The 72089-nt window shown below is 39.9% G+C and overlaps 2 pseudogenes; both read left to right on the top strand.

Annotated features, from left to right (window-relative positions):
• Positions 1-39288: 39288 nt before the first annotated feature.
• On the top strand, positions 39289-40359 carry LOC147444550 (uncharacterized; annotated as a pseudogene).
• A 548-nt stretch (positions 40360-40907) lies between these two features.
• LOC147444549 (uncharacterized) lies at positions 40908-41610 on the top strand (annotated as a pseudogene).
• The last annotated feature ends 30479 nt before the right edge of the window (positions 41611-72089 follow it).

Raw genomic sequence — 72089 nt, 5'->3', positions numbered from 1 at the left:
CTCAAAAATTCATTTGAGTATACAAAGCACTTAATAGTTTCAAAGTATTTCTAGCCAAACACCATATTATCAATTATAGAATGATCACCGTATACTAAATCAAAACTTTCTATAAAAATAGATTTAGGTGAAAAGAACTCAAAAATTTATTCGTGAAATGACAATGAATGAAACAAGTACTACAATCCTCAGCTTTTCCTGGTAGATAGCGCCTCTCGATCTCATTGATCGCTACCTGCACAGTCACATTACCAAAAGATGTTTAATAGGTAGTCCTCAACCCCTTCCTCTCGTAAAGCTTCTAGATTTTCCTCTTCCAAAACTGTCGTCGGCAGACGAAGAGGGGGTAAGAAAGGAAGTAAACATGGAATTTGGAGTTAGCAGCGTGTTGGGTCTCTTTTGAGATGGGGATTCATCATCTTCAAAGTTAGGTTTCAGCAGACCCAAAATAGTTTTTATCCCTTTATAAGAAGCATTCCTGGTTCATTTGCCCCTAGCTCTTTGAGCATGTCAATCATCAAAGTACAAAATTGTATGAAGGAAATTTGCACCAGAACTAACTCCTTGGCTTGTCCACCTAACCATGAACAAATGAGAGTAAGATGAAATGATGTAGGCTTTTTCGGGAATATAGATTCTAGATTGTTGATTGCAAACCAAATTGCATGATCAAACCATATGATGCTAGACTCACATGACACTTTAGGGTCCAGAAATCTGCAAGTGCACTTGAGATAAGGTCTATAAATATTCAAAACTGATTTTGCATAATAATTAGCATTGTTTTTACTGAATTCCATGAGTCCTTTCATTCTCACATAAAGCCCTACATTAGAACTACGCTTCTTGGAGTCCAAAAAATTCATGTTGAACGGAGCTTTAAACAGCTCTCCTTTGTCTAAACATTGCACTCCTTTAAGTATCCTTAGTCGAGAGTCCTCCATTGTGAAGGCAGGTAGGTTTTCCAAAAAAATCCAGGTCTCTATAGAGATAGGAGCCAAAAATCCTTTATTAGGGAGTAAGCAAAGTTTGTGCTCAACCCTTAAGGATTCAACCTCCACTTGTCGTACCGGTAAAAAAGAAAATATTCTAGATACCTTAGGAACTAATTCCAAAAGCGAAGTTTCAGTTAGAGAACATAAATCTTTTTGAAATTCTTTAACTGCTTCCGTAGCTGTTGCATCTCCACACAAAAAAAACTGCTGGTAGGTGGGAGAATCAGAATAGTCGGGGCTCTGACAAAACTGGGGCTGCGTCCACACTGCTTTTTGAGAAGGTTAGCAAGTTCAACACCATCAGATGAGAACTTAGCCAAGTCCTCTATGCACTTTAGAGATAGTTGGGACATTTGCAATAATTTTGGAAATAGCCGAAACACCATCCTCACTGTTTTTTACTAACACTACCAATGTTTTGACCCATTTGTCAAATGAGACTGTGTGAATAAGGGAGGTAGTAGGATTACTAGACGAGGCCATGATTAGAGCAGATGCTTTTGCATCTTGAATGCATCTTAGGACCAACAATGAAGTTCTTGAGAGTGGCTCCATTGGCAATTCCAATCCCTGATACAAGGAAATAGCCTAAAGGAGGCGTAGTTAGAAATGTCAAAAATTCAAAAGGAAATAATGTAAAAGGAATAATCTTAGAAAAATCCCTAATTCTAATGGTTTAATATAGTAATTTGGTAGCCACCTCAACCTTCAACCAGTCAAAAAATAATCATAATGACTATGTAAGGCTAACCCCTCTAGAGCAGATTGAATGTACAATCTGATCAATCTATCGTAGCATTATTCTGGGAGCTTGGTCATGACCCAATGGCAAAACTGGATCTAAGTTCCAATTGTGTGTGTTTTAGTTATCTACATATATAACCCACAGACGAACATACATATGTTCAAAGATCAAGGTACCCAAATAAATACAAGGTTTATTATACAAAACAAACTTTAGACAGCATGATTTTGTATAAATGAATATCATCCGGTTGGTACAAGTCACCATCCAAATGTAGAAATTCTTTTACAAACTGCGAACCAACAACTATTCCTCCAAACCATAAAGCAACCAAAAAGATGAACCAAAGAGAGTAGCGCTCACCTGCACCCATAGAACAACATAACATTTTGTTAGCATTGGCTCTATATGCAGGTGATGTATGGGCATCCTAGTTGTCATTCATCTCACAAAAGTTCAACTTTTTCTTTGCATATAATCAATTCTTTTAAACAATGAGATTTTATAACAAAAACACTGTTTGTCAGTTACAATTTCATACAAAGCTTCAACAGCCTACCAACTACCAATGATTTTTAGGCATCTTTATAATTTATCCCCTTATTCTTGCAGGTTCAATAACAGTATACCCTCTGCCTTGACCATGCCTTGTTTTTTGCCGCAAATGAGGCTATATACTCTGCCCTAGCAGCCTTAATCTTTTTTGAGATATTTGCTCTCTTGATCGGATCAACTATAGTACTCATCCGAGCTGTCATCCTATACCTTGGTATACCTGCTAATAATAGACAAGTCATTTATTAGAAGTAAACTCTCTTACACAATTATCACATATACGCAACCCTGACAGGTTATGCATAATATCGAGCAACCTCCATCTTCATATAGCTAAACCCGAGCTTCCTACTATATGATTTTTAATTGAAGTAATCCGCACAAGCTATAGTAATATGCATAGTCAAATGGTTTTAAAAGAACCCCACTTTAAGACATTCTATTTTCCATTATCAGGTCACTCCTTTGTTTATCTCCTTAGACATAATGTTATGTCGGGAATCTCTAAAAATAAAAGCATCAGGAGTTATAACACTCAGAAACAAGAAATTGACACGATTCCAACCAAATGACCATAGCAAAGAGTTAGTGACTATAACCAGTTTTGGCTTCGTATAGTAAGTTTTCAGATCTAGACAAAGGAGTCTACTGAAACCAGCATTAGTACGAAGCCAACAAGAATATATACATTTTCCATGCAATATCTATGAACATCCCATGAGTTTTATATCCAAAGTTGAGCTTTTATAGAGAGAGAAAGGTTAGGTTAGATTTAAGATTAGATTATGGATTTAGTTTTTATATTAAAGTTTACCTTCAGGATTACGGCTTAAATTTAGAGTTAGGTTTATGGTGATCCCTCTCTTCCTCTCCACGGATGCGGCATTATATTGGAAAGCTTTCAACAGCATGATACTTAGAATGGAGGCAGACATGTAATGTGCACATTAATCCCTCAAACAAGGAGCTGTTGTGAAGAGATGTTAAGCTGCTATGAATTTCTAGACCTAAACAAGAGGCAAAAGGGTTTTGTCCACTACATGTAGATTTCTTGTATCCACAAATATAGGCATTGACCAATAAAGACGAGATTATAACCCAGTGGTTTTGGTCTTCGTGCACCTCTAGACCTAGGTGTGTGGGGATTGAACATGGCTAAATTTGAGGTAGTTTACAATGTGATCTATGGTTTCTTGATTGTGAGGGTGATTGAGAGAGAGAGAGAGAGAGACAAGAGACAGAGGATGCCAATAGAAGATTAAATTTATATTCAGGTTGTAAGGTTTTTAAATTCATTATGAGTAGTGATGACGATGTGGGACCGTGCAACTGAAACACCTATCTCTCAACAAGGATCTATGTCCTTGTAATCAATGCAAACATGTTGTACGATGTACAAGACGTGTTTCTTTGCCAAATTTGGCGAGTTTGATCCATCTACTATAGATTGAGTTATTTCCACTTACAACTTGTTGGACTCTGACGTTGTCCAACAAGTAGCAATCTTGCAACCCAATAGACGTGTTCGCAGGTGCTTCGGTCAAGCAACATACATGAGGCCACAAGATGTAGCCTCTGACATCTCGGAGGGTGATCATGCATACCACATTCCCAACAAGGCTATGTTTGAGTCTAAGATTGATGAAATGATCGAGACGGTCATGGATTCAGAAAGGCTTGTCTATAATGACATGAAAAATGAAGTCGATACGCCATTGTATGGTGGAGCACGTGTGTCTAAATTGAAGGCGGTCCTGGTTCTTCTCAACGTGCAGGCAAAGTTTGGAAGGAGTGACACTAGCGTCACATCACTTTTCAAGTGATCTATTTCAATGTGTTTACTTCAATAAAAAACTCTAAATGTATAATGATCCGATAGATTACTTAGACAAGTGTATCGCATTTTTTTCACTCTGTAGATTGGAAGAGCTACAACAATTGTGGATTGGCATAGAAGTGGTGGATATGAGCCGACACACAAGTCAACACAGTGCTTTGATCAGAGGCATTCTAATGTGGGCCATGCATGACTATCCCCGACTAACAAAATGCTCAGGTGATATATACTCAAACTCAAACACTATATACAAATCTTGGTTTTTCTCAAGCTTATCTATTGTCATGTGTATACATGCAAGGCTTCAAACAAGCGGATACAGAACATGTGTCACATATGGACCTACACTTAATGCACGTTGGGCGCCCTCACTGAAGAAGCAAATCTATGAAGGTCATCAAGCGCATCTTCTAGAGAATCACGAGTTACGCGATGGTTTTTTGGGATCAATCACTTGCTCGATCCCATGCACATATTCAAGAATGCGGTTAATCTGTTGTGGGACCATCTCATTAGCAAGAAAGATACTTTGGGGGCCAGAATTGACCTTAGAAATGTGGATCGTATGGAGAAATATTGACCGCAGACAGCACCCGATAGATCGATAAAACTCCCTAAAGCGCCATGGATTTTGATAGGAGGCAAAGAGCGCAAAGTAAAAGAGATCGTTTGATCCATGCGTATGCCCACTGGTGTAATGCACTAGCTCCGAACATGTTTCACTAAAGAAGGGAACCATTACTGGTCTGAAGTCACACGACTGGCATAAATGTGTTAGCACATATGTTTGAAGTAGAATATATCATAGTGGAAATTGTGTAGCATATCCGTGTGTGGACTTTAATATCATTTCTTAACGTGTTTTGCAGTTTATTTTACCGGTGTCCAATGAGGGATGTTTGTCTCCTGACGTCCCTACCACAATCTACAAACTTGTGAAGTTGGTGCAATGGATCTCACAAATGGAGATCCATATAGATTCCATACCATCCACCAAACTAAACACTGCGAAGGTTATATGCATGTTTGAGAAACATTTTCCTACTACCATGCTAACCATTCAAGTTCATCGTCTTGTTCACATAGTTGATGAGGTGGAAATAGATGGCACAACGCATTCCAAATGGATGTTCTTTTTAGAGCATTTCATGAAAATGCTCAAGGGATATGTGCGTGAGAAGGCACATCAGGAGGGTAGCATGGCCAAAGGTTGGTTGGTATCAGAGTGCTTAATTTACATTGGAGAGTAGCTACATGGATTTGATTGTTCTTGAGAAACGCTATGGCAAACCATAGATGATAAGCGCATATCTGGGATTTTCATGTGCAATCTCGCTGTTGAGAAAAAAATGACAGAAGATCCAGAGGCTAAAATCACTCGATTTTGCATGCTTCACAATCCAGTGATGCAAAAGTGGATTTCACAATACAAGGATGCAAAGCAAGAGTGGCAAAGGGTACAAATCGAGTGGAGACGAGGAAGATGACCACGGATGCATTATCCGGCGGGTCTTGAGAGCCTACCAAAATTCATGAGATTAAGATGGTTGCACAACCAATTGAAAAGCGCAAAACAGTGCGGCAAACAAGTGAGTGAGGAGGAGCGAGAGTACTCCTGGGTTGCGCAATCAAGATAAGTTTGCAATGCACGACTCGTAGATTTCTAGATGTTTGGAGGGCCACTCATAAACTTTGTTGGTTGTAGTAGAAGTCATACATGACAGCATGGTGTAAAGGTCGACATTCTAGGGTAGAACGGATCAACAAAAATTGTTTTACACAAGATTGTGGAATCATGGCAAAATTCAAACAATCTAGTCGACGACGGTCCTCTGATGCAGATCCTGTACCCCGACACGCTACAAGAGATTTTGAAGATCAATTATAGAGGAACTTTTGTGGATTTGTTTGACGTGCAATGGTTCAAGATAAACATGGAGGGTCTCAACGAAGAGTTTGTGCGACTATCGGCCGTTCCTGGCTACACACCACTATCGGCCCTCTACTCCAAGTTTGTGCAACTATCGGCCGTTCTTGGCTACACACCACTCGCTACTCCTCCGGGACCCCTAGAATCTAGTGGAGACACATGTCATCCATACCCCCATCAAGATGCCACTCAAGACCCTTGTTGAGACACCCAGGTTCATGCATCATAGGCAAGAGGGCTTGCCGTACTTGATTGACATCAACGGTAGCATCATCTTGGATGATGACGGCAAGAAGGTGATCTTGCGCATGTGCAGCCTTTGCTCTCAGGTGTTTTGACACTACATACTAAACACCTAGAGTGAAGTGCCAAATGAATTAAAAGACAAGTCATTAGCATGTTGCATGACGAGTTTCCCGTGTCAAGTCAAGGTGAGTGCTTCAATGAAGACCTAATGAAGGTGTGGATGCACGAATACTGCAAGCACAAGCGTTTTGAAGTGCAAAAAGCAATAAATCATGGGTGGAACAAGCCAGATCGTCTGGCCAAAGAAGATTGGAAGAATGCAAAGCAATCAGTACACGAAAATCCTGACAAGTGGAAGCAACAAAAGGAGGCATCCAAAGCGAGAGTAGAGGCAAGGAGTAGCCACACTTGGGGAGCGGCAGGTGGACATCATTTGAGGCTGATTTTTTAAATGTTTTTGCATTGCCCTTTAGGTTTGGTAGTTATGGATTATTGTACTTTTAAATTCTAACATAACGTATTCTTTGTATGTTTTAAACAGTGGTCGATGATAGGATGTGACCCCACACCGTATGAGCGCGAGTATGCGGGCAGAAAGGGCTTAAACGCCCTTATGGACATTCTCAGTTCTCGCTCTGACATGGTTAGTATTTCTCTTTACTATCTTACATTTGTTGTATTTTAATGATAAGCTAAAAATAGATTGTTTTGTAATTAAATGTTTATACTTATAGAAAGTCTTATTGTTTTTTTTGCAAAATCCAACAGATATGTCGCTTGGACGCGATGAGACGTCTGATTACCTGACATCAATCTAGCCCTAGCCAGATAGCACTAGTTTTCTTTTGTTATAGCATGTATAATGAGATGACGTGTGTGCGTCATTTTTGTAACTATTGGTCAACGATGTATTTTCTCAATAATGACAATTGTATTGTAACTATTACATTTTGGTCAAAGCTTAACAATCAAGTGATTTTGCCTATGATGTGTATAATTTTTTCATTGTATTACTTTCGTCAATTCACTTTCGTTGAAATACTTTTGTTAGTTTTGCATCTTTATTCTAGAAACAATGTTCGATATGGTTGATGGGTGGTAGGGCATTCATTGCCTTGCCACCCGAAAATATTTATTCTCGGGCGTTGCTATAGGCGTCTTTATATAAGGTTCTGCAGTGTCACTATATACGTCGCTATGAACGTCGCTATTTAGAGACGCTTATAGCGACGTTTCCATTCCGACGCTTTTAGCGACGCCAAGGGGTAAAAAAACCCATTGTATTTTTGTCGCTATAGCCCTCACAAGTGCACTTAACCTCTTGTAGTGAAAGAGCACACAAATTACAAAACTAATTGCTATTTAGAAAATAGCAACAAGAAACCTCGACCACGAAAACCCTTGAGTTAACTAAGCTCTTGCACCGCATATTGGTTTGAAGTGCATTGACCTTCAAAGCATGATAGAGCCAGCCACGGCTATGCATAGACACAATTGTTCAATCCATGCACACAGTCGTGCACGGAGTACTCCATCTAGGAGGGGTGGAAGGAAACTTCATTAATTCAGGGCAATGTTTGAAGAGGGAGGAAAACGTTGGATGTTAACGTGTGGTTTTTGTAAAATTACCTAACAATGCCCTTAAAAATCATCAATAGGGGAAATTCTGATAACATCTTGCCGATGAGTGTGAATAGTGTATATACTATCAGAAAATACATCAAAAAATAGCCTTTTTTGCTTATTTTCAAAAAAAACTCTTGATATTGGAGTTTAAAAATGGAGAAATCCACCAAAAAGTAATAAAATATTGTTTTCTAATGAATTTTCTTAATTGTTGATTTTTCAATTGATTTTTTAGTCCATTTTATTCTTTTCTTTGATTTTTTCAACAATTAATAATAAATAGCAAATGAGCTCAGATGGAGAAATTGAAGATATGTTAATGATCAAAAGAACAAGACGCATAGGCGCAAAAACTTTCAAACAAAATGAAAAATGCAAGTGGGAGGCCTAAATTAGGTCGTCAAGGCATGTTTTCGTTTTTTGCTAAAGGCAATAATTCATGACATGTACAATAGGACAATGTGCAAGCAAAATTAGGGGACCAAAATTGTGCTCTTCCTTCATAATGTACTTGATTCTGACCACGTTGATGCTTTCTCCTTAGTATGCATATTTGATGAGGTGGCTATGGTTGTTGGTCAGTGGGTGGCTGAGTTGGTATGATCAGATTCTTCTTCGGTGCTTTCATGTTTACCATAACTTAAACGAGTTTGGGTCACATTTTCTTGAATTTGTCACACAGTACCACCACTTGGCATGTTGATTTGAGATGGGGACACCAATGATCTCAATGAATCTCTTTCCATCTTTAATTTGGTATGATTAATTATTCCTCTTTTCTGGTAGTATTTTTTGTATGGATAAAAGGGCTTCGTGGGATTTTTTTAAGGTAATGATCACCTCTTCCTCTTGCAATTTTATTTCCCTAGCATCAATTTCCTTGGAGTTTCCACACATCATCTCATGGGCATTGTATGGATAAAAGGGCTTCTTGGAATTTTTTTAAGGTAATGATCATCTCTTCCTCTTGCAATTTTTCACCAGCATCAATGTCATTGGATTTTCCACACATCATCTCATGAGAAAAATGGTATTCAAGTGGGGAAGGTATCCCATGACTATTAAGCATACATAGTACCATAGATTGGAGTTGCCATGCTCCATATGTGAAATTGAAACAACATCTCGTCCACAACTTCCAAGCTTGTTGGGTCCTCTTTGTATCTTTGCAAGAGTCTCTACCCTTCTTTTAGCCAATGTGTGCGCCTTTTAGATTATCCAATTTGCCAAAATCACTTAAAATCAGCTATCACCAATACATAATTCATTCATATTAGGATAGTTTTCAAGTAATAAGCTAGAGAACTTTGTAAAACCATACCTATCTCTTACTTTTTTTTGAAGAATCTCACCAAGATTCCCCCCATGCGATTGCCAGTCTTAGAGTCTCCCATAAGGGCATGCAATAACTCTACAATTGATAAATTGATACGTCCTTCCAAAAGGGTATACTTTATGTAATTCCACAATTGTTCTACTAAATTTTCAGTGTCCACATTATTGTGTTTGAAAAGGATTCCAAAATTTGGCCAACGTTTTCTCCACATGCAAGAATCCCCACAGCAGCCATTTGTGATGTATCAAACTATATTTTGATAGGATGTATATCTTTGAAACAATAATTGGTATCTTCCCGCAAAGTCTTCTTATGTTTCAATATGCATTAGATTTGAAATCTCCATGTATACATTTTTGTGCATCTCCATGGGAACCTTCCACAAGAGGAATGTACTATCACAAAAAAATCCTATTATTTGCAGAACATGCTACAAGAAAAAGAAATACCTATGGGAGAAGGTTTTCCATCCAAACCTTCTTGGTGTGGAACCAACACAGAAACACATGACAAGAAGTTAGGCATCAATTCCCATTTTCCTCAAGCATCCAACAATGTCAATTTTTCTCCACTACATTGACTAAAGCTTCTAGCTCTTGTTGTGATTTTTCAATTACAAGAGCACTAGGATGGATATGCCCCATTTTAGAGAACTTTTTGTGAAGTGTTGGATGTAAAGTTATAATCTCATGGTGGCTACCAACATCTAAGGTGCACAACATGAGCCATATTGGAATACGGACACCAAGTTGATTGAGCAGCACAAAAAAAGACAAGGGTAGACCAAATGAATTATCCTTAAAGGTAGAATCGATTTCCCACGAGTTATTTTGAGAAAAATGTGTAGCTATCTCAAGCATCCATTCATCTTGTAATACTAAGATAAATGGTCTATCTTTTGGATCCATGCCACTTGGATTATATGGTTGGATGTACAACACCTTCATGCAATAATTTATCAAGACATAATAATCATGGTTAGGGTCCTATCAGTGGTCACACAAGCCATAAATTCTTTAACGTTCTACTACACTCTCTAAAGATACTAATCACATGTAGTTGTTTAGAAGTACCTTGAATGCAAGCTCAATATGACAACATTTGGATATCCTCTAGGATCATAAAGAATCTATAGATTGAGTGCTCTAGTATGGAAGCCCTTTTCATTTGGATCTTTTCTTTGGGGACTGAAAATTTTGAAACATGGCGAGAGCTTCTAAAATCAAATAAGTCATCCAAGAAACATTTTATGACACGTGGGTGAATTGGAAAATGATAAAGATCACCTTTTGAACCTAGAAAATATCCTTGATGGAGTAGATTGAAAAAAATGTGAAGATTCTTGTGTTCCTTTTTGAAATTCACATGTACCTTGAATGTGCATCCACACTTCTTTGACTTTTGCAATTGCTTTATCAAGCCACTCTACTTGGTGTTCCTCCTCTATGGCATAGGTAGTCTACTCTGACTTTGGAAGGTGTATGCTTCTTTGATGATCGTGCAATTACTAGCTTGACATTGTGCTCTATCATTATATGTGCGAGATGCTTGTCCACATTATCTATATTTGTGATGATTATGAAAATTCTTGGCTTATTGAGATCAAAATCATTGCATTAGGTAGTTGACATGTGAGGATTATTTTAAGAAATAAATCCACACGAGTTTATAAATGTCTTGATGTAAGCTATAGGTATTTCATGGTGATGAATATCAATACGCCATTTTACCTTGAGAGCTTTGAGCATTGAAGTGACTCCTCTATGTTTTTATCTACCTTCATTGTGACAATGCTTTCGCAATCCTCGATGCAAGTAACTCATAGCTTGGGTTTGACTTTCGAGCAAAGTGCAAGCAAACCATCTTCAATGTGTAATAAACAAAGACTCTCATGTACTCTTTGCCACTTCTTAAGATCTAGCATTCCCTTGTGTCATATTTCTTCATAGTATTCAAGGGTATGGAGATTCCTTCATCTGGACACATTATATCATTAGGTTGAGGGTTCCTCTATCAAAAGAGAAATATGTTGGTGACAAATATTGGATAGAATCAATGACAACCACATCTATTGGTTCAATGTCTGAAGTATTACAAGACTCATATTATCAGAGTGGTCTTCAAAGCAATCACTTGTGAAAATCCAATCCATGGTAAATATTCTTACCATAGGGAAAAGGTTGAGTAGGAGAGTAGTGGAGGTTACAGAAGCAACAATGCTTTAAAGATGAAAGGAGAGGTGTGTGTGTGTGCAAGATTGAATGTGAAAAAGAAATGGCATGTGCTTGCAAATAGTACTTCACTTTCATAAGCCCCCTTCTTGAATTTTTCAAAAACGTAAACTCAAGTACCCGACTGATCACTTGTGAAAATCCAATCCATGGTAAGTAGGGAGTACCAAATATGCTTACTACATACTAAGGAAAAGGGTGATTAGGAGAGTAGGAGAGGTTATGGAAGCAACAATGCTTGAAAAATGAGAGGAGTGGTGTGTGTGTGTGTGTGTGTGTGTGTGTGTGTGTTCAAGATTGAATGTGAAAAATAAATGGCATGTGCTTGCAAATAGTACTTCACTTTCATAAGCCCCCTTCCCAAATTTTGCAAAAACGTAAACTCAAGTACCCGAGTTTACAAACTGCCAATTCTTTTTGAATATAGCACTATCAACATGATGTGCAATACAATTATGGAGGCTAGATAGAATATTTATAATTCTCCACCATTAAAAAAACCTTACATGCTTCATATCCAATTTTAAATTTAATCCAAAATCCCCTTTGTGGTCCCCATCGCAAGTAAACTCGGGTACCTAAGTTTACTTTCTTACTCAAGTTTTACTTTTTTATTTTGTAGATGTAACTCTCAACCCATTTCCACCCTTGATCCCACGTCCCTTGCATGTGTTAGATATAGTTGAGCCCCCCTCCCCTAGATAGGTGTCAGCAGTTGCAACATCTGAGAGTGTCCACGAGGGCCAGGTAACATAGAGAGTTGAGAGAGATAGAGATAGAGAGAGGGGGAGGGGGAGGGCGGGGGGGGGGGGGGGGGGGGGGGGGGGGGGGGGGGGGGGGGGGGGGGGGGGGGGGTGTAATAATCATTGGAGCGGTTTTGTGCCGAGAGGGATTTTGTTTTTTAAATTGGATGCTTTGAGCAGTTTGTGCGAGTAGGGGTCGCTTGAACTAGGTTTGCAGTTCCAATGATAGAGTATAGTAAGATAGGTGTAGGTGCAAGTGAGAGTGCGATACGTGATCGATGAATAGCCAATGAGGGATGATTAGGGTAGGAAGAGTCCTGTTAAGTGTGGTACACTTCTCAGAGTGCAACACAAAGGAGTGCCAAGAAAGCAACAATATTATCTACACAAGAAAACATGGAGGGCAAGATAATAAGTCTTTCTTTTGTGAGCTCACTTAAAGACTATTCTAAGAAGAAGGATTTGTACCAAGGCAGTCGGATACAGGCTAATATTTTTTATAGTGTGTTACTTAAAATAATACATACTAGGCAACACATTAGTCAATATGTATGTCAAGTGTGATGTACTTCTCAAAGCACAACAGAACCTCAATGAGCTTCTTGTCTAAAATTTTGTCTCTTGGAGTGCATTGATTGCAGGATATGTCCCATAGGGTCAGGGTCAAGAAGCTCTAAGTTGTTTTCAATAGATGCAGGGAGAGGGCAGTGTACTTCTTAGAGTGCAACAAGTACTTTATGGGCTTCCTATCCACAATGTTGTCTCATGGAGTGCATTGATTTCCCTTGACCAGCCTCCTATCCACAATGTTGTCTCATACTGTCCATTGATTGTAAGACATGTCCAATAGGGTTAGGGTCACAAATCTTTGGGTTGTTTTCAATACATGCAGAGAGAGGACATCTCTCCAATCGAGTCATGTACACTTGCATCTTGAAGGCATGCGGCATTACACGAGATGTTGATACATGGGTTGAAGAATTCACAATGATATTGTAAGTCAACAGTTTCTGAACTTGAAAACATCATTCTTGGCACTACTTTGATTGACATGTATGCCAAATATGGTGTACTTCATAAAGCACAAAAGATCTTCTTGTCTTGGATTTCATCTCTTGGAATGCAATGGATATGCCCAACTTGGACAAGGCCAAGTTTGGGGGATGCAAAGAAAGGGTGTCTCTATAGATGCAATCACATATTCTTGCATCTTAAAGGCAAGTGTCAAGGTAGGGCCAAGAAGCTCTAGGCTATTTTTTGGGGATGTAAAGTGAGGGTGTCTCCAGATGCAATCACATACGCTTGCATCTTGAAGGCAATGGTCAGGGTCAGGAAGCATATGGGCTATTTTCAACAGATGCAGAGAGAGGAAATCTCTCGTAATTCAATCATGTACACTTTCACCTTGAAGGCATCTTTCATTACACAAGATGCTATATGGGCAAAAGAATTCACAAAGACATTGCACTATGATGTGGGACGGGTGTATAACCTCACTCCTATCTTATTGCATACATGGCAAGAACCACGAATATAATTGTCAATCCATGGGACGAAAGTGAATAGAGGCTACAAAAGGTTGTCAATCTCTTGGAAAACAACAAACAACTCGCATCTAACTCAAGCTACACTCAAATGACAGAAATCACCAAAAGCTAATCGCTCATCGGCAAACAAATCACAATTGTTACAGCATCAAACGACATCCAAACGTTATGAAACTTCTAGGACATGTTTATAAGACCTAAGCACACATGCTTATGGTCTCAAATCTCACTTTAGTAAAGTGTAAAAATTGCAATTATTAACAACAGTGAGTTTTTGGCCTAGTCGTTTTTGACCCAGAATACATCTAAATGCTTAGCAATGATGCCCCAATAGTCCACCTATACTTAGTTTATGATTTTGAAGCTTAAATTCCTACTTATGATGAAATTAGGCAGCGGGTCAATGATGCCAAAAGCTACAAATTACCATGAAATGCTTACGTCAATGCGTAGAGCTCTTACCTGCGCTTGCCATGCAACAGATGGCACTGCAATGTGACAACCGAGAAGGGAGTCGGAAGCATGGGAAGGACAGAAGTGAGCGTTGCTAGCTCCCGTTGTGTTTCTATTATCCTTAAGCTTATAAAATACTTACAAAAATTGACTTTTATACCTTAGCCAAGGTTTTTGTGGTCAAAACTAATAATTTGGGAGCTCTAACTAAAGACAGGTTGATACAATCTCGAAGCTTGTAGCTCCGGCTCATCAAATACACTGTTTATCTTTAAAAAATTGGCTTTTATACCTTAGCCAAGGTTTTTGTGGTCAAAACTAATAATCTAGGAGCTCTAATGTTTGCATCTTTTTGGTCAACTGAGCATGTACACTTGTTTAACACATCAATATAATCCTATGAGTCAAGTTCCAATGAGTTTGAATAAATTTTTCCCAATTTACTCTCAAGTTCTCGACAATCAGTACATAATTTAGTTTCTACCAAGTTTTTGGTCAGTTTGGTGAGCCAAATTCTATGGGCCTTTACAAAAGATGTTTGTACACATGCATTGAGTCTCTGGTATCAACCTTGGTAGCTGAAAGTAAATAATCACAATTATTTACTTTAGACCTAAAATGAGCACTTTTTTCAACTTTTTCAGTGGAAATTCTTTTTATGAGCTATTTTAAGCCTCTAAGTCAAGTCAAAACTTAATTTGGCCTAAAATGTCAAGAAAAAGTAAATAATCTGAGTTTTTGCAAACTCTGAAATTTTACCTTAGATGCATCTTTAAGCTTACCCACTGGTTCATACAACTTTTAAAGCATACTCTCCAGTCGGATTCAATGGTGGACAGTCTTCTGGTGCTATTTCTAGCCGTAGACCTGAAATTCTGCAACTTCATATAAACAACTCACAATTGATTCTTTTGGATAGAGCAATGTTATGAGATTCCACCTCGGATTCTACTTACCCTACTCCTAGGTTCTACTGCAATGGGGTTGTGGAAAGTGTCCACAAACACTCATTTTCTTGTTTTGATGGTTTTCTGAGCCTTGATCTTAAGACTTGTCTCATCCATCAATCATTCTCAAAATCCTAATCTAATTCTATAGTTCTACAATCCTAGAAGATACTTAGCAAGTACAACCTACTTCCAAGCTACCTCTACACAGCAAAAAGAGGACAATCTTAAGCTATGCGGTCTTAAAAAGAAAGTTTTGACTTTAGGAGATCATAAAGGAAGTTAAAGGATAACTTCGCAAGACGCTCATGTTTTTCCCTAGTTTAGGTTTCTTCGATCCCCAACAACGGCGCCAAATGTGGGACGGGTGTCTAGCCTCACTCCTATCTTATAGTGAGAACCATGAATATAATTGTCAATCCATGGGACAAAGCTGACTCGACTAGTGCATAGAGGCTACAAGAGGTTGTCAATCTCTACAAACAACTCGCATCTAACCCAAGCTACACTCAAATGACAGAAATCACCAAAAGCTAATCGCTCATTTAGCACACAAATCACAACCGTTACAACATCAAACGACATCCAAACGTTACGAAACTTTTAGGATATGTTTATAAGACCTAAGCACACATGCTCATGGTCTCAAATCTCACTTTAGGTTAAGTGAAAAAATCATGATTATTAACAGCAGTGAGTTTTTTACTTAGTTTTTTTCAACCCAGAATGCATCTAAATGCTTAGCAATGATGCCCCAATACCCCGCCTATACATAGTTTATGATTTTGAAGCTTAAATTCCTACTTATGATGACATTAGGCCGTAGGTCGGCAATGCCAAAAGCTACGGATTACCATGGAATGCTTACGTCAATGCGTAGAGCTCTTACCTATGGTTGCAACACAACAAACGGCACTGCAATGTGACAACCGAGAAGGGAGTAGGAAGCGCTAGAAATAGAGAAGTGAGCGTCGTTAGCTCCCACTGTGTTTCTATTATCTGAAACTTATAAAATACTTACAAAAATTGTCTTTTATACATTAGCCAAGGTTTTTGTGGTCAAAACTAATAATCTGAGAGCTCTAACTAAAGACAGGTTGATACAATCTGGAAGCTTGTTGCCCCGGCTCATCAATTACACCTTACAAAAATTGGCTTTTATACCTTAGCCAAGGTTTTTGTGGTCAAAAATAATAATCTGGGAGCTCTAACTAAAGACAGGTTGATACAATCTGGAAGCTTATAGCCTGGCTCATCAATTACATTGTTTATCTTACAAAAATTGGCTTTTATACCTTAGCCAAGGTTTTTGTGGTCAAAACTAATAATTTGGGAGCTCTAACTAAAGACGGGTTGATACAATCTGGAAGCTTGTAGCCTCGGCTCATCAATTACACTGTTTATCTGGAAAGTAGAAGTTACAACATTCCTGATTCATCAAAATAATAAGTGTTTTTACAATAAGAGCTCCAAAAAATGTTATCCGAGTTAGCTTGCTGCTAACATATGAAAACCTCGACACGTTTATTGTCGCGACCTTTTACCGTGTTTCGTAGAGAGAGTCTAAAATGGGCTGGCCAAAGAAGAGAGAGAGGGGTTTGGAGCACATTTTTATCATTTCAAGTATTACAGTAGATATTACCACGATTACTACCGTAAACATTACCGTGGATATTGCCACACACATTGCCGCACTGATTATCGACCCTGCTTTAATGCTTAAACATTCAAATTTTTTGTTCCCACTACTTTGTTTATGGTAAAAATTAGAGAACACTGTTTGAATTTTTTGAAAAATGAAAGAAAATACATAGAGGAAGCTCCATCCCACATTTATGCATGCACCTTGACATGTAAAGCAAACACCATCAGAGATGAGAATAAAACATACACGACATCCTCTGCCGAGGCATAGACACTACTTTGTTGGACTTTGCATATGCCCATAGGAGTGACCTCCACGACATCCATCCATCATGTTTTGGATTGTCTCGCATGAATTGAGGTAGCCAATTCATCCCGTTATAGCAAAACATAGACAAGCATATTTTACAAGTGGAACCCCTCGTTCATAGAGTGAATTTTGCCCATATTTTACCAGATGGTGGCACCTATGTTAGTTTCTTCAAGCTCTACCTTGCAACAATGTGCAAGTGGCTTGTTCTTTTTCAAGAACCTACCTCATTCTCTTGTAAATGGCAAGGGGCATGGAAACCAACATTTCTCAGGTAATTAGCAGTTACAAGGAGCCCTCTATTTTCATTGTCATAGCCCTCATGTTTTCACACTTTGTTATCATAAACTAGCCATTCTATTGACAGATGATCAAACGCTAGGTTAGTTGGAATTGAATCTTGAATTTTTTGACTTGTCTTTTTATGATTGACTAAGTAGAGCTTACTAGGGGCAATGTCAAAATGCAGTTGTGATGTCAAATTATCATGGTTGACAAAATTAGAGAGAGAGAGAGAGATAGAGAGAGATGAATGGGAAACACAACAAAAAATTTCATAGAATAACATATACAATATGTTTATAAGTTATCTTCAAAAAGATCTCTACAAGTAGATGGATCTAAATCTAAACCCATGGCTCATAAATCAATAAAGAGAGAAATTGAATTGTCATTTGTGGATCCGTTGGCTTCATCATCTTTGAACTTGTCGTCTTCCATCTCATCATCATCATGGCAATCATCCTCACTGAGATTGGCGATGCTGGGACTCAAATGAGTTAATCTCCATGTCCCCTATCTCACCCTCTTCCAAAGTAGTAGGTGGGAGAGGATTGAAGATGGTCTCTACTTCATTAGTGGAAAAAACAGTTCTTTCCTGAGGTGTTACAAGAACTGCAAACCAAAGTTTTGGTTGAAGGATTGATGGGATATAGATGACCTATAGAAAATAAAAGAGTAATGAGTGACATTGGTATTATGTTACAAGAAAATAAGGGTAAAGAAGGTTTACACTCACCTGCTCACAATTGTGCGGCAAAACTAAGTTGGCATACCTCCCTGTGTGATACACACTACAGTCTACCATGTAGAGCCCATTCTCATGTAGTCTAGACACATTTGCAAACCACTTGCACTCGAAGATGAAGGTATGAAAGGTTCTAAAATCATCCTTTAGTATCCTTTCCATAGTCCCACAGTACCTGGCTTCATCACCATTTGTGTCAAAGTTTCCCATGACACCACAATCCATGATGGTTCCAGGTTCATCAATGTGGCATGTGCAAAAATGTTTCCCCTTTGACCACACAGAGTTAAAGGAAAGGCACTATACAACAAAAAGTTTTAAACACTCAATTACAAAGTTAAAATCAAGGAAAATGAGTACTATATATATATATATATATATATATATATATCTATATACACACACACACATATATATGTATATATACACACACACACACACACATATATATATATATATGTGTGTGTGTGTGTGTGTGTGTGTGTGTGTGTGTGTGTGTGTGTGTGTGTGTGTGTATGTATATATATATATATATATGAATACTATATTTACCTTTGGTACACAACCTCGTGCATACTCCCATTTTTTGTTGGTGATGTCCTCTCCGCATGCCTTTGCTTCAGACATTCTCTCATGGATCCACTCAGCACTAATGAGATCTCAAAAACATGCAAGGTGTCAAGGAATTGGGGATACCCTACAGCCTCCATGATCTTGCTTCCCTCTCTTGCAAATGCCTTACCTTTGCCATTGTCCACAAATCACCCACTTGGTCATAACCTTTGCATTGAGGATGCAAACGTTGTTGGCGACTTAGCGTAGATCCCTGCCCATGCTTGACAATTTCCCCCTTTCCACTTGGTAGGTGAGCATTCATCCTCGCACCCTCTTCATCTAACCACATGCAAGGCATTGAGGGTAAAACTTGTGCCAAATACTCTAAAATGTAAACAAATTGTCTATTGCCACAATCCATCCTTTGGCCATGCATGCCTTTGGTTGGGTCCGTAGTTGAACAAAATCTTTGAGAGTCTTTAAAAACCTCTCTAGAAATAACATCCATCGTACATGCACTACTCCACATATAGCAATCTCCTCAACCACATGAACCAAGAGGTGGATTTGACTAAGAAGAATGTATCGAGGAAATGCTTCCTCAATGGCGCGCACAGTTTCCACAACAAGCGAATGAGCACCATGGAGAGAATCTTTTTCAATGTCTTTGGAGCTCACAAACCTACAATATAACACACAAAACTACAGCAAGATAACACGCTAGGAGATATACTGTATGCTGAAAAGTTTAGTTGAATAGAAATATGAGGTGCCTTACTAACTCCCTTCTGAAAATAGCTTCCCTCACTTTCTTGTCCCGGCACACACACATACTCACCGGTAAAATGAACTACAATATCAAAAGATTAAAATACCATATGATTTTAGTATTGCATGCCATTCAATTATCTATAAAAATGAGGGAGAAGATAGAGAATAAATTTAGCATTAATTGTAACATCTTGTGCCAATCATGGGTCTTCAATCCATAAAATTGAAACTTCCACCTTTCCACCCATGGGTGCTAATAGCTCTGAATGACCTGTCTGTGAACTTGAGTACTATAGAGAAGATAGAGTGAGAGAGGAGAGGAAGAGAGAGTAGTTAGAGAGATGGAGATGGAGAAGCGAGAGAAGTGTATGAGAGAAGGGAAGGGGAACTGACACCAAGTAGGGGGGGAATTTGAATTTGAACTGCACACTCATCTGCACTACTACAATACAATGGGGAGTCCCTTTTATAGGCATGCATAAAGAATATAGGCGTTGTAGGGATAAGGTTTCATTGGTGAGGTTTGAACTCCATTGCTTAGGTATAAAGTGCAATGCACTTTCCACATCCCCCCTCAAACCAAAACCATAACAAAAAGCATAGAGCATTTGTGAGGAGATCCCCCCTCAAATGTGAATACAAAAATAAAACCATGCTAAAATACAAGCAATGTTGTTGCAGATGAAACTATGGAGCTTCCAAACCGTCTTTTGCTGAGCAAAGACTATGTTTTTCAGGAGCAACTACCTTTGTAAGGAAATCTGCGACATTCTCTCTGGTAGAGATTTATTTGAGGTGGATGAATTTGTCTTCTACTAGCATTATGGAAAATTTGGACTCACAAAGGGGCCTTATAAGGAGTTTGACTTCCTCTCTCATGTCCAAAACGGGCGTGCGGTAAAATTTTTGCAAATCAACTCTAAACTTGGCGGAGATTTGACAGTTAGAATCTACTCTTCAAGCTCTTTCTATTGATATATAGCACGCCATGAGATTCCTCATATTTTGAAAGATTCTATTCAAAAAATAGAATCTTTCAAAATATGAGGAATCTCATGGCGTGCTATATATCAATAGAAAGAGCTTGAAGAGTAGATTCTAACTGTCAAATCTCCGCCAAGTTTAGAGTTGATTTGCAAAAAATACACCGCACGCCCGTTTTGGACATGAGAGAGGAAGTCAAACTCCTTATAAGGCCCCTCTGTGAGTCCAAATTTTCCCTAATGTTCCTTTATGAAGTGATACACGAGCTTGATGTGCTTTGTGCGCTCTGTAAGTTGGGGACTCTTCGCCATTGCAATTGCTAACTAATTGTCACAATGTAGAATGATTGGTGGCACATGGAATTGGTAGTTCTTCTAAGAGTTGGTGAAGCCACAATGCCTCACGAGCAGTGAGGGATGCTACTATATACTCTACCTCGGCAGATGATAGAGCAAGAGAAATCTAGCGCTTTGTTCGCCAAGAAATAGCACCACCTGCAAGAAGAAATACATGCCCAAAGATGCTATGCATATTTGGGTCTTGCCGGCCCAGTCGGCATCAACAAAACCCTTGAGTTGTAGAGGTGATGATTGTTGCGGACAATAATAGGTGAGAGAATGATGGCGAGTGCTTTGTAAGTAGCGCAATGATCTCTTGGAAACAAGACCATGGAATTTGTGAGGTGCCGTCATATGGCAAGATAATACATGACCGGTAAAGCTAATTTCAAGCCTTGTGCATGAAATAAGATACCTTTCCTGGCCAATTAAGCGAGCATAGGGAAAGCTTGACATAGTGTAAGTGTCATCATCAGATGGTGGTAGAGATGTGAATAGTTTATGCTTGACAAGGAGTGGGGTGGAAATTTTTGCATTAGAAGCAAGAAGACCATACTCACCTAATATGTCTTCAATATATTTTCTCTCTGAGAGGTTGATGAATTTTCCATTTGGATCCGTGTTGACCTCTATGCCCAAGAAGTAGGTCATAGGGTCGTTGTCATGCACAAGGAATTCTTCTTTGAACATTTCCACAACATGTGAGACATATGTCTCATCACTAGCAATGATAAGGATGTCATCGACATACACACCAATCATTTCCCATCCATGAAAGAGAGTATGATAAAATAAATTGGGGTTGGAAGTGCATTGAACCCATCCCCATTTGATTAGAAAAGCATGCAAGCACTTGAACCATTGTCGTTCTGCTTAAGACCGTATATAGGCTTATTAAGCTGCATACGTAGATAATGGGATCATCACAATAGAAATAGGTCGGTTGAGCCATATAAATGAATTCATCTAGCCATCCATGTAAAAAGGCAGTGTGAATGTCAATGTGATGAAGAGGAATGTCAAAGAATGTGGCTAATGCGACAAGTATGCAAAATGATGTGATGCCCATTACGGGAGAGTAAGTATCGATGAAATCCGTACCATGTTGTTGCATATAGCCCTTTGCAACAAGCCTTGCTTTGTAGCGTTTGACATAACCGATGACATTCGCGTCGTCAGGCCTAGGTGTGATAGTCCAAGTATGAGCTTCTTTGTGTGCTTGAAGCTCTTCCTTCATGGCTTCAATCCAATGTTCACCTTTGGAAGAGGTAATGACATCTTCTACAAAGAGCGTGTGCTCCTTGAGCGGATTGGTGATATTGATAGAGAGGTCCTCCTCTTCTTGAATCAAGAACGAGGAGAAAGACGTAGCTTTGTAGATAGCTTTGAGAGAGTGGTATCGAGGGAGAAGGGGAGGATAAATCCCTTCATCATCCATAGGGGCTGATTCGAAAGGTTGATTAGAGGCTTTGAGGGGTGAGGATGAAGATGAAATGTTGATGGGAGTGATGGTCTTTCTACCAGGAGTAGAAGTCGGCGGAGGTGAGTATGATGATGAAACCATGATAGGTGTGTGTGCCATGCTTCGAGGTGATAAAGGAGGTGCTGAGGGGCTGAAATGAGGACTGTTTTGAGGCATTTTTGAATGAGTTAGGGGGCTGAGATTATGTGTAGCTGTTGGAGGAGCTAAAGAGGGCTTCAAATGGTGCTCATGGAGTATGAAATTGGTTGAGACTGAGGGCTGAAAGCGTGATTGTGTGTGGCCTTTAGATAGTGTGTGGGAGAGCTGAGGAGAGTGTGTGGCCATGCTAATTGGTAGCACTAGGTTCTGGGAATCCAAGGCAAGCATTGGCGAGCATGTGTGTGTGTTCCTTGGAAAATGGTGCAAGTTGTAGCAGTTTAGCAGCTTTTGATTTTAAGCTTGTGGGATTTTGATTGCTATTTAATGAATGTAAGGCGTTGTTCACACTATGGAGCAAAGGTTTATAGAGAGTATTGGTCATGGGAGATTGAATGCAAGTATCAGGTATAGGCAGAAGAGGTTCTTGGGTTGAGGAGTGTGGGGATGAACACTGGGCTTGAGATTGAGTATTTGCAGGGTTACCAAGAAGTATAAATTCACATAATATTACTGACCTTGAGTAAATGAACCGTCTCGTTGTTGAATCATATAGGCAATACAGCTTGATGCCATCTGATTCGCCATAACCGCAAAATGTTGTGTTGATGCTCTTTGGGGAAAATTTAGGATTATGACTCGATTATGACCAGTGAGCAAAGGGTATGTCGGGCAACCGAAAAGTTCAAGATACAATATGTTGGGCGGGTGGTTGTACCATAATTGGTAAGGGGCTTTGTGTGGATTAGCTGATGAGAGAACTCAATTTTCAATTATGTTGCAGTAGCTATGGCTTCTTCCTAGTAAGTGAGTGGAAGTCGAGCAAGGGCTAGCATTGAGCGGGCAACTTCGACCAATGTGCAATTTTTGCGGTCGACGACTCCACTCTGCTGAGGGTGATCCGGAATTGTAAATTCCCGTCGAATACCATGTGATACACAATATTGTTCAAAATCATTGCTTTTGTATTCCCCACCATTGTTTTGCAATCAATTGTGTTTCTACCGCAGCTTTGAAAGCTAGAAATTTGATGAAAGTAGCACTTTTATCTACCAAGAAATAGACATAAGTGTACCTTGTATAGTCGTCATGAAGACTAGGAAGTATTTGTTGACGGTGAGTGATTGTGTCTGCATTGGGACGCACAAATCCGAGTGGATGAGCTCAAGAGGTTGAGCTGTATGGGACTTTGACCTTGGAAACTTGAAATGATTTGCTTTGCCCAATATGCATGCTTCAAAAAAAGTGATTGGTGTAATCGTGGTTGGCAGACCCACCACTAGCTCCTTCTGTTGCATATCTTTGAGTACTTGCTGCGAGACATGACCTAGCCTATAGAGCCAAGTAAGTGTCTCCTCTTGCTTAGGAGAATCGATGACTGATGAAAGTGCTTTGTCTTGGATTTTGTTGGAGCCAAGAGGATACAAGCGTCCTTCCTTAGCGCAAGATAGAGAGAAAGGCTTGTGATTTGTGTCAAGTGTTTGTAGGATCCACTTATCATGCGTGAAAGAAACTGTAATGCCTTTGGGGGTGAGCTCTCCTATTGAGATGAGATTTTACTTTATACAAAGTAGATAGTATACCTTGTCTAAGTGAGCTATAGTGCCATTTTGTAGGGTGATGGCAACATTGCCATATCCTTGAGCATGTTCAATGTTGCTATCCCCCATGAGGACTTCAAGTGGGTGTTGAAGAGGAGTGTAGTGTGCAAGACAATCAAAATTATATGTCATGTGATGTGTAGCTCCAGTGTCTAGATACCAAATAGAAGAGTGGTGATGTGTATTAGAAGAGCTGAAGCTTGCAGCAAAAAGTTGTATATAAGTAGGGTGTGTATCACCATCATAGCTTGAAATATTAGTGAAATGAACATGAGTGTTGTGATGATAGCCTCCATTTGCCTTATGTCCGTTGAATCCTCCATGATTTCCACCATGATGCTTGGTTTTGGACCTGCAATCCTTGGCAATGTGTCTGAACTTCTTGCAGTTATGGCATTTCACTTGACCATAAGGTGCATTTCTAGGGCGTTTAGAACCACCTTTATGCAGCTGCCTTGAATTGTTGTAATGGTGGTTAGGACCCCCTTTTTTGAAATTGATATGAGTGACTAGAGCCACTAGAGTAGAGCCATTAGATTGGTCTGTTAAAGCTTCTTCCTTATGGATTTTGGATACAAGGCCTTGCAATTGCATTTGGGACATAGCTTGAGTAGTAACAAAGGATCTCCAGCTTGCGGGTAAAGCCACCAATAGAAGCATACATTGAAATTTCTCTGAAATCTTCATTCCAGAGATGAGAACTTCATCTAGCAGTGGCTACCAATTGTTAAGGAACTTGATTGTAGATTGGCCTTCTTGCATAGTATTGTTTACAAGACTCTTGATAAACAAGATCAGTGTGCTCGTAATTGTTGTTGAAGAACTCCCAAATAGCCTTAGAGGTGGATAGAGTCTGCACCATTTTGAATTTCCTATCCTCACAATGGAGTATAGTCTCCATTTGATCCGTAATGTCCCTTGAATCCCATGTCAAGTGTAGCTCCGTGTTGGAGGCGTACTCGTCTTCACTTGGTCTTATTTCATCTCCAGAAACAATGTTTCAGAGGCCAAGTTGCTTCAAATATAGTTGCATTCTCAGCTTCCAGACATTGTAATTGTTTCCATTGATCTTGTCAATGGTGAAATACCTTGACTTGGTGGTTGCAACCATAGGGTGACGAGGTGCTAGTCATGCTAGCCGAGTAAAACTTGGAAGTGAGAGATGGGCGTAATAATAGGCTGTTGCTTTGAGAGGGCTATTAGAGTACTTAGGAACTCATGTTTTTGAGCTTTGATACCATGTGAACTTGAGTACTATAGAGAAGATAGAGTGAGACAGGAGAGGAAGAGAGAGTAGACAGAGAGATGGAGATAAAGAAGGGAGAGAAGTGTACGAGAGAAGGGAAGGGGGAATTGACACCATTGAGGGGGAAATTTGAATTTGAGTTGCACACTCAACTTCACTGCTACAATACAATGGGGAGTCCCTTTTATAGGCATGGATAAGAAATATAGCCGTTGTAGGGATAAAGTTTCATTGGTGAGGTTTGAACTCCATTGCTTAGGTGTAAAGTGCAATGCACTTTGCACATTGTCTCTTGCATGCTCTTTCCCACACGTTTTGCAGCCTTTCATGGCCCCCCGACCCCCATCAATTGGATATGCAACTCCCCTTTGTAATATAACGCTCGCTAGGGCTCTCCCTCCATAGCAAGCTTCCCCTTGAACTCTCCAAGTCATGCCTTCCTCTGGCAGTTTTCTCTAGATGGCCCCCTCTTGGCCGTTCTCTATGTTTATATGCTGCTAACGACCTCCTTCTCATGCACCCAACACCCCTCCAGTTGCATCTTGCATCCCTTCTTCATGCAATTGGCAGTTGTGTCACCCTGTTAACGCCAACTATCTGCATGCAGCAACCTTTGATTTCTTTTTTATCCTAAGCTTACTCTTTTTAAAAAAACTCTTGTTTAGTCTTCATTCCCATGTCCTCAACCGCCTTCCATTTCTGGTATCAAAAACAACTTCAACTTGGTACCCCAACTTGGCTTACCTATCAACCAAAGCACCTCAAGCACATCATGTTTTGCCAGAGCTTCATTGCAATTTCTCTGAAAATATTCAACAATCAAGGCAATCCAAGTGATGAAGTTTCGGATAGAAAGCCCAACATGAACTTCTTGCGATTCCATGAGAGCACCATATTAAGCATACATATTGACCGAAGCTTTGCCTAGGACAACATGTTCTTTTGATGTCCCCCCTCGAGCCAGCAATATTCTTTTTAATCCTCTTTTCCATGTCATCAGCTTCGTAAAGTCGCTTACCTTCAAGGTGCCACCATATATAAAGCATTTGGAGAAGGAATTTTCCACCACATCTTGAAGGCAAGGGTCAGGGTCAAAAAGCTCTGGTCTATTTTCAACAAATGCAAAGAGAGGGCATCTCTCAAAATGCAGTCACATACAATTTCACCTTGAAGGCATGTGGCATTACACAAGATGTTGACATGACCAAAGAATTGAAGATGATATTGGTAGTCAAGGGTTGTTGAAAGAAAAGTTTTTGGCACTGCCTTGGTCAACATGTATGCCAAATGTGATTCACTCCATAAAAACAAAAAGTGTTTGACGACCTTCCTTCCCGGGATGTCATCTCTTGGAATGCACTAATTGTGAGATATGCCCAACTTAGGCAGGTCAAGAAGCTCGGGGATATTTTTGTTAGATGCAAAGTGAGGGTGTCTCTCCAAATGCAATCACATGCGCTTGCATCTTGAAGGCATGTGGCACTACGTGAGGTGCCCTTGCCAGAGGTGATGCCTTTAGTTCTTGAATAATTTCATAGAATTTTGAGGGGTGGGTCTAAGCACCAACTCTCTTGGCAATTCATATTGAGTTTTTGGGTATTGTTGGCCTTGCTAGAGTCATTTGGAAGGCACAACCTCGAAGGCCACACAACCAAAGTTGTATGGATTGATGACATGCAACCCATTGTCTGCAGCCCAAAGACATTCAAAACTATCACCTTGGATTGGTCGTTGCTATTCTCTCTTCTTTAGCAGTTGGAATCAATTTCCTTTTCTACCTCATGTTGTCATGCAGGCTAATCCCAAAGCAAAAGTTAGCTGGCCTAGGCACATGGGCTTTATGACAACCATGTATTTCATGGTGCTTCTCAAAGACATGGTTTTTTATTTGGCTTACCCAAAGGCATCGCATGTAAATAGTGTTGGCATGTCTAAGCAAATAAAACCCACATAGCACCACCAAAGGTGGAGCCATTATACTAGTTACTATAAATTTTGGTACATTAGGGTGCTTTCGATGATGGCATGCATCTATCCATGTATAGCTTCACTTTGGGAGAAAATTGAATTGTGAACAAGCTCTAGTCTAGCACTTAGCTAGGAGGTGAAGCAGGACAACCATGCTATTAAATTCAAATAGGGAGTTCGCAACACTATTCTATGCCTGAATTCTTGCAACTGACTTCTTAACAACAACATGAACTTGGGAGAGAAATCTTTTATGCGAGCCAATCAATAGTCTTTGTCCTTGTTCAGTTGGAAGGTATTCTTTTGAACTTAGATGGCACCAAGCATTCATTAGTGTGTAGCTACTAAGCCCTTTTCTCTTCATGAGGATTGATCTTCACTAAATATCTTATCTTTGAGAGTGCTCATCACATCGGCAAGCATCCGAAGTACCCTCCAGCTTGATGATCTGCAAAATATAACCAGGGTTTGAAAGGTCTTCGATACTCCTTTCCAGTTCTGCCCAGCTTGCTAGTGCAAAGGCAAACAACACGAAAAAGAATTGGTGTGAATCTTGAGTATTAGGCATGGGGACCTGCTGCATATCATTTCCATGAACATTGAAGGATGGCCGAGGACAAATGGTTGTTGAATCTACATGAGCTACATTTGGAGCAGCATAATGCTGGCCATAACTAGTTGCACCTGTAGAAACAAGCTGATTAAGGTAGTTGAAGCTAGACATACTATTCAGCTGGCCATTGGGTCTTGTTGCACACAAAGCTTCTATGATCGCTACATGGGGAAGGTGCAGGTAGGATTATATTAGGTGTTGAGGCTTCACTGCAAAAGAAGGCCGATTCTAATATGTCAATGGGGCACAAAATGACATTGTCAACCTTGTACTGCTGGAATGAATAGGGAGGAGCTTGGCCTACAAACTCTATGTTACTAAATAATGCTCTCATCATGTCGACGAGGTAGGCTTTTCTTGATGGCACTTTGCTTTCGTGTGGGCAGGTATAAGGTGCCAGTACAACTAGTTGGGTGTTACCAGTTCCAACACCATAGATAAGAGGATGAGAAGGTAGTAGGGCTTGCGTTTGATGGTTCCATTAAAGCTCATGTGAGAGCAAAGCCATCATCGCCTACTAGTGTCATAGCATATACTCTCTCTCTCTCTCTCTCTCTCTCTCTCTCTCTCTCTCTCTCTCTCTCTCTCTCTCTCTCTCTCTCTCTCTCTCTCTCTCTCTCTCTCTCTCTCTCTCTCTCTCTCTCTCTCTCTCTCTCTCTCTCTCTCTCTCTCTCTCTCTCTCTCTCTCTCTCTCTCTCTCTCGCAAAGAGTGGACAGAGACAAACCTACAGACAAAGCTCCGAGCTACTTCTAGGAACTTGCGAACTACTTGTGGAGAAGATCGAATTGCTTTTGAGAGAAATTGAGAATCCTTGGGAGCTTCAGAGGGGATCCATTTTGTATCTTGGTCGGGGATGATGCTGACTCGATTGTCTTCAAAGCTGAGATCATCCTTTTCACTGCTGCTCTTGCCCCCACTCATGTTGTCTGTCTCCTTTTCTTTCTCTGACGAGGAATCTACATCACCGCGCTCCCACCGAGCTCTTGTGGGTCATCGCTTTTTTGAAGGTTGACAAGCACCTAATAAAAGCGTTGTTCTTGTTTTTTTTCTTGTTTCCAATGGGGCTCCTGGCCGTGTGATTCAAGGGGTGGGCAATGGGTCAAATCATGCCAAGTGGCCAGTTCCACGTTCAAGAAACAAGAAAATCTCCTTTGACTCACCAAGTAACAAGGGTATACCATGGGAAATTCAATAGTAGTACTAGATGTCACTTCTGTGCAGAAAATTGCCTTTCTGATTTCTATGTATAGGATCCTCCTTTGTAAAATCTAACTTTTTTGCCTTATAAAACCTCCAAATTGTATATTCACATGATACCGTATGACAACCCTTAGTTAATACCGCAAGGGGCATACAATGACTACATTACAAAATAGGTAAATATATTGGGGGTTGTTCAATGACTACATTATAAAACCTCTCTATTGTATCCTCACGTGATATAATACCTCGGGGGTATACAATGACTACATTAGAAAATAGGAAAAGGGAAGAGGCAAACAGGTAGTGTATAGTGCTTGTATGATCAACCCATGGCAAATCTCTCTTCTAGTGCTACTGAAACAAAAGATATCAGATTTCAATCAATGTTCAGTTGGCCTAATCTTGAGTCGAATCACCAAAACTCATTGCCTTTGTAAGCCAGTTCAACACATTTTTGCGGTCCATACAATTCCTTAAGAGGTATTGCCCCTAGCACTGGATGGACATAAACAACCAGTTACCCATAAAACCGATATATCAAACGAGACTATAATCATTAAACTATCCAATTGGGGAGGGCAAAAAATCCTAGCAAGATCGATCACACCGAAGCTTATGATGGTTATCCTCAAGTAAATAATCCAACGGCTTCAGTGCTAGCTGCTTGCGCTTTTAGAATAGAGTGTGAGAGGATTAGTGGCACACAGTTCAATGTCGAGGGAAAGGCATTGGGCAATATTGCCACTAGTGCAAGTCATGGTTTGATGAGCCATTGGCTTCAATCACACTCCTCATCCAGCACTGTTGATAGCCTATCTGAAAATTTGATGAGGCAAGCATTTTGGAACGATCTGCAGAGACAAACAAAAACATCTCTCATGACCAACTCAACACAGAATATGGTTTTTGCAGGAGTTGGTTAATATGTAGCTCCAAGGAGATGCAACAACATTGCATTGGAAGTGAAGTAGTCAATCATGCAGGTGCCTATGCTGCCGACCAGGATCAAAAGTATAGTCAAAGAGAAGAAGCAAAAGCTAACTCTTTTTTCCACACAGATATTTGATGTTGGAGAAGCTGAAGAACATGGACTACAAAGTAAAGGTATTTTTGGAGACATGCATACCAATATGTCAGCACCTATTAGCCTCCACCATGAGTTCACCGCTAGCCATTAAACAATTGGGTGGGATAGCAAAAGATTTACAGACATTATGGCCAATATTGTGGCCTGTAAAGAGCTTCTCTTGATAAACCACATGCAAACGGTAGCCAATGCGCGTGCAGTTGAGATTAGAAACAATAGTATACCACAGTGTTGCTCTTCAACGGCTACACACGAAGCACGGAATGCTAGTGGCGTGGATTCGAACGCCCATTAGTTACTGCCAATAACCACAATTTGGTGGTGGATCCTATGAGCAAAGGTCCATGTACGCAGCAGCTACCAGATCAAGTTCAGATGGCTGCAGATGGCAGACATCAGTTTGGTATTGTAGCCAACACAAACCCTCATTTTCCTTTGGAGAAAAGCTACTCCAGGATGGGCAATGAAAATCTATTCACATCTTCTCAAGGTCTTTTGTGCAGCAAGCGATCAAGATAGAAACTCCATATAGCAGCTATAGTATGCCAAATAGGCCGAGTGTAATTATCGCCAACAAAGAATTAACATTTTATAGTGCAGGGCATGCTATTGTTAATATATCATCTGAGTGCGGAACCAATTTGAGCATCAAGAGGATAGAGTTTGTGATCTACTATCGAATTCATTTTGCAACCTCAAGATTCAAAAAATCATTATCTTTAGTTATACACTCAATATATCATATATGTTGGGTGCCAAGCGTCCTCTTGTGAAAATAAATTCATCAGGATGTTGCATCTTATCACAATTTTCTTCTAGAGATGAATCAGCTTTCTTTGCATCTCTTACTCACTTAGCATATAAGATCCATTACATCGGCAAAAACTCGAGGAGGGTTGTCTGGACATATGGGTTGGCTGGGGTGTTGCAGAGTGGAGGGCCGCCAAGGCTTGAGAAGGAGAGTAGGCCGCATGGGTGGTGGCGGCGACATTGATTGGAACTGAACATATGAAATCTAGTTATATGCAAAAAAGTGCTAGATTTCTTGCATGCTTCATGCCGCCACCTCAATTGCATCATCAATAGAACTACTAGTACCTCTCGTAAGCACTAGCTTCTGTATCTTTTGGAGGGATTGCATCTTTTGGAGGGATTGCACCTTGATAGCCTTCAAGTTGCATCTTTTGACGAGATTTCTAATGGATGGTTGTTGCGCCCCCTGCACGCGGAAAGTGGTTATGGGTGGCCCAAAATCGATGGATCTTTAGAGTTGGTTTTTGCTCATTACTACGCAAAGCACGGGACACGTGGACGGTCAGAAGTAGACGCTCAATCCAAAAAACAAACCTATTGCTCTTGAAAGTGAGATCGTTGTCAAAGGCATCAATAGATCTTTTACAATTGTTGGTGGCGAGCTTGAGTATACCGTCTCTATGGCCACAAAAACACACTCATTACACCCTCACCTTTGGGCGGAGTTGAAGAGAATTGCTACTTGATTGAGGCCTTGATTAAAACCCCTTGCAAATAACATATGTCAAATGGATTAAAAAATTTCGACATTGTGTTTCCTTCAACCACAGGTTGATGTGTTGAGAAGTATAACGTGGGGCATTTACAAGTTCTCTAGTTGTTCATAGCTTGCCACAATGCCTAGTAGGCAGTTGAATGCAAGGTAGTATGTGTTTATAACTGCTAAATAAGACAACATCCCCACCACTTTTTGGCTCTGTTTGAAGGTGAATGATGTCGAGCGGAATGCCACCCGTACTTATGTCCATGAGTGTCACATAATAGTAGTTTTCCAGATGCACGTATGGATAATTGATGAGCGGGCTGAATGTAGTGCCTTCCACTATGGCGATACCAACCGCAAGATTCCCATTATCATGTGCACTTAGGAAGCACAATACATAACGCGGGTTAGTCAGCAAGGAGGCAAGAAGACATAATTGCTTAGCAAAGCAGCTTACAAGACACACTCGCGCGTGCATGCGCGTGCATACACACACACACATACTGATATATATATATATATATATATATATATATATATATATATATATATATATATATATATATATATATATATAGATATATATATATATATATATATATATATATAATATATATATATATATATATATATATATATATATCTATATAATATATATATATATATATATATATAATATATATATAATATATATATATATATATATATATATATATATATATAAGGTAATACTGATCAGAGGACATAGAACATAAAGTCACATCTGTGTGTTTGTGTATGACATGGAGGATATATATTCACAACACTACACGTTCCAATTGCACAAGCTTGAGTCCATCTCCACAACACTGCAAGGTCTATTATCTGCATCCAATTTTCCATGCGCATGCATTTTCTTGGTGCAACACATAGGCTCGGGATGCTCTCTACCTTCGTACACCTTCTCTTTGCCTTTTTGAGCTCTGGTTTCTTGCTCTCTCTCTCTCTCTCTCTCTCTCTTCTCTCTCTCTCTCTCTCTCTCTCTCTCTCTCTCTCTCTCTCTCTCTCTCTCTCTCTCTCTCTCTCTCTCTCTCTCTCTCTCTCTCTCAACTCTTGCTCTCTTATTGGCCAAAATCTCAATATCCTGCTTATCCACCACGATAATATTCACTCTTGGGACTTCACCTCCGTTTGGCAAAGCTGGCTACACAGGATTCTCCACTGCTTGTTCTCTTGGACCATTGAATTGACCTTGACCTCAACCTCTACCAAAAAGCGGGTAGATACCTCCTCTTTTCCTCTGTGGTTGAGGAAAATCCGTGCCATAGTGCCCCTCTTCTCCACAATTGTAGCTCCTACCTGGCAGCAGCCTTGCCCTGCCCCTTGCTCCTCTTGGTTGTCCTCTATCCATGACACTGAGCCACAACTCCTGCATTTGCTCGGACAAATCTTGCACCGTGCGTACCCAATTTTGTGGTACCATAGCTACACCTCGGTTTCCATGATTTTCTTCATGCATAGCTTCTCTAAGACTCTGCGGTTGAACAGGGGCCATCGTCTCGTAGCCTGACACACCTTGCTCTATCTTCTTTTTTTATCTTTCTGCTCTTTGATCGTGCAATCGCTACCGCACCATTGTAATTTTTTGGGCTCTCAAAAACGACCTTTTCTCTCACCTTGGGGTGCAGACATGCCATGAACTGATCCAGCTTGAAGTAGTCTCCATTAGCCAATTGCATGGTTGTCGCTAGTTCTACCCAGCACTCTTCAAAATGACCTAAAAACATATTGAACTCTTCACTTACATCTTGCTTAAGCGCCTTCAGCTTCGCAGCCACCTCAACTGGGGACACCTCCTTACGAAAGTCGTGAAGAAACCTCTCCCATAGAGCCGGTCATGCTTGCTTCGGCTCGCCTTCCAAAGCTTCATACCATACTTTAGCTTTCCTATGCATTACCAGAGGAAAGGTTTGCATCTTGCTATCCTCGTTTGGCATATGCAATGATAGCATATACATCTCGAATTCTAACATCCACTCATCAGGGCCCTCTTCGCCTGTGAAAATTGATCCATAGCTTCTAGCTGCCATGACTTCCAACGCAAAAAAACGTTGCTTTTCGATTAAGTGGGAGCAGTCAGCGTGCTCCTTCGTGGGGGCACAAGAAGATGGAGAGGGGGGATGGGGGAACACACCCGGCACAAACACAAGGGCCTCTCTATAGCTCAAGGTATCCACAACACCCCTATCCTCTCGACAAACACCTTCGAAAACACACTTTACACTAGCAGACCACTGCCTGCTCAATTTCCATTGCTCACGCACTCCACAAATTCACCACACAATGCACCCCTACTGCCACAGTCTGTTTCCACCCTTAGACACGCTCACAGTCACTCAATCTCACTCTCTCACACAAAACATCATCTGTCCGTGGGGGGGGGGGGGGGGGGGGGGGGGGGGGTACACACTTCCACACAACCGGCACCAAGGGGAAACATGAAAGTAGGAGAAAGAGAAGGGGGGAAGGGGAAACAACAGCAAGAGGGGGCAATGGTGGCTTGATTGCACTTCAAAAGGCATGTACATTGGCTTGCACTACCATCACAATGGCCATTTTCAAGAAAAAAGTACAAAGGGGTTGATCTATCAGAGAACTCCGCTTTGCAGACTTCAAATGGCACAAAAAAAAGCCCAGAAAAAATGCTTAATTTGATTAAAGTTGACTTTTATAGGGGGGGTCTTCAATTTGGGAAACTGCCCTTTTATTTGGCCATCTGGCATCCACATTTGGTATCTCTTGGTAGGGGGGACCCGCCTTGCTTCATCTACTTGATTTCTCTCTCTTTTGCACTTGGGGGGGGGGCATTAGCGATGTCGTTATTGCCCCCTATGCATTTTTGCCTTTTTATTTTCTCCCTCATTTTTTACCCCTTCTGGGGAGCTTAGCTTACACTGCCATCTTTTGATTTCCCCTTTTGACCACCTCTGTCTGGCTTCTTGACCTATCCTCCACCACCCTCTTCTCTCTCTATTTCTCTCCTCCTTCACTTTGTTCCCGGCCTTTGTTTCCCCTTGCCTTTGCCTTTGCTCACCCATCAAACTGCCCTCTCTTGGCCGGCTTTGAAATGGCCCGCTTGCTCTGCTTTGTACACATGGAGCCCATAGGTGGGTGCTCCTTGGCCTATATACACTCCACTGCAGTGTCCTTCATGCATATGTGGGTTAAACCCCCTGCCACGTGGCAGTCACCTCAGCCCTGGCCTTTGAGCCCCAAAAAAATCCATAGAAACTTCATTTTTTCTTCTTTTTTTTTTGGTCCTGTTTGACCAACCGTCACCCGGTGCCCAAGGGTCTCGTGGTCACCTGGTAAAGACTCACCAAAACCTCACATTCCAGACTTTGAGGGTACATAACGGCTCCGCAAACCGACTTTGTTGTGGCCTTGAACGGGGCACCCCAAACTGGGGAAAAAAAACATCTGGCCCTTTACATTCGCCACAAACTGCCAACTTTGATCGGTCATTTCTCCGCGCTCCGATCTCAGATTCACATGCCGTCGACTTTGACTAGCTCCACATGATGCACACTATCACCGAGAACCTTGACGAGGCCAAGAAGATGCCAGATGGCGCATCCTCCAGTGCCATCGACTTGCCCATAACTGGCCCCCGAAAAAACTTATGATGGCCATAACTTGCTAACCATGGCTCCGATTCGCAATCCGAGAAGACAAGCATGCTCCGTAATTCAATCTCTACACATGTATCCACTAACATTAGCCTGGGCCATTTGTCCCCAGCTTCCCTGCCCGTCGGGGATCTGCTACACCTTCTAACTTTGAACTGCAATATCTTGAGCACCCTGGCTCCGTTTGACGAGCCGTCTGGACCAGCTTCTAGAGCACATCAAACACTATATTTTACGACACCGATAGAGCACTTCGGACACCTTGATCTGTCATTCCAATTGAGCCAACTTGGAGCTATTTTATCCTAAAAAGCTGCCTTGGACATACATTTACGTTTCCCTTTGGCTGCCCAGGACCTTGATACCGGCCTTAGCCTTCTGCACTGTAGCTGCCTGCCGCCTTTGCTTGGCACATACCATTTTCTAGCTTAGACCAACTTTGGCTGCACCAACGTATACTAGAAAAAACATTCATGAGTAGACATAGTAGTACAACCTCGCTTGGATATAATCTCAACTGTAAGCATCCAGATAATCTCTAATAATTGATGCACTTAACTTTGTCTCGTCCCATAAACATTATAGCATTTTTCAAATGTATATCGATTTCACGCAGTGCCGCCCCTGCCAAATTAGTCATTCTCTTGTTCCCTTTAGTGCCAGATACTAAATATCAATTTGCATATGTCTTGTTATATTCTATAGAGGTTATATAGCAAGGCCCACCAAGCAAGAGGTAGTTACTCATTGGACATACTGGGTCTACTTCATACTTCATTAATTAATTAGCTTGAAAGATTCGGTTTTCCACCCGCAGGAAAGCAAAGTCTAGACTATCTGCACCTGTTCTTGCGCTGCATCCATCCCGACCTAGGTTGCTTCCGCCATTGCTCTCTGTCCTCTGCGTTCCATCCCCTCTCACCTACCTCGAGACACATCAAATATGCGCTTGAAGCAAACGCGGACAGCGCTGAAGAGAGAGAGAGAGAGAGAGAGAGAGAGAGAGAGAGAGAGAGAGAGAGAGAGAGAGAGAGAGAGATGATGTCCGTGTTGCTCATGGAGCAACTCCCTCCTCGTATCTCTCTCAGCGTGCACAAGACCGCGCCCTCAACACCTGCTTCGAGCTTGGTCTCGTCCTCGCCTACGCTCCCCCCTAACTCCCTCTGCAATTGCATCCCTCGATTGCAACGCGTCCGCCCTGCCTCGATTGCACGACAAACACAAAACTCCTCACCTGCGATGCTTGCGAAACAAAATATCCCGTTGCTCTCCACGCGCTGACACGCGGCCTCTCTCCCTCTGTGAGTCCCTCTCCATGTCACTAGCAGCTTCCTTTTACTTCATTTTTTGAAGGGTATCTCATGAGATACCCCATAATGTGACCTGCTTACAAAATCGGAGAGAATCGGAGAGACATACTGGGGGGATCTTTGTGCCATTTTTCCTCACAATATGGGTGATGTAACCCAAAAGGTAGAGTTTTACTTAATATAAGGCTCTTTTTGGTACGTAATCAAAAGCAAGGGCATGGTCTTAATTAAAATAGGTTGTATTTTCATGAAACAAACAACAAACTAGGTGAGCAGCCGCCACACGGAGGCTTGGTTTTGTTTTGTTTTAATACGAAATTGTGTTTTCATTACACATATAAAATAATTAGCTTGAAATATTCGGGTTTTCCACCCGCAAGAAAGCAAAGTCTAGACTATCTTCACCTATTCTTGCACTGCATCCATCCCGACCTAGGCTGCTTTCACCATTGCTCTCTCTCCTCTGCGTTCCATCCCCTCTCACCTACCTCGAGACACATCAAATCTGCACTTGAAGCAAACACGGACAGCATTGGAGAGAGAGAGAGAGAGAGAGATGATGTCCCTGTTGCTCATGGAGCAACTCCCTCCTCGTATCTCTCTCAGCGTGCACAAGACCGCACCCTCAACACTTGCTTCGAGCCTGGTCTCGCCCTCGCCTGCGCTCCCCCCTAACTCCGTCTGCAATTTCATCCCTCGACTGCAGCGCGTCCGCCCCTGCCTCGACTGCACGACAGACACAAAACTCCTCACCTGCGATGCCTGCCACGGGCTGACACGCGGCCTCTCTCCCTCTGTGAGTCCCTCTCCGTGTGACTAGCAGCTTCCTTTTACTTCATTTTTTGAAGGGTATCTCGTGAGATACCCCATAATGTGACCTGCTTACAAAAGGAAAGTTGTTATATACTACTTGCTCCACTTTTGTTTTTCATTAGATAGAATCTCTCCAAGATCTTTTAACATCTCCGATTAGCATGTCCATGCACGTCACCAATATTAATGAGTAGCACTGGAACTCATCACCTACATAGTATGAAACTCTACGTAAACCACTAGGCTATATGCCTACGTTAGTCCTTGAGCTCCCTTTGAGCCATTAAAAAAAAAGGATAAACACCCCCCCCCCCCCCCCTTTCCTTTCCTTTTTTTTTTTTCCCCACCCAACCCTTTTCCTTGCTTCCCCTCCCCAAACTAATTAATGCATTTGTGAAAAAGTTGTTTTGGCTGCCTGCTGGCAAATAGCTTCATATTAGCATGCTAAAACAATGAGGTGAAAGACTCGTATAACAATGAGGTGAAAGACTCGTATTAGCATGCTAAAACAAAATTTAAAAAAAAACAATAAAATAAAATTCGGTGAACTTAGTTAATATTTAAGTTTTCATGTCTAGAAACTTTGATGAAGCTTCTAATTTGAAGATTGGTGAGATACTTAGCCTTTAGGGAGAGCCTTGAAGTTTGAACTCTATCAACTTTGAAGCTTCTAATTTGAAAATTGAAGCCTCAAGCGATGCTTTTTCTGGATAAAACCAACCTTTAAGGTTGTTGGCATCTGAAGTTCTCATTGTAAACACACAGAGTGCATCTTTTTTTAAAATTAATTGTATGTTGCTAATGTTGTGAACCTCGGATAACTAGAACCAAACACATCTAGCATTGGAGTATGAGGTAGGCTAACACCTTGCTCCGTGTACTATGAGATATGATGCCACTTCCATTGTCTATTCAAAGAGGGTTTTGGACCACTTTCTACAGTCATGAGACGGCGAGGACCAGAGGTGTCTTGGATTGTTTTTACTCGAGCTACGTGGATATAGAGAGATCTTGTTAAGGACATCAAATCAGATCCAAGCTCAGAGGTAGATCACAGATTTCTTCACACTAGTCAGTGAACAGCTAGAGGAGAAGCCGTCACAGTAGATTTTAGATCCCATCCACACTAGAGGTATGTTGATTGATCAAGCGATTGAGCTAGCAACATCTAGGTGCCCACGACCATGGGTGGCCTCATAGCATTGACAAAGGTTGTAGTAGAGGATCCAGATCACTCTAGCTTCACATGCGAGATGCCTAGTCAGAGTACTAACCATGGAGGATATTACTCACTTTCTACAGTGAGTGATGAGGGACCTCCTTTGAGTTTGATCCCCCTACCTCTGTTGATTTTTATCACTCATTGTATCAGATCCCCCTCCCCCCCCCCCATTTCAGTTCTCTGTACTTTTTTTTTTGTACTCAGACATTGTATCAGATTCACCACTTATAACTTTTTGGTCTCATAGGTCATTTTGACCTTTTGAAGATGTTAATATAACAATTCATTTGTGTGTGTGTGTGTGTGAGAGAGAGAGAGAGATACTATTTTCCTCTTGAATAATAGGTCTTTAGATAGATCTGAGGTCTCTTGGGATAGCTTTCTGCAACGTTAAAATCCTCTTCTCCTCCCCCCGCCCCTGCCCCCTTGAGAGAGAGAGAGAGAGAGAGAGAGAGAGAGAGAGAGAGAGTTGAGGCTTTGCATGCATTGTACATGTGTATCAAACTAGATGAGGGACTTGAGGGTATCTCATAAGGATGTGATGTATGTAAACTTATGTGCTTGATAATTTTGGCTTGCAAGGCATACAGGTTCCATCAAAGATGAGTCAAAGTACTTTTCTTCAATTCTTTGAAAGGGGACAAAAGACCTCAGCATCAGATGACAAAGCTCGTGCATCAAATAAAAAAACCAAAAAGAAATATATGAGAGAGTTTTTGAAAGATATCTTTGGCTCAGATAGTGAGATGGAAGACATTGCAGAGACAGAGGATACTCTTGAGATTGGCGTGGAGAGCTTGAATGCCCCTACTATAGGAGAGATTGAAAGTGTAAGACAATCAACTGATGGCTCACATAATGGTGTCTCTACAACTATAAAAGTGATTGCACCAACAAAGGCTAAAAAGGTAACCATGAGGAAGTTTCGTCAAGAATGGGTATTACGTATCCCTTTGTTTTCCAAGTCATTCACAAGGAGGAGTTTATGAAATGTGCTTGGTGTACAAAGTATAAAGTTAAGAGACCTTGGGGCAAAGGAAATGGTTGTAAAACAATCATGACTCTGTGCCATAAGAAAAAATCCTAAGTCCAAGGAGCATGTTTGGGCTGCAACAAAGCACTATAGCAAAGGTGGAAAATGGATGAAAACTTATGTGAAGGAAGTCATTTAGCAGAAATAGTCACAGGGTCATTACCATCATGAGACTTGCATATTTCAATGAAAAAGAGGACCTGGCTATCCGTAAGTATGAGAGATTGTGTGGTTTGGTCTATTCTTTGAATGTAGAAGGAATGCCCATTCAACATGACTACTCCTCATACACTAATATGGTGGCTGGGAAGGAGTTCATCTTTTGCATATCAGAGTATTTGGATGGTTTGCAAAAGCAAAAGTTGTTGCAAAGCCCCTATTATGCATTGATGGTAGATGAGACTACGGATAGGTCTCTAGAGAAGCGTCTCATCATTTATTTCTCTTTTTTGGCACCTAAAGGTATAGGCTTCTCCTCAACTAAAATTACATTTGCAAAGCTACTCACAGTACCTATGGGTGTGCCCAAGCAAAGTTTGATGCAATCATGAGAATGATTAAAGAAGTTGGACTTTACAATCATCAATTGGTTGGAATAGCAACAAATGGAGATAGCTCATTGCTTGGTTTCCACGATTGATTGGCTGCAAAAATGAAAAAAGATGCCACATCTCATGAGTGTTCATTGTTTTGCACAAAAAGAGTCTCTTGTTGTACTTGATGCAGTTAAATGCTTTCCTTGTTTACCTTATATTGATAAAATTGTTAACAAAATCTATTCATGGATTTATGGTTCTAATGTAAGGCACACATGTTTCCAAAGTTTGTTGAAGGAGATGCACTGTCAATGCACTTACAAGTCTTAGAAGTTTTAAACATTCATGAATTTCGATGGCTTGCACGAGGTAATGTGATGGAGAGGTTGACGCAACTCATGCCTGCAAATCTCAGCTTTTGGAAAAACAATGCGAAGAGTTGGTATGAGAAACTTCGCGTTTATAAAGTCCTCTTTTGTATATACATGCTGGCAGATGTGCCGAGGGATCTTAATGCGTTGAATACTCACTTCCGAAGGAGAATGTGGATATTCCTTTTATAAGTGTTGAAATAGAGGTAGCTATTGCTTCTTTGAAACAAAAATTTCTTCAGCAGGAGTTTGGAAAAGGCACTCACTTCTTGAAGAATTTTATGGATGCCACAAAGGACCATGTTTTTGTGTATGTTAGTGATGATGGAAAGAAAATTTTGCATCAGCTCGTGTATGTTGAAATTCGGGGCAATAATGCAAATGGGTTTCCATTGGATAAGGAAGGGGGTGACGTTCAAAGTTGCATAAATTTTGCAAAGAGGTTTGTCTTGAAAGTGATAGAATGTGTGAATGATTGATTTCCAGATATTAATTTCTTCAATGCAACTAGACTTTTCAGCCTGCATTATATCCTCGCAGAACAAAGATTGCGGAGGAGATAAAAGCCATAGAGAAAAAGTTCTCAAAATGGCTTGAGAAACTGCTTGAGAAGTTTGGAAGTTTGGTTGACATTCACAATTGCAAGGGGGAGTTGCTATCATTCATAGATACATTGTATTATGGTTGCGAGGGGATGAATATGTCAGATGTATGGCGTGTTTTTTGCTCTACTAAGAATTAGATGCAAACGTGAATCTGACAAAGTTGTGGTAGGTCATGTTGGTTCTTCATTTGTCATGCAAACGAGGTTTCTCAAAACAAAATCTCATCAAGACGCATGCTCGAGAGTGCTTGAATGTGGAAACGCTTGAAGCATTAATGTGTGTTTCATTGCTTGGACCTAGGATTGAGAATGTAGAATGGAAAAAGTTTTATGATATTTGGAATCTTGTAAAACCAAGGAAAGCATCATCCGACTTATGAGTGTGTGAGGCGATGCATCTTTCAGTATTTTGATGGAATTTGCTACTGGAATATATTTGATTACTTAAATGGAGTCCATGTACTTTTGAAGGGACTTTGCTAATATGATCTATTAGCTTTTTGAACAATGCGCTCAGAGTTGCATTAAAAAAATGCAATGCCCATTCAATTTTTCTGTTGTTGATACAACATGCACTGGCTGGTTGCAACAAAGCTGATTTCTCTCCAGTCAACAACATGTTTTACGTCCTGTATGTTTATTGAAGATGCAAAATGAGATGGTTTTTGCAATATGATAGATGAGCTTTTACATCACCTTGTTTTGTTAGTTTTGAGAAAAGCACATTCTTACTTTATATATTTATTGAAGATGCAAAATGAGGCAATTTTGCCTATCTGATAGTTGAGCTGATACATCACCCTGTTTTGTTGGTTTTTCATTTTGCAAGAATCTGTTGAGACTGGCATGTAAGCCAATCCTTGAAAGTTTTTCACAAGTGTACAGAATCTTCTATAGGCAGAAATAACTACTGGTTGCTAAAAAAGTATTTAGCTACCTCATGATGTCCTAAGAAAAGGGCAGGAGTTACAATCTCATGACAATTCTGTGACCATGTGCTCTCTATTGGTGTATTCAAGTTTCTACAAAGGACTCATGTGTATGTAGACTCTCCAACTCAAAATGTTGGTCCAAACAACCATCTTGAAGGTGTTGTAAACATTTTAGTACATAGCGAATGGATTGTTTTGAAGGTGGCAGCCAAGAAAGACAAGCTTATCTCAAAATGTAATCCTTCATTTGGAAGGTAGTTTTATTGCTGCCCTTTTATTCTCTCAGTACTTGGAGCTAAGACATCAATTCTCTCTTGGTGAGTTTTAGAGGGAATCCCCTCGTATCAATGTAGGAATCTTGTTCGTCTTTGCTTTGTTGCTTTTTTTGGTGATTACTTGTCCATTGATGTCAAGCAGGTGCCTCTTGATTGTTGATTGTGCAGATCTAAGGGCGATGTGGTGCCAACATTCGTCAAAAGTTAAGGGCGAGGATCTACTGACCCTGCAAGTTTTCATGTACCTAGGTCTAAGACATTGACACTCTCTCACTACTTGTGGAGGGGATCCTCTAGATTAGGGCCTATACTTGCTCTTTTGCTTTGCTGGTTCTTTTTGTGACTGCATGTGATTGATGTTCAGGATACCCTTTTTATTGTTGATTGTGCAGTGTAAGGAACGCATGGTGTTTAGCAGTGGTCAATGCTTACTAATTATTGAGGATTGCAGAAGATGGAGACTACCATGCAGTCGTTGCAGCATGTGTGGTGTTCAGTATGCTCTTGGAGGAGAGACCGAGCGGCGAGCTCCAGTGCAAAGCAGAGCAGACACTAATAATTGAGAAGTTTGAGGGTTTCTTTAGAGATCAGTGCAATATCATCCTAAGCAAGTTCTCCCTCTCCATTGCGTTGTAGCAGGCAATCCGTGCTTGGATGTGCTTGCATGATTCATTTGGCATATTTCAGGCTGCTAAATATATAGTTGTTCAAGCTCTGGTTTTTTGCAGGTGCCGTGATTCTAGTTGCAAGGTGTCATAAAATGGAAGTCTCTTTTGGGGTTCTTTACTTTGTGTCTAATTCTGTAGGAGTAAGGAATGTCTAGTTGTAGACTGTTTGGAAAGTCCTTGGTCTACAGATTCTGTATTCGCGATGAGAAGTGAGTTATGCTCTTTTGGAGAGGGATTTTCTCATCCAAGTTATGGCACCTGAGCAGTTTTTAGTTGAGGTTGGCTGAACCATGGAACTTCTTTGCTAGATGATATCAAGGCTAACACTTTGTCTTCTATGTCGTTTCAAGTCGACCTTTAGTCGTGACTCGTCGGGGCTTCAATTCGAGAGTTAACTTCTTGAAACTTTCTACGATGATGAAAGGGACCCTTCATATTTTTGTGTCAATCCTTATGTGTTTCCCATGTGTTTTTTCTTATGCGGATCATTGAAGGGCATGCCTCATGGTTTTATCACTTGTTGTATTTCTAGCCTGTGAATTAAAGAACACAATTTTCTTCATTTTATAAGCGATTTTTGTATGCTTTATGCAATGGAAGCCAAACCTGAAATTTAAAAAAAAAATATAGATTAGCAAGAAAAGGTGGATTAAGATGTCGTTCAAGCAACCAGATATCTTTTGCTTGCAAAGGTGAAATACTTGAAGAACAATTGATGGCTTAAAACAACATAGATGCATGAGTAACTTAGAGCAGTTACCAAGTCTTGCAAGTTCCCTTGGTTCGCTTGCCAAGTACATTGTGCTAGTGTTTTTTTCGTATGTCTTCATCCCATCATGACCTATGCAAGTGGTTTTTGTGTTATATTCTTGTTGTTGACATTGGTTTTCTATTTGATTTCATGACAATCTCCCAAGCTTGGGTATGGATGGGACCATGGTCTGCAACACTTGAAAGATTTCACTTACAAGTTACGAACTATTCTTATTATCTCCAAGTTAGATACTTCAAAATACTATGAAAATTTGAATCTAAGCTTCTCTTGTTTTGAATGTGTACGACGAAATTATGAATGTATGCATTTATAGAGATGTCACTTATTATATTCTAGTAACATAGTATCGTATAGAGTGAATCAACGATGTTAACATGATGAAGCTTAGCTATGCGATATTAAACATCATTGAGCTACACCACTTAAGAACCTATTGATACTCATCTTCTACACGTTCAGAGTCATTTGAAGCTCAAAAAATGTAAACTAAGAGTTGCGTATTTTTAATCAAAATCTAGGGGAGGGAGTCAACTTTAAGGCCTGGTTATCGAACATTTAAGTGATGATGAGATTAAAATGGCCAAAAACAATTACAACTAAAGTCTTGCTCACACCCAGCCAAGACATCATCACTACCAAATATTTTGCCCATAGAGTTGGGATTTTAACAAGAAAGCCCAAAACCCATTACAACTACCAAATTAATATGAACGGGACCCGATAGGTTGCCGTCACATCTCACCCCCTCACACAAGGGTGAGTCGGCCACAATATAGATAGTACACATAAAAGATCCATGCAAAAAGCGATAAAATAAAGAGACTCATTTGACAAATTGAAGCAAAATAATATTTCAATCTTTTTTGTATATTAAGCATAAGAAATAATAAAACAATTTAATAAAATGAATTTTAGGAGGTCCTTATGTGAACAGATTCTTTCACAAATTAAAATATTGCAATATCCTAACAAGGCCACGAGTAGCAAGTTTGCGCATAAAAAAGGCAATGGCTATCACTGATGATGTCGTTGCTTAGATCACAGGACAACAAGCGAGCAAGAGAGAGAGAGAGAGAGATTCTATTTGCGCTCGCCTACACCCAAGGCCTCTGATCATCTCACATATGTCATTGCGATGGACAACACAGGAAATCTCTCTATCTCCACACTCATGATGATGCACGTCATTTCCTTCTCTCTCTGCCGCGCTTGGACCCTCCTTTATTAATTTCCGTTTGTTTTCCGAGTAGCATCTTCTTTGATTCTCTTTAAACAAATCAGTTTAGAATTGTACCCTACATATTTATTTTGGGATCAAACTTCTATAAGTGCACTCCTTAATGCTTTGTTCTCTAAGGCCTTTTTTAGCAAGGAAAATACATTAGCGGTTCTCAATGGGCAAGGCCTATGTGTCATATTATTTTGTTATTTAATTGCATCTACTTGATCCCTTGTATCCTTATTCAGTTGTCATACTTAGGGATTCATGCGCAATCTAGAAGAAGAGCAACCTATACAACCAAACATTTTTTGGCGCAAATCTCACAATATTTGAGTGGATTGTACTAAGCACAGCATAAAATTTACAAAACAACCTCAAGCTCAGACAGATCCTTGAAGTGCTAAAGATTACAAAATGGATAACTATCACCTCTCACTATAGAATTTTGTTAAGACCTTTCGTAGGCCACCTCAGAAGACGGTCTCCAGAATGTCTTAATAAAAGCATGGAACACTTGGGAGCATTTGTGGACAGCCAGATAAAGCTAGCGGATTAGTGCCATGCATCATATTAAAGATGGCAAACCTTTTTTCTTCCTTTTTCTTGTAATAGGGGCCTTTTGTGTGCTCTTTAAAGCATGTAATAATAAAGCTTTGATATGGCTTGACCCTCATGCACACAAGAAGTTTTGGACAAATTCTCAAATAATTCCCACATTGCGACTTACCTAAACATCATGAGCTTCTGTGAGGGAGGCACTGCATACCTAGCTAGGTACGATTGGGGGCAGGGGACCGCCGGCCCGGTGGGATGTTGTCTCATGATGCTAGCACTTGTTTGTCAAAGGGTTCACAATTTGGAAGGAAAACGGAAAACCTGGAAAGCAAAGCAGAATAACAAGTAAGAGAAATTATGTTAATTGATTTAAGATGGCCTACCAATTATAGGGAGTTTAGATCATGTGAGTGTCCATCAAGGAAAATGTGAAAATATTTTGTAAATTTAAAGCTTTCAAGATCATCTAGATAAATTTCAGTGCAACTAAATCATTTGTGATCGTCTAAATGAACACCTTTCTATGTTTCAAGGGCAAGTACAAGGGACCTTCAAAGCATCATCATCTCTCATGATTAAGTAATACGTAGCATTAAATTGGGGGAAGGGGGGAGGAGGGATCAAGAGCCGGGGAGATCGTAGCCCTAAATGTTAACTTAAAAGCTAAACCCAGCCACAAATTAAACCTAGACAGGGCCTACTAGTTTACAATAAAGAGTTGTAAAACCATCCAAAGATACAACATGCGTGTGCAGATGAGATAGCAACCATAAGTCACATATCTTAGCCTGCCACGTCTGGGGTTCAAAATCGACCGATGGGAGGCTTGTTTTTTTGCATCGTCCAGGTTTCGTTCCGCCCTGATTTTTGTGATGTTCGATTTCAGCCTACCTCAGGATTTTGCCCTGGACTTTTGGGCCGTCGATCCCCTTAAACCCCCCCTCCCCCCCCGCCTCCCCTTAATGCTAGGTGTCACTTAGTGTCGTGTATCATCATCATTTTTACTAGTGAGTAGCGTTAAATGGTAACCTTGCATTCGCACTACATTTCTACTCAAATGTATATATTTTTTATCAAAGTTTTAACCTAGTGTTCATTCTCTCTTTCCGTAATAGCCTTTTTCCATACAAACACCTTACCCTTCTTAGATCTTTATGCATTTACATCATATTTCTCTCTTCATGCTAAATGTAAATAGTAAACTTAATTCTACTCTCCTAGTTTTTTTAATGTATATTTTTTTAACTAATTACCTTTACTAATTTAAATAGCTATCTACATCCCATAATTTGTAAATAAATAATTTATGGGCACTTATCTTACCCATCTTCTCTTAAGGGTAGGGTTAACCTTGTAGGGCTTCCCTTTTCCACCACTATGTGACCCAAGTCTTGGATCATTTACTTGTGTTGGTCAACAAATCTTAAATATAATGTATATCCCCAATAAATCAAACTTTATTGGAGCCTACCTCATTTGTTTAAGGTGGATTCCCTTTTGAAAAAGCATGCTACACCTTGGATGCATGCTAAAGGGCCCCCTACAAGGAGACTTGGTTCAAAAGGTGTTTTAGATGCATCTTGAACGCCTTAGCTCATGGGTATACTTGAGGAACACTCCAAAATCAGCTTAAACAATTTGAGAAGGTCAACTTTGCCTTTTACAGCACCCAATTCTGAGTTACAGGCTGAAAGTTATGGTGAAAACAAGGTGCTGCGGACACTGTTACTGCATGTCAAAGTTACAATCAGGTAAACCACAAAGGTGAAAAGTTTTCTTGACTTCTTCAAAATTCTAAAATACCAATGGGGAATTAAAAACCACTTGCATGTGGAGGGGTCAGCTCAAGATGCTTCTAGAGACACAACAAACAGGATGGGGACACTCTGCAGGAGCCACTGGAGGGACATCATGGTGGGGCCCACATACATTATCAACCCTTATGGAGCCTCCACGACCTAAAAGGATATTTTCAATGAAAAAAAAAGTCACTTATTTGCATAATTGAAGGATTGGTCAAAAGGGAACCTAACTATGGTTAATTACCTACCCTAGTCAAGTTTAACCTAACCCAAGGTCTTGTACAACTATAAAAAGGCCCTTTGGCAAGCACAAAAACACACACACCTACTCCATTGCTGAAAATAAGCTCCTCTAAGGTTAGGGAAGCCCTAATCTCTCTCTCCTCTTGTCTCCCTATCCATTTCCTAAGGTCGCTATCGTAAGCGGCACCATAGAGAGAGCATCAATATGCTATTGCTACCATTCTCTTGGAAACATTTCTCTTATCATACTCATCCCTAAATAAGGATTGTAGATTCTATATGAGAGCAATGATATCAAGTTCAATGATCTATCTCATGGTTTGATCAACAAATTGTTGCAATTGGGGTGTCGTCGTCACACTTTTGCTCTAAACGCATGTAAAATTGGTAAGCCTATCTTGGCAGCTTCTCATATTTTGTGCTCATTGGGTTGCTTGTTTGGTGAGAAGGTTTTTTTGTGCACCATGGTGTCTATTTTCTTGGCTTCTCTCCTTATGTTGTGTGTAAGTAAGTCTTGGGGCTGCATAGATGGAGAAGAGCTCTCTATGCATGCCGCCTTATGTGTGTAAGTAGTCTCTTCTTTTGGGAAAGGAAAGGAGTTGTCAAGTATTTGTGCATTGTGGTGTTTTGAGTTTTGAGGTTTTGTGCTTGCTTTTCTTAGAAGTATATGAGCACTAATATGGTGAATGTCAATCTTTGCATGTGAGTTTGTGCAGCGTTCAAAGGGATTGCTTAAGGAGTGTGTGTTGAATGGTTGAAGGGCATTTTGTGTTGAAGCATATAAGGAAGGTGTGAGTGTGTGTGTGTGCGGTTTGTTTTGGTTTCCTTATTTCTCCATAAAAGAGGGTGGTGCCCCTAAGAAATATGCGTGTGTAGGGTCTCACGGAGTGGTTGTCTGGTGGGAGCCTTGAGTTGAGCCCCATCTCAAAAAATCCGCTCTCACTAGATATAATATTTGATGGTGACTTTTACTTGATATTCAATAGTCTACGAAAGGTTTCAATTTTCAATGAGAGAGAGAGAGAGAGAGACATTGCTTGCGAGTGGGGGTTGTAAATTGTAATAGAATACCACACTGATCACCTGTCAAAAAACAATATCCATGTCTCTCTCGTGGAACACGTTGATGCACAAAGCACTCCAAAACTTCCTAATCTCTTTCGTGCACTCTCGTACCCATTAGCTCTATCGTCTATCGTGCAGCCAAAGCATGGTAGCAAGGAAAAATCTCAATTTCTCCTTCTCTCTCCTCCAGTTGCTCTTCCACACCTCATCTCACTCAACTTTTCCTTAAAACTAAGGGGTAAACTCTTTGAATTCCCCTTAATCTCCATCCGAGTGGCGCTCTGTGGCAGCATTCCCACTGCTTACCAAGGCCTTCATGACGACGATGCAGCATGTTGCACCAGCGCATACCAAACCAAGTGTTTCCCCCCTCATCTCCCATCACTTTCCAAGCCTCTAGACAAACGGGTCATGCACTTGTTGCCTCCTATGCAAACGAGAGAGAGAGAGAGAGAGAGAGAGAGAGAGAGAGAGAGAGAGAGAGAGAGAGACGTTGGGCCAAATGAGGTGCTTGCTCTTTTCGGTCTCTTTTTGGCCTTCAGAAGGCCATAGGAAAGTGGGTGGAGAATTGGTGCACTTTTTGGATCGTTGATTAAGAATCACGGATTGGAAACACATGTCAGGTGAGCTTGTTTTATAATGTATATGGGTCTTTCCATCATTCTAACTTGGTCCCTTCTTTTAATGCTCAATTGACTTCCTTGTTTTCTTTTTATGGTGTAACTGGATCTTCCCATCATTGTAATTTGGTCCCTTTATTTAATGCTCACTTTATGTTTTTCTTTTTTAGATCTTTGTTTAGTTTATAAGTTTAATAAAGGTTATAATTTTCTTTTATAATGTAAGTGTAAATGGATCTCTTCATTTCAGAATCTAATGACTTTCTTGTCAACTTTTTGATTTAAAACATATTTTTTTCCTTGTAACTTTTCTTTACATTTATATACAATTTCTAACTAAAAATTTATAAATTGTCCTGAAACGAAGAAATTTGTTCACCGCTAAGATTTTTTTTCAACTTTTGGTTTTGATGTGCAAATGTCACTTATTACTTTAGTAAATGTATTATTATTAGTGATTAGCTTTTAAAAAAATTCATAATTAAGATTTTTTTTTCAACTTTTTGTTTTGATATGTAAATGTCACCTTGTTACTTTAGTGCATGTATTATTATTAGGGATTAGATTTAGAAATTTTCAATATTCATTTTTATCATATATTATGGATTTAATAGCATGCATCATTTTATTATGTAATTTGTTTTATTGATATATTTATACAAGAATTAGATCGATTCTTAAACTCTCATTAATATTTTATTTGCTTTATGTTTTCATGAGTTCAATTAATATAATACTCATAAATAAGAGCATAAGGAAAAACTAAGATTTTTGGTGCAATTCCTAGCCTACCATTGAATTGAATTGTTGAATAGTCTCCATGTGGCATTTGAACTTTTTGGATTTTAATGTGTGCATATGGGAGTGCACACCCACTCTTTCACTTTGTTGGAGCTGACGTCTCTCTCTCTCTCTCTCTCTCTCTCTCTCTCTCTCTCTCTCTCTCTCTCTCTCTCTCTCATAGGCTGCCGTAAATCTGTTACCTTGTTTTAAAAACCATTGTGATTGCTTTCTTCACTCTCTCTCTCTCTCCACTCTCATTTAGCAAGCCAATCACATGTGGGCACATGGCATAGCTGGCCTTGCTCCTTTCATTAAATCGATCTTAGATAATCAAGGTAAATAGGTGCTTGCTCTGCACATTAGCAATAAACGGGTAGGCTTTCTCTGTCTCTCCCCATTGTGCTCACATTGACAGTGAAAAAAATCCCCTTATGTCGCTTCGGCCATCGCGCTGACACATGACAGCTTCTCTCTCTCTCCCCCCCCTTCCTTCTGACCCTCCCCTCCACATGCCACCTTCCCTTAATGCCTTAATGAGCACCTGATAAACCCCCAAGAAAAATTTGGCACGCCAGCCTCGATTTGAAGAGGAAAAGCTCCTACTACAGTGAGGCCCTCCATGCTTTGTCCAACCCCTCCACCCCCATGGAAAAAGGCTTTTGCCTCAACTTGCACATTGGTTGATGGTTGCGCTAAAGATTACTCAATCCCACCAATGGTATGCAAGTATGCTAATCCATGTACCTCTCTCCGTGAACAAGAAGGCACGTGGTAAAATAATATATCATAGTGCTACCTTCGACTCATTTGAACTCGGCGTACCAAAAAACAAATGTTAAGGCTTATGCACAAGAGTTTCTGGACAAATTCGCACAATATTTCCTACATTGTGACTTACACAGAAGGAGACACCGCATACCTAGCTAAGTACAATTGGGGGCAGGGGACCGCCTGCCCGGTGGGGGGGCCGGGCGTACCTAGCTAGGTATGCGGTGCCTCTTGAGCAGAAGATCATGATGTTACGCATTGTATGAAAAACACTGAAATTTTTTTCCTTTTCCTACATGAGAAAATTTCTAAATCTTCTTGTGATGCCACTTGCATGTTAGGACAGATGATGTTATATCTTGAGAGAAGTGCTATAGCTATTATGAATATTAATGGTCCAAAGCAGGCCGTAGGCCAATTTTCCCCTCCCCGCCACACACACACACACACACACACTCAATTAGTCATGAATATGCACCATAACAATTACTCATGCCACTGACTACAATGCTCCCACTGCTTGGCTTGCCTCAACACTATTTGACAGAAACATGTTCCTCAAGGTATATGGAAACTATTCCCTTGATCTTTTATGATTTGGATTTCATTTAACTTGTTTTCCAACACCTTGTTCTCAAACACCTCCTAAAATTCAAAGTTTATGGTCTTTCTAGCTACCCAAGTTTTCTTGAATTTTGCCGCTCAAATTGATGGTTTTTCGCCTACTTAAGCTACTTCTCTGAAGTTGAAATGACAGAATGCAAAGAAATCAATAAAACTTGAAAAAATAGCTAGTAAAGACGCCACAATTTTTAAAAGCAATTGTTTAGGTAGAATATAGGGAGATACCTTTGTTTCACAGAATATAAAAATAAAGTGTTGTAGTTTTAATAGGAAAGTGTACCATTATTTTTAAGGACAAAATATCTCTCTAATTTGTGGAAATTCCTCAAAATTCACAAATTTCCAAAATGCCCTTGTATCTGTTTTTGTTGGATTGTTCAAGATCTTCTAATCTTTAATCCTTTTTGACAATTGGGATCCGTTTTTGAGTGCTTAGCATGTAGTTTGTCACAGAATACCTCGCAAAAGAAGGCACTTATGCCTAAAAATAATGAAGCAATTCAAATTCTAGTTTTACCATCTTGTATGATATAAAATCAGTCTTCTTATGAAAATTCTTGGAGTGTGGTTTGGAAAATTGGAAGGGCATTTTGGGCACGTGGTCGAGAGAGACAGGGGGGGCAGGGGGGGGGGGAGAGATTTTTTTAAATTCTGGATTGTGTTGGCTAGATGATGATTGCAGAGCAACCGCGAATGGCGCATCGCCATGTGTGCTCACTGGCGAGGCCCCGCATGGAAGTGCAATATATGGAAACCCTGCCTTGCTCGTATCTCTTGATGTATTCAAGATGTTGGCAAAGAGGGATGGATTGAAGATGTTGGCAGAGAAAACACAGAGGATGCACAGCATCGGCCTTGGGACATTAGGGTGTCGAGGAGCTAGAGAGAGATGGAGATGGCATGAATGGGATGACAGCTTATGGGAGAGAAGTATCAAAATGCCCTACAAGGCAAGCAGCATTGCCATGCACTCTCTCTCTCTCTCTCTCTCTCTCTCTCTCTCTCTCTCTCTCTCTCTCCACATACTGCAGTAGTCATACGACAAGTGGGAGCAAAAGTCTCTTCATAATCTATGCCATTTTGTTGTGCATAACCCTTTGCAACAAGTCGAGCCTTATGGCGATCGATCTCACCATCCGGCTTGCGTTTCAACTTGTAAACCCACTTCGTACCAATGGCCTTTTTTCCAGGAGGAAAATCACATAAAGTCCATGTGTCATTTTCTATAAGTGCATCATATTCTGATTGCATGGCAACCATTCAATTTTCTGAATTTTGTGCTTCATCAAAAGACAGAGGCTCCTCAACATCATGTAAGCTAGACACAGCCAAACCATAACAATCTAATGCATAAGATGCATGGTGAGAGCCTGAACGAGTACGACTAGACAAAGGTGCATCCACTTTACTGTCACGCAATGTATGCACTAGCCATTTTGGCATACCTCTAGCCTGCTCAGGTTTAGTCCTTTCCTCATCAAGTACATCATGTACATCTGCATCAGTAATAGGCTAATCTGTAACATTTTCGGCAACCCCATAGGCTGTACATTTGCCTCATTGGAATTTACATTCGAACTTCCACCACTGAAAAGAGGCAACAAAGTGTCATAAATGTCATGTGAGCTTACATTACTGTCTCTAGTACATGAAAGCAAGGGCTGAACAGAATCTTTCACAAACACTACATCCCGTGAAACCAGAATACGCTTTGTTTGCGGATGATACAACCTGTAACCTTTGCTTTCAGCACTATAACCAACAAAAATACATTTGACATTCTTATCATCCAATTTTTTGCGCTGTGTTTGTGGCACCAAAGCATATGCCAAACAGCCAAAAACACGCATGTGCTCGATAGAAGGCTTTCTATCATGCCATGCTTCATATGGAGTAATAGACTGCAAAGCTTTCGTAGGACACCTATTTAGTACATAAGTGGCACACATGATGGCCTCAAGCCAAAAAGAATGTGGCAAAGCTTGACTTTTGACCATACATCATACCATTTTCGTAAGTGACCTGTTTTTCCTCTTAGGAACACCATTTTGCTGAGGTGTATAAGGCGCTGTACATTGGTGTTTTATCCCACGACTAGCCAGAAATGCATTAAATTCATGAGACATATACTCCCTCCCTCGATCGCAACAGAGGGTACCCATAGTACATTTCGAGACATTTTCAGCCATAGCCAGAAATTGTTTGAAGCACATAAAAACTTTGGACTTTGCTTTAAGTGTAAATACCCATGCATGCCTGGAGTAATCATCAATGAAAGTCACGAAGTACAGGTAATTGCCCAAGGATGGAGTAATTTGCATGGGCCCACAAACATCACTATGCACAAGCTGCAACCTGCATGTAGCCCTAACTAAACCATCCTTTGGAAACTTAGAACGTTGCATTTTACCCAGAATACAGCCTTCACAAACATGTTTGACAGGTGCTTCAAGAGGCGGCAAAGAAGCAACCATATCAAATTTCTCAAATGCAGCAAACTAGCAAAATTCAGATGACCAAAACGTGCATGCCAAAGTTTTGCATCTGAAATAGCCCTTGAATCTGCAACAACTGGATTTGCAAAATTTTGTCCATTCCACACTTGTCATGCAAAGTGAGCTTATACAGCCCACAACACAAAAGCCCAGATGCAACAATTTCATCACCAAAACTAAGATCATGAACTGTACATTTGTCATCCACAAAATTGTCTACAAGTCCAAGTCTAGCAAGTGCAGATAAAGATTCTTCTTGATCCTAGGTACATAAAGTGCATCAACAAGTGTGAAAGAACTGCCATTTGCAGCAGTAAGCACAATCTTTCCAACTCCCTGAACCGGATAAGAGGCATTTTTGGCACAAGTGACTGATTTCCCATGAGGAACAGACTCGAGAGAGGTGAACAATTCATGATGTGAGGTAATGTGCTTTGTAGCACCGGTGTCGAAATACCACACGTGAATCTGCATCAACTAACAAGCATGCATCATGGACAGCAGGTTGTAAGTGCACTCTGTGCTAAAAGCCCATTCTGCATCAACATCAGCATCACAGTCTCCTTTCACAGAAGACTCAACAATGGCTGCATCTGTAGTGGAACCAACATTTGTAGTGAAACCACCCTCTTTCTTCTTAGCCTCTTTGACCTTCAACTTAGGACACTGCTTGATCAAGTGATCATTAGCTTTACAATAATGGCAACGCATCTTCTTTTTTACCTTATCACTAGAATTTCCAGACGAATTGCTGCCAACAGAAGCATTAGGAACATAAGTTTTGCCACTCACAGCAGAATCATAAGAAGTGGCTACATGGTTGTTACCACCCTTTCTTTGAGAAGCAATAAAAGCATGTTCAACTGCACCCTAGTCCTATTTTTTCTGGAAAGTGACTCTTGCAACAGCAATGTGCATAATGCATTAAACTTGACAATTTTAGGATTTCCTTGGGTCATAAGTCTCCAAGTACTAGCAAAAGTCTGGTAGGAATCTGGTAAGGTATCAAGAACAGTCTGCACAAGGGAAATGTTTGAAATGACTTCACCTGCAGAAATAAGTTGCTCATTGATATCCTTGACACCAGTAAGGAAAATGTCCATATCATCTTCCTCATGCATAATCTTCGACTCCAGTTCTTCACGCAACAAAGCAATTTTAGCCTCATTGCGGCTTGCATAAAGACCTGCTAGAATATCCCAAGCTTGTTTTGCAGATTTTGCTGAACGGATGTGAGGAACAATGGTGCACTTCACAGACAATGCAATCAATGCATGAGCCTACGCATCCTTTACATCCCAACGAGCTTTTTCTGCCATAGGCAAAACAACTCTAATAGCAGCAATCCTTGCAGCAAGACCTGCAACATCCTCAACATCGCCTACATCCTCAAAACCAGGACGTACATCAATGCCCTGCACAATATTCTAGACGCCCTTTGACACAAGAACGTGTTGCATCATATAAGTCCATATAGGGTAATTGTCCCCATCCAACCTATCCTTAGTAGCAAACATCTTGAAGACATCTGTGTTGTTGTCAGCCATGGTAAATGCTGCACCTGATGTTAAAAATGCTCAAAAATAGGAGAAATGGACTGGGAACAACACGTGCTATATAGCACAAACCATGGAAGACTATAAGGCACTGTTACGCAAAAATCGGCACTGACAGAAATTTTGCACAAAATGACAAAATTGCATGTGCAGACCTGCCTGTAGTGGAAACGGAGGCCGAAAGAATCAGAAATCTAAGCAGATTGAGCTCTACGAGCATACCCAAAATATTTGTCGACCTGCGAACGCTTGCCAAACCTCACTGTAATTGGAGAAAGTGAGCAGGCATGTGCTAGAGCAGCTGGCGACTAAGCCCGAGAGGTTGTAACCTGTTCTGATACCAATTGTTGGAATTAGGGTTGCAAGAAAACACACACGGCTTGGAGAAGACGAAGGAGGCTCAAGGCACACAATAGAGAGTGTGTTACTTAGTGTGCAATGGAGTGATAGATAGCCCTAGAGTGATGGGCATATATACAATGCACGGGGAAAAAACCTCCTAAAGAGGGAAAAAATGCCCCGACGGTCCTAGTGTGTTCACACACATCACTACCACATGTATATGGTAACAAATGACATGTATATGGTAACAGTAGGCTAGTAGTGGCGGAATGCACAACATTCTAAAAGCAAAGAGAAAATTGAAGAGTGAAATAATTTGTTTTACCCTCAATCACAAACAATCTTTGCTACCAAATAAACTAGCCAATCCTCAACTCTTAAACACTATCAAAAGTGACAAAACCTTGTCTTCCCACTGTATCGCTAGTGAAATAAATGGTTTTTCTTTTTTAAGTGTAGATGAGCACAAGTACAACTACAAGGTCACTCAACCATAATAAGATCGAATCCCCGACAACGGTGCCATTGTTAGCTGATCATTGTGAAAGACATTTATAGCATAGCTATCTTGCACCAAGATACACAATATGGCAATACTTAGGGAAGAAATATGGATAGGGCATTGAAACGTGTTGGGTTGTCAATCACAACAAAGTGAATCTATACAAGAAAATGCACAAGAAAAACCACCACGAACCAACCATTAATAATTACTTTCATCAGGCTTACGATCAATTCTCACACGGACTAGTCACTCAATGGTTTCTCAACTAAATGAGCTTAAAATGCTGCAATTTAACACTAGGAGGCTATCAACAAGGACTATCAGAGCAGATATGGACCCTGAAAACTTGATTTTTGAGGGTATAAAAATTGTGAACTATTGTGTCATAGATCACCAAAATAGGATCTGAAGAAATCTAACATCATCTTCGCAGGCCCAAGAACAACCTCTTATCAAAAAATTAGCATTTAACTTTAAATAGATCATTAAAGTAGTAGATTAATGCTCACATCGCACAAACATGAACCTTCATAATACTAACAATGAATACACTCAAAAGATAGAGCAAGAGGAGAGAAACACAATGCACTTAAGGAAACTTGATTTGGATTATCAGATTGCAAGATATGTCGATTACAAAGTATCTCTACTGACTTTGTTGCTTCACCATTCAAAGAGTTCAGCCTGTCTTTCTAATACTTGGCTTTTATACATAGGGCTTCTAAAAGATGACCTCTAGGCTCATTTCCATATGGCAAATATGCAATTACATCAAAACAAAGTGGGTCAAATTACATCAAAATTAAGTAGGGAAAATATAATTATATCATAATCTAGGATCTTTATTAAATTTTCAATCTATAGAATCAGAATAGGATCACAATCAAGGACTTTAGCAAAATTGGCTAGATAGGGTATCCATAGTTGGAATCTCCAAACACTTGCAAACAACAATGACAAAAGGAAATCATAAATTGCAAAAAACACACTTGGGGCTGCTCTAGAAGATGCATTGGATGATATTTTTCCCTCATGTTACTCTATCTTGATGCAATTTTGGTAGACATCCTTCTTATTTGGCAAGACACGTGTATTATTTGTTTAGAAAGAGAATACCAATTTCTTGATCTCATCAGTGATTCGTCCTTTGTGCATGTTGGTCATTGGCACAAATGTAAGGAATCCTTTTGCAATTTGTCTCTCGTGTTTCCTTTTTTGAAACAACTCCTTCTTATCCCTGATCTTCTTGTTGTTGTACCTTACATCCACGAACATTGGAGCATATGGCCGCTCAATTTGGAGCCTATCCATGTAACCATAATTCAATACATCCTTGAGAATGGATTCCTTTGTTTCCTTGTCAAGCCACCCTTGCGTAACGCAATGCACAAAATGATTGTGGTATTTCATAAATCTTGAATCTTAAACACATTACTCAAGCACCCAAAAACCATGCATGAAAAAACCTCTACGATGAACCCTCAACCTCGATGCAAGGAAATTTTTACATATGCTTTAGCTCTTTTGTCTGCCTCTTTTTGAAGAGCATCTAATTTCTCTTTGAGCTGAAGTATTTCTCATGTCATGATTTTCTTTCTCCTTTGCTTTTACTTCTTGTTTTGAAGCATCCTACCCAAGTGGAGTAAGCTCTGTCATCCCTTGTAATCCAGACTCTCATTTAGAAACCTCTTTCTGAGAGCTACTATAGAGAGAGGTTCAAAAAGGTTTTGAAAACAAGAAGTCTCTATGTGGGTAGTACATCTGCATTCTAATATGTTTCAAAGACATATTAAAGAAGAGGGCTATAAGAGACGAGGAATATAGACTTTTGTTTGAAGGCCCATTCAAGCCATGGCTCAAATTTGTCTTTTGCAGCAGCATTGAATGGATGGAATTTGCACACAAAGAAATTCTCAATATTAACATCTTGGAGGGATCACTATGTATAAATTATGTATAAATTATCTTGGAGGGATCACTATGTATAAATTATGTATATCACATGCGTTTAAGAACTACTTTTAAAACTCCTTATCTATGAATTTTTGACAAATAAAATGCATCCTTTTCCTACTTAATCTATTAAAAAAAATCCAATTCCATTCTACGGTACCCTTCTGTTTGTGAAAATGTGAGAATAAATAAAATTTTATATTCCCTTCTGTTGCACTCACGTGATAGTCATAAAATTATCAAGTGAACCCCCCCCCCCCCCCCCCCCAAGATTAACATGGAGATTCCCATTAGGATGCTCTGCAGCTTACACAAGCTGTTGATTCAACTCCACTTTGCAATAGAGCCAATGAAGCATTCCAAGGTCCTTAGTGACACTATAGGCAAGAGCCAGAAGGCATGTTCACATTCCCCTCTTTGAATGAGTTCTAGAGCGCCACATGCATGCACAAAAGTGAAACATTGAAATACAAGCCATTCTCATCACTATCTGGCACGGGTGCATAATGACCCCAAGGCGGTGGGATGAACGATAGAGGTTGATGAGCATGAATCTTTAGGTGAGGGAATGGTGCAAAAAAAAGTCAACAATTGACGGCGATCTGAGACTTGAGCCCACCACCTCAAAGATGGATCTTTACATCGCCCTCCCCCCCATGTCCTTGTTTTTGTTTTCATATCCTTGTTTACCATTTTGTATCCGACATTCTCACGTGCCTCTACTTTTGTGCCCGAGCTTATCCGTCATTTATCTCACTGCTTGCACTTTATCTAACATTCTGTCAAAAATGATTCATTGCGCTTTGTGTACCTCCGTCATTGATCTCATTGATTGCACTTTATCTAACATTCTATCAAAAAATATTGATTGCTCTTTGTGTACCTCGAAGCAAAAACTATAAAATTTTTGTAGATCTTGAATCCTCATCACTTGCAAATACCAATTCTTACAATTTGGGTGCAAAAAGAACTAGAAAAAAAAGCCTTGAAATCGGATCACTAGACCAAACCACAAGTAATTTTTAAGTTTTTGGTGTCCAAATAGAAAATGATTTCAGAAAACACTTGCCATTGACCTCCTCTACAAGTGGTACAAATCTTGAAGCTTAGTCATGCCAACGATGGATCACATTTCATGTCCTTGGAGTGACTTTGGACCAAAAAGATACTCACTACACACGGCTAGCATAAAGAAGCATAGATAAGGGGTTTGGTCATAAAAAAGGGCCTAGTCAAGGAACAAATGCCAAAAATAGGCAAATGAACAAAAATCATAGCACAGACGGAGAACTTGCGTTTGACACATCAAAAGAGACACAAATTGGAAAAGACTTATAATATATTTTGCAGACATAGAGTGTGACAAGCTACCTAGAGATCAAGTTTAGATCTAGAGGAACATCGATCCCCATCCATGGTTCTCAACATCATAAAAATATACTTATACACCAGTGTCTATATACAATGGGTAATCACCTATCAATATCTTCTTAATGTTGGATCATGCAATTCATCATTTTCAACAGTTTGAAACAAGGTTCATACCCCAAATAGCCCTAGGGTTAAGGAAACTATTGGTGCTTTCCGGGACAAATATAAGTATGTCATCTAAGATGAAATCTTGAATCAAAGCTTTTGATACAAAAGATGGGAATTATTGATGAGGAAAAGAGATCCAGATTGAACAAACAGTCTTGGATATAACTCATCATGTGAACAAATATGTGTGGTCAAGTTCCTCATACTTGAAAAATGATGGATCATGATCCATGAAATCCTTCATAGATTTAGCTTGATAATCATGTATACATACTTGAGCACATCCTATATTTCAAGTTTGGGCCAAATTTTACTCTCTAGAGACCAAGCTACAAGCAAAACAATTTCTCTCTTTTGAGTGCTATTTCAAGTGCATTTCACCAAAATTGCTCTAATGTTTGATACACAACTCCAAATTGAGCTAAGTATAACTAGAAAAAAATATTTTGAGCTATAAGACACATTGGCCATTTTTAAATAGGATTGCCAATTCCAAACATTCAGGGTGTTCAGACTAGGTTTTCTAGGCCTTAGGCCCACTAAGATTTGAATTTCTAAAGACTTTCCAAGGGAGAAAAGGGATTGTTTGCACTAGGACAAAGTGAGCTAGTTAAGGACTATCTTGAAAGTATTGAGTGAGATTCAATTATGTCAAATCATCAACCACCAAGTTTTTTGACTTAGCTCAAAGAAATGCTATATATGCAAACATCAAGAAATCTTACGACACCTTTAAGTGTGTGTTTGAGAGCAAACAACAAAGGAGAAACAAAATAGTCAAAAAGTGGTGAATGACACGCAGGAGAGCGAAAACTAATGAGGAACCAGAGGAGAAACATTCTCTTATCAATAAACCCAATGTTAGATCCATCAAGATAAAGAAAGCAATGAGAGTCTCAAAAGATTATCTAATGTGGGCCTATAGAGGTTTGCAAATATGGATCAACATAGCTTTTGTAAGTGGGTAGAACCCAATGCTATAGACATGACAAACAACCAAAATTCTCTATGCATTCACGTATATACATGCCCATGGAGTGCAAGTTCTGACGGTAGATAAGTATGGATGAGAGTAAAAACCTATTATGTGGTCTTGTATAGGTTCTCTAGGGATCAACATAACTTTTGTAAGTGGGTAGAACCCAATACTAGAGAGTTGACAAACCGCAAAAACCTCTATGTATTCACATATATAGATGCCCAAGGAGTGCAAGTTTTGAAGGTAGATAAGTATGGATGAGAGTAAAAACCTATTGCAGACCAAATTAAGTTTAAAAAATTTAACTATATGGGTACTCCAGTTTCTATGTGTAATCTGGTTGTCTCTTCAAATGTCCATAGCATAGCCTTTTGGCACTATCATACTCATGTCAATACTTAGGGACATGACTCAGATGGGGCACAAAGACTCTATGAGGATTTCAATTTCAAGAAGTAAACCTAACAAGAAAACATGTTATTCTATATAAGAAAATCACTAACTCATCGATCATAAAATTTGCCTATGTCCTATCTCGCCACTCTTAATCATCACGCTATTTCATTGATTAAACAGATTCGGATAGCCACAGATTTAGATAGCTACATTAGGTCTAAGGGGACAAGTCTACAAAGTCTACTTGACAACATTCTAACAAGGTACCAAAATCATGATCTATCATTTACCAGGTCATATTCAAACAGGTCGCCCTAAGGTCTAATATTACTCTGCTATGGTCAAAATGTCATATAATTATGATTTAAGCACTCAAAATTGAAGATAAGGCTCACGTACGGAAGGTCACAAACCATGGTAGAACTTGATACGATTACACTTGAATGAAAGAGCAAGAGAAGAGGAACACAATGCAAGTTTTGGAATTCAAAGAAGATTACCCAATCATAAGGTATATTGATTACAAATTTGAACTAAGTATCTATTTCATAGCATGTACAATAGGGCTCCTTTCTTTATCCAAAAGAATATACCTTTTAAACTAGAACTATTGGCTTTTATACCTATTTCTTTTAAAAATGGCCATTGGCCGACTACTTTGGGCTTGGGATACATAATAGACATAACATCTTAGATATCTGTAGCTCTAGGATTAAGATTTACATAGATCATGTATATAATTTCCAAAAAAATAAGGTATGATATATCAAAAATGTGGCTCTAATTGTGTGTCTGACTAGGAGGGTGCTCGTAAGTTGCAATGGCCAAACACTCCCCCTTCCAAGGCGATGCATGTCCTAGTGCATATTGCAGAAGACCATCGATAGTTTTTAAAGTGTCATTTCTCCAAAGATTTGAGTACTTTGTAGTATTCGGCTCCTCTTGCCATGATGTCCACCTTGAAAGAGAGATCTCTGAGAGGGTTGTTGAGTAGTGAGCTTTGGTATGCCACATGACGCACTTGAAGCTTCTTTGTTAATGCGTGCACATGTACCCATGATGACATTCTTGGGGATTGTGCCTCTTATAGGTCCTAGCTGATGAAATTGGTGCCTTTCAAAAATACTTACCATGGATGCTCTGCTTTCTCAATGTCATCAAAGGCTTCTTTGCATGTGATAATCATCTTAGCTATTGTGCATGTGGCATTTGGCATGTCAGATCTGGTACATCCCCCACATTGCTATCGTAGGCTTGAGTGGGTAATTCACCACCATCTTTCTCTTACTCTTCCACATTACATAGGCATCCCAAGATTCTCTTCGAGGGATTGAACATTAATTTGGGTCGATCCTTAGATGATGTGGTATGTTTTTTGTAGATGGTTTCATCCCGAGGCCATTTATCGAACCATCTCTTCCTCCATAGTGGCTGGCTCTCTTACTCTTCCACACTACATAGGTATCCCAGGATTTTCTTTGAGGGATTAAACACTAATTTGGGTCGATCCTTAGATGATGTGGTATGTTCTTTCTCCATAGTGGATGGCTCTCTTACTCTTACACACTACATAGGTATCACACGATTGTCTTCAAGGGATTGAACGTTAATTTGGGTTGATCCTTAGATGATGTGGTATGTTTCTTGTAGATGGTTTCATCCTGAGGCCACTTGTCAAACCATTTCTTTCTCCATAGTGGCTAGCTCTCAAGGATGAGAGTACGTGTTCTTTTGTAACTAAAACTCCTTCATAATCTCCATGTGTATCTAGCTCTAAAGTTGTAAGAAAATTCTTATTCCAAATGATGGCTTCTTGCTTCATTAAGGGCAGTGCCAGCATGTCATGGCGAAAGTTTTTAATCTGCTCATCTAATGGGATCATTATCAGTGTTGTAGACTCCAAAAACTTGAGCTCATCCTCCATGTATTCTTTAGCTACTACATTTGGCATATCTGCTATCAATTGCTGGAGCTCATCTTGAGCATTCACTTTTGGTCAATCTTCATCTAGATCTTGAATTCCTCCCACTGTTGAAGTATTGGGTAGGTCTATTAATGGCAGTTGCTCAGCACTGTCAAATTCTATGTATGTGGTCTGGGTGATCGATGCATGTTCAGGTGCTTGTGAGATGCCACCCAAATCCATAGATTTTGCTTTTATTTCCCAAGCATACATCTCAGCTTGTGCAATCAAGTTTTCTTTCATTTTGGCAAGTTTTTCCTATAGCTCTTTGATCTATTGCTCCTTCTAGCATTGGTTGTAAGCATGCCAACCATTAATAGTTGCCTTTGCAACTTCTCTTGCTCGAACTCAGCCTTGAGTGTTTTAAGTTCATCAAAATTTTTTGTTGAAGGGAGAAAAGTAGATGCAACTAGTGTCACATATTAATTGGCAATGAGAGTAAAGAGAGTATGCTTCATTCATCATTTGAGTTGTATAGTTTTGAAGACATGTTCCTCTCCCTTTCAAGTTTCTCTATGATTTCATCCCAGTCTGCTTGGAAGTGGCTATAGCTTCAATTTCCATTTTGATATCCTTGTAAATACTTTTTGTATCCTTCTTTTCCTTCTCTAGATCTACTTGTACCTCTATTTGTCACTTTGTAGATTGTCACTAACTGATTAAGATTTGCTAACTCTTGAGTTGTTTTGTCATGTCAGCTTTGGTCTCTTCTGCTTCTTTGATTTGAGCCCCAGTCACCCATTTTGTGACAGTTGAATTGGAGTTCCAACATATTGAGGGTCTTGTGAAGACCAAACTTTCTAACTATTCTTAGGGCCATTTTTTCATTTGTGGGTTACAGTAAAGGGACATCTCTTGTCATTATGTCCTCTTGTCTTTGTGATGTATCAACACATCCCTTTGGTTGTGGATGAGACTTTGGTATGTCGAAATCTTTATCTTGTGCCAAGTGTTTCTCTTCAAGATGTAATGGTTCTACATTGAGTCTATCTTGCATCTCTCCTTCGTTTTGGGATTCCAAATTTGGCAGAGTTGATATAATTTTATATTGGGATAGAGGTTGTGTGGAAGCATGTCCTTTCTTAAGAACACTGGTAGATGGTGGAGAAGGTGTTTTGGTAGATGTGGTCTTCCTTGTTCCCTTTACTAGAGGTGCATTTGTTGTTGTTACTGGAACAATCTCTTCATGTTGTGTAGGTGCAGTGCACACAGAATCCAAGGTGGAATCTAGTTCTATAGCTTGTTATCTCTTGGATTCCTCCTCTCTTTGATCCACTTTGCACTTCAGTATTACCTGGGGGATTCTTTGTCTTTGAGCATCAGCCAATTTGAGGCTATCTTTTGCAGTTTTTATTTTCTCTTATTTAAGCTTTTACAGCCAACCATCCAATTATGACTCATTTGAGTTCAAGGAGGATGAAATTTGTTGAGTCTCATAGCTTTCTTTTACTCTTTTGCTCTTTTTTGCAAGCCTTTCCACTCTAAGCTGTTGAGCTCCCTCCATAGATCTTTGTACTTGTGTTCTTGGGATATGTTCCTCTTGTTGTGGTTTCTTCCTGATAAGGGAAGTCTCTATTTCTTCTTCTTCTTCAATATTTTGATACTCTAAAGGGATATCTTCTTTTCTTCTAATTTCTCCATGGAGCTCCATGTTGAACTCCGTGGCTTCGTTATATGTGTTCGGTGCTCTTGAACTTGAGCCCTTATTTTTATTGGAGTCATCAAAACACTCCTTACTGCTTGAACACTATGCTTGGACTCGTGTAATAAATCCATTGGGGACTTTGCTTTAGGGAGGTATTCAATCATTCCAAGTGCCTGATATGCAATGCAAGTTAGCATAGTTCCAACATTCATGTATCTCTTGTTCTTCTCATTTTTAGTTAGGTTAGCTTCTACCACATTCTCCAATATGTAGCTGCCCAAGTCGCATTTGATGACGTGAAGCTTTGATAAGCCAATGGCCATCACCACCAACAAATTTAAGAGTGGTTCGATGTATTTGGGCGTCTTCTATATTTTGAGGTGTTGTGAGATCAATATTATTGGATGCTCTATTTATAAATAGATCAGGTCTTTATAGGTGAGCTTGTGGCCCTACTGCTTGATTAAAGCTTTGTCATTATCAATTGCCTTGATCTTTAGCAGCAATTTGTGGTGACCGACAAGTAAGTGGAGTTCGTGGAAAAAAAATTCACTCGTTATCTTCACTTGCATTGTTGCTCCATCTTTGTCTGTGAGAGTTGCTTCTCCATTGTATTGGATGCCTGACATTAGTTCATATGCTCTCTAGAAGTCAGTGTCCCATAGTAGAAGGAAAAATTGTCCAGTTGTAGGCATCTGGCACTATCCATCACTTTGGGTTTTTGGTGTAGCATCCACAGCTCCTTGAAAAATATGCTTGCTTCAACTTTTGTTTCATCCACACATTGAAACTTTCCAATGAATATATTTACCAAAATCCACTCCAAATCTTCATCTTTGATGTGAGCTATCTCATTTGATGAAATGTCAATAATTTCATATAGAACAGCTACCCATTCTTTTTGCGCACATCTACCATGCATCCTTCTTTAGAAATTATCATTTTAGTGCCAATCATTTTGTCACAATCTCACCAAAAAATCTGCTTTAGAGAAAACTTGACCATAAAACTAAAAATTTAGCATAACTTAAGCAAATGAGTTCCAAATTTAACCATTTTCCTATCAAGTTGCACCACAATTTGTCTCTAATGGACCCTTCTACACATGGTGCCAAGTTTCATGCTGTTGTCAAGCATTTTGTGGAAGCAATCTGACTCCTCAAACATACAAACACTTTCCAAGTTCTCAATTTATGTTTTTTCCCAAAAACCCTAACTTTTGGCACTTAGAGACTCTAAAAGTGAAATATCTTGAATTTTATCCAAATTTGTAGAGTTACCCCACTCTCTTCATACCCTTGGCACTCTAAGATACCTGTTAATCCAATTTGGTTGTATTAGCATTTGGGGGCACGATCCATGTTTTTGAGCTAAATAATATAAATTTGTGAGATAGCTTCTTGGCTTGTTTCTATAGTGGCTAGGCACCAATTTTACTTAGTCTAGGTCAAAATGACCATTTGGACTCTGAGCTTTGAGAATTTGAGATTTATTGGTCAAAAGAAGTTTTCCCCATATGTGCTCAAATTGTTGGCAACTTTTGATCAAATTCTATGTTATTGTGGGGATGGATCACGATCCATGCTTGGACTCCAATTTCTACTATTTTTGTTGCAGTGCACTGGCACGGGCTGTGGAAGTCTCCTTGAGAATTATTTTGAAGTTTGGGTGTTGGGGAACATGGATCACGATCCATGTTCCACCCAACTGGAACTTGATCGCATGGTCTTGAACTACCATTCTTGCTAAGTGTTTTGCCCAATACTTTCTAGATTTGGATCACTTTGCATTGAGCATCTTGCCAAAATTTGATTCGATTTTGATCAATGTGATATTTTTGGTGTTTTTATTAGTTTTTTATCCGTATTAACTAGAAATTATTGCATTTTTTAATTATTCAACCAAAACTTAGCCAAAATTATTCCTCACACTCATATATACATACTCTTACTCTAGCATCGTGATTGTCAAAATTTGATTAGTATGGCTCATTTATATACTTGATAAGATAGAAAAAGCAACAAAAAAAAAGTAAAAAATTAAGCAAAGTACACTATACACATAAATTCTCATCATCTTGACATACATCTTGCAGCTCATGTACATCTTGCAATAACCATAGAGGCTGCCAGTTCTCCCCCTTTCCATTCTAAGTCGTCCCAAACAAAAGGTTGTGAAATTACATGGGCGCTAACATTTTGTCTATGCAAGGCCATGTAATGTGGCTCTATCATGCCAATGGAAGAAATGCATGAGGTAATACTATGTTGTCCAAGATGTTGGTATTGAACTATTTGTTCAATGGTCTTTGTTGTCAAGGCTTTATATATACTACATTGTTTTGAACAAAAGTAATTAGATGTTGTGCTCTTTCTTTATTGTGAGTTTTCGAAGTACCTTGGTCATGACTTCAGTTATAATTTTCTATTTAGGTACCCACTTGATCTTGGTGGCTATGGTTGGTAGAGACAGTTGGATGTTGAGTCTATGGTTTTGGTCTTCATTACCAAGTTGTTTGCACTTGTTGGGGTTTGGACTTGTGCTTTCTTTGGAGTTTATTGATACTTGGGTAGGCTTGCGGTGGATTTCGTCTTTCATTTTTGGTTGCCACTTCCAAGTATAACTACCTTGAGGTTGTCAATATTTTATAGGAGTACTCTGCTACTTTGTTTTGGTGTTGCCTTGTGAATTGTTGCCTTGTGGGTATCCATATCTACTTAGGTTTATTGGCCATAATTGATTTCTTTACCCATACTTTTCGTATTCAGTCTTTGTTGAAATGTTGTACATGTGTAGGTGTTATCATATGTGTGAATCTACAACAATGGTCTATACTTATCACATATGGTCACTCATAGTTAGGGGAGTGACATAAGAGGTGTCATTAAGTATGAACTTTCATGCATCCTCTTGCCAATTTGGAGTTTCTTTGTATGTTCACATCCAAGGAACACCTAGAATGACTGCTTTGTTGAGATCTATATTCTTCATGCTTTTCACAAAATCCACATGTGCATGTGCCAGATATTTCCTTTCTCGCGCTAACTGCTACCATATACATGTGGTAGTCATGTGTGTGAACATACTAGGACCACCGAGGCATTTTTTCCCTATTTAGGAGGTTTTTCCCCCGTGCATTGTATATACGCCCATCACTCTAGGGCTATCTATCTTTCCATTGCACACTAAGTAATACACTCTCTATTGTGTGTCTTGAGCTTCCTTCATCTTCTCCAAGCTATGTGTGTTTCTCTGCAACCCTAATTTCAACAATTAGTATCAGAGCAAGTTGCGTCCTCCCGGGTTCAGTCGCCAGCAGCTCCAGCACACTTTTTCTCACTTTATCCGATTTTTGTGAGCTTTGGCGAGCGTTCACAGGTCGACAAATTTATGATTTGGGCTCATTTCAGCCTCTGTTTCCACTATAGATAGATTGCACAGGCTATTTCGTCATTTTGTGCAAAATTTTTGTCAATGTTGTTTTTTGCATAACAGGTGCCTTACAGTCTTCTACGGTTTGTGCTATAGAGCACGTGTTTCTCCCGCTTTGTTTCTCCTCTTTTTGGGTACTTTTTGCATCATGTGCAGCATTTACCATGGCTGACAACAACAACACAGATGTGTTCAAGATGTTTTCTACTAAGGACAGGTTGGATGGGGACAATTACCCTATGTGGGCTTACATGATGCAACATGTTCTTGTGTCAAAAGGCGTCTGGAATATTGTGCAGGGCATTGATGTACGTCCTGGTTCTGAGGATGAAGGCGATGTTGAGGATGTTATAGGTCTTGCTGCAAGGATTGCTGCTATTAGAGTTGTTTTGCCTACGGTAGAACAATATCGTTGGGATGTAAAGGATACATAGGCTCATGCATTGATTTTGTTGTCTGTGAAGCGCACCATTGTTCCCCACATTCATTCAGCAAAATTTTCAAAACAGGCTTGGGATATATTGGCTGGTCTTTATGCAAGTCGCAATGAGGCTAAAATTCCTTTACTGCGTAAAGATTTGGAGTCAAAGCTTATGCATGAGAAAGATGATATGGAAACTTTCCTTGCTGGTGCAAGGATATCAATGAGCAGCTTATTTCTGCAGGTGAAGTCATTTCAGATAGTTCCCTTGTGCAGACTGTTCTTGATGCCTTACCAGATTCTTACCAGACCTTTGCTAGTACTTGGAGACTTATGACCCAAGGAAATCCTAAAGTTGTCAAGTTTGATGCATTATGCACATTGCTGTTGCAAGAATCACTTTCCATTAAAAAAAGGACTAGACAGCGTGCAGTTGAACTGGCTTTTATTGCTTCTCAAAGAAAGGGTGATACAGTAATGCAGCCACTTCTTATGGTTCTGCTGCGAGTGGCAAAACTTATGTTCCTAATGCTTCTGATGGCAGCAATTTGTCTGGAAATTCTTGTGATAAGGGCAAAAAGAAGATGTGTTGCCATTGTTGTAAAGCTAATGATCACTTGATCAAGCAGTGTCCTAAGTTGAAGGCCAAAGAGGCTAAGAAGAAAGAAAGTGGTTCCACTACAAATGCAGCCATTGTTGAGTCTTCTGTAAAAGGAGACTGTGATGCTGATATTGATGCCGAATGGGCTTTTAGCTCAGAGCTCACTTACAATCTTGTTGTCCATGATGCATCCTTGTCAGTTGTTGCAGATTCACATGTGTGGTATTTCGATAGTGGTGCTACAAAGCACATTACCTCACATCGTGAATTGTTCACCTCTCTTGAGTCTGTTCCTCATGGGAATTCAGTCACTTGTGTCAAAAATGCCTCTTATCCGGTTCAGGGAGTTGGAAAGATTGTGCTTACTGCTGCAAATTGCAGTTCTTTCACACTTGTTGATGCACTTTATGTACCTGAGATCAAGAAGAATCTTTATCTGCACTTGTTGATGCACTTTATGTACTGAGGCGGTCCGGGGCGGGCAACAAGAAGAGCAACCTCTAGACACCCTTCAAGGCTCCCGTGCTGCTCAATGGGGCTGGGACAAAACACAATACAAACCAAAACAACAAACCCACAGCCAAATCCCAACTACACAAGGGGCACCACCTAGTTTAAGAGCGAACTAGGACGCAAAAGAGGAGAATCGTTAGAGCAACCCACAAACAAGCAAGGAATTTACACTAACCCTAACACCAATGGAACATTCTCACACACTAAAACACGAGAGAGAGAGAGAGAGAGAGAGAGAGAGAGAGAGAGAGAGAGAGAGAGAGAGAGAGAGAGAGAGATGGTGTACAACTTAGCTTCAACTTTATATTTTGCACAAAAAGGAACTTAGAGCTTGCGGAATCAAGTGACAAGATTTGGTTATAGCATCACTAGCACATTGTCTTAGGGTTATGGGAGCCCTCTCACCATCCACCCTCTTACAATGGTAGCCAAACAATAGCCAATGAATCACAAGCAACAAAACAACAACCTTCAATGAAACAAGTCACCTTATGAAGCTGAATGAGTTTGCCAAGCCAAATTGGAGGAGAAGCGTGAGCCTTTGGACATGAATTGCACCCAAAACTACCAATTCATTGATGTTGGGGTAGATACAACAATGGTAGGAAGAATATCTTCTACTCGCACTCACTCAAACTAGCTCAAGCTTTTCTATGCACCAAGGTGATGGTGAATAGAAAGCTTACTCTCTCTTTACAACCAAGATAGAACTGGCATGTGGTACACTCAATCTAGTGTGCAATGGTATAGTCATGTCTTTTACAAGGAGGAATGGGTTCTATTTATAGGTTTTAGAAGCCTTGATTAGGATTAAGCCTAATCAATTTTATTAAGGAAGATCAAGGATTATGAATTTTATGAATTTCAAATGATAATGGGGTCTCTCTTTTCTCTTGAGTCACATGGATGTGGGCTTAAGTAAGAGAATTATTGATGTGGTGAAAGGAGAGAAACTTCCATGGGAGTGAGTGAATTTGGTTTACTTGTGCGGTTGCCTACTCCATATGTTGATAGTGTGGGTGCATTTTTACAAGAGAAGTTAGTTGTTAGTGGTAATAATCACTAGAATTGTTAGTGATACATTTACAATGGGTAGGATGAGTTGATTTGATGAAGGAAGAGGGGTGAATTAAAAGAGAATCATTGAGATGGTGAAGCTTTGAAGAAGCTTGAACTCACCCTTGTGTAGATTGTGGAAAAAATGATCGCTGGTCTTCTTCTTCTTCTTCGCTTCTTTACGCCGCCGCCACGGTTGACCACCACGATGAAAAGAGGATTTGTTGATGAAAAATCTTCAATTTGCAAAAGTTATCATGGTTAAGATTCTGAATTTTAGATATTTTTAGGAGAGGTAAATGAAATTGTAACATAGAAGCAATAAAGAGAGACATGGAGAGGGTGTATGTATGTAGAGGTTCATAAAAGAACTATAGGGATGAGAGAGAAGGGTAATGGTGAAGAGGGTGGGAGAAGCCATGGAAATTGCAGGTTTGAGTGAGGGAAGGAGAGGGAGGAATGTGTAAAAGTGAGTAGGTGTGTGGAAGGGTGAGAGAAGTCTAAGGGCTACTTGTGAGAAAAGTGGGTAGACTGGGGTCCACTCAAAAAATCATAGCTCACCGCTAGTAGCTCCAAAAATCATGTAAAACTTTGAGGTGATTATTCAAAGCGTGGGCTACATTTTCTCTTTTGACCACCGCTCCAAATTCGGAGTGGAGATAGGTGCCAAAATTCTCACCAAAAAGCCTGTTTTTATGCCTGCAAAAGTCTTTTAGTGGCCCCCTCCTTTGTTGAATTTGTACAATGCATCCAAGAGTGAGCCCCTCCTTTGTCATATTATAATACAAAGCATCCAAGTTGCCCTTGACCCATGCATGGAGGAGGATTATTGGTGAATAAAGAAATATATACATGGTGGGACTATTCATGGACTTTAGCTCAATGAGCACATGGTGTTAGAATAATGAGTAAAAATAATAATAAAAATATGGAGGAGTTATGGATATGGAAAGATATTGGAATCATATGATATGGTCCCTCTTTGAATTATTTTGGGTGAAAGAGGAAAAGGTATGCAAGTAAATAATATAATAAACGTGACCAATGAGTAGAAATCAATTTTTTGTTTTCACGAGGGTGAGGGTGAAAATGTGGGAGTGATTTGTATAAAGGAAAAATATGAGGTTAGAG

This window comes from Adiantum capillus-veneris, chromosome 13 (genome assembly GCF_014529385.1).
Source record: "Adiantum capillus-veneris isolate H3 chromosome 13, ASM1452938v2, whole genome shotgun sequence".
NCBI classification, from domain to species: domain Eukaryota; kingdom Viridiplantae; phylum Streptophyta; class Polypodiopsida; order Polypodiales; family Pteridaceae; genus Adiantum; species Adiantum capillus-veneris.
Note: the sequence above shows the minus strand (reverse complement) of the source record. Positions and strands in the feature narration are given on the sequence as shown.